This window comes from Hippocampus guttulatus, chromosome 8 (assembly GCF_054856545.1).
Source record: "Hippocampus guttulatus isolate MCC_2025c chromosome 8, RoL_Hgut_1.0, whole genome shotgun sequence".
Classification (NCBI taxonomy): domain Eukaryota; kingdom Metazoa; phylum Chordata; class Actinopteri; order Syngnathiformes; family Syngnathidae; genus Hippocampus; species Hippocampus guttulatus.
This window is the reverse complement of record NC_141268.1, coordinates 22123512-22187662: the sequence shown is the minus strand read 5'-3', so window position 1 is coordinate 22187662 and position 64151 is coordinate 22123512. Positions and strand designations below refer to the sequence as shown.

At 44.5% G+C, this 64151-nt stretch overlaps 1 protein-coding gene across 2 annotated transcripts; it reads right to left on the bottom strand.

Moving 5' to 3' along the window:
• Positions 1-24928: 24928 nt before the first annotated feature.
• On the bottom strand, positions 24929-61859 carry cntn3b (contactin 3b). 2 transcript variants are annotated; one of them, XM_086117753.1, is made up of 23 exons: positions 61358-61859; positions 56499-56635; positions 54227-54362; positions 49826-50001; positions 46982-47080; positions 44169-44372; positions 43449-43551; positions 43023-43207; positions 41990-42126; positions 40600-40729; positions 39923-40073; positions 38343-38470; positions 37745-37920; positions 35906-36023; positions 34980-35138; positions 34028-34177; positions 33177-33247; positions 32589-32823; positions 32088-32197; positions 31065-31251; positions 30426-30538; positions 30181-30346; positions 24929-28887 (listed from the first exon to the last, which is right to left on the bottom strand). In XM_086117753.1, exons 2-23 carry the CDS (start codon positions 56551-56553, stop codon positions 28796-28798), a joined length of 3081 nt encoding a protein of 1026 aa, XP_085973879.1. In that variant the 5' UTR covers positions 56554-56635; positions 61358-61859; the 3' UTR covers positions 24929-28795. The 2 variants fall into 2 exon arrangements, with proteins under 2 accessions (XP_085973879.1, XP_085973880.1); XM_086117754.1 differs by lacking the exon at positions 61358-61859 and having other exon boundaries at positions 56499-56675.
• Between the last annotated feature and the right edge of the window lie 2292 nt (positions 61860-64151).

Below are 64151 nucleotides of genomic sequence, written 5' to 3'. Positions count from 1 at the left end.
AGGTGCAGGAAATGTGAAAATGAAAGCATGCATCAGTTGAAGAAAACAGCAGAGCTGATTTTCTCGAAGGCTCCTCTCGCCGAGGGATGCTGAGCACGTTAAAAACATCGTGTTGGCCTTTTAAACACCATGAAACAAAAACAAGTGACGGCGCCTTTATCCGAAGACACCGTCCAATTTATTTTTGATCATCAAATTGTGTTGAGGGCCCATCAACATGTTCACACCGGCGCTGAGAAAGAAACCAAGAACGTTCTGCGTGTCGCTTGCGCTTTCACGCGCGCGTTAATTGAACTGGGATGCAGCTGGATGTCAACGGGAAGCTGTGACTTCACGACACGGAAACTCACCCTTGTGAGGGGAGATGATAGCCGTTTACCGATGCACTCGTTTTTGTTATCGCGCATCTGCCACATTACTGCTCTCAATTCGAAAAAAAAGAAGCGCCTGATGGAATAAAACGGGCTAAACGCTCTCTGTTTTGCTTAAGAGGTGCCTTGTCTTGACTCACTCACTGAGTTCCGAAGAGTCGCTAATCTCCATTTGAAGTTGCGACTGACACGCATACGAACTGACAGCAATGTAAAAAAAGAAAAGAAATTCCAAGTATGTCTCATGGAGCGTTTCTGTCTCCTGTCTCTTCTGAGAGATGCCTTCATCGCGTGAATTACTTTTTCGAAAACTCTCGATGGGGTTGTACGTTTTGGATCAAATGTTGAAATCGCCACCTTCCTGAGGAGTGTTTGCAGGTTTGCGGTCGCACGCATCCAGCAAAAGTAACCGTATCGGAGTCCAACGGCAGGGAAATTGAGGACCAAGTGCCCTTATTGACTTGCCAGCATGCGCACATAACGAGAGCAGGGCTTTTACGCTTGATAAGGCCCACGGCACAATGTAGGCCACGGCTTATAACCGTTAAACAAGCCAAGTTCATGCGCATCAAACAGAATCCACGGCTGGGGGGAAGAAAAAACAAAAACTAAGTACCCTTTCACATTTCTGGCCGAACGACCGAATTATGACAAGGTCAAAAAACAAAAACAAAACAAGCAAGCTTGAAACCTGATCGATTCGGACTTGTAATCGAGAAAGAGTCGGGGAATGCTGAGCTCGGGGACGGCGCTCTGCATCACCTCCTGCTGACAGCCTCTTCTGTGATTCTGTAAGGCCGAGCGCATGACAGCTGGGCTCCTTGCTCGCTTCCACCCTTCTTCCCACAACATTCTTCGGGTCTCTCCTCAGTTCCCGTGAGCCGCCGCACACTCTTATCTTTTGACGACCGACGGCCGTGATGCGCTTCCGCAGATTCTCTTTTGAATGCCTTCAAACTGCCTTCCGCCGCTGAAGACTCATCAAGCTTGTGGAAATCACCCCAATTTTTTTTTCTTCTTTTTTCTGTGAGCGCATCGGTGGAGTTTGAAGTTGTGGACAAGTTCATTAGTCAGACGGGGGTTCTACGACGCAGCGCTCATAAGCCCGTTGAAGCCTCGGCTCAAGGCAATAGGCCGAGAGGCTCGGGGAAATTGCCGACTGCAGAGTCACGGGGCTTTGCCCGTTTCCGCATGATTGCGGATCAGCTCGACACATTTGGCTTTTCCCCCGCAATTTGAAAACTGCAAAGTGAAAAGAAATGTAATGAGAAAATCAAATTCATATACTGGAGGATGTAATTGAGTCAGCGGAAACATCTTTATTATTGGAAGGCTTTTGAGATGTGAAACCTAATCACAGTTTAATGAGACGGGATCGTCCGTCCACTGAGGAATAGTCGGCAACGCTAAAAGCCACTGATGGAGATCTCATCTCATCTTTCTGCCGCGCTTCTATTTCAGACAAATCTCACCTGCTTTCACTCTGGCGGTGTGGAGTCCGTCCCGTGCAAGACATGATGTGATTACCCCCGTCTGTCTGTGGCAGCACATGCTTCCTCTTTCTTTCGGGGCTATTTAATAGACAGATTCAATCGTGAAATAAATGTGTTAGAAATGAATAGGATCTTGTAAGACCCAGACAGCTGCTCTATACATCCCGTTTGCGTCTTAAACTGGACAGCGATTTGAAATCGGACCGATAAATTGGTGCTTCTCTCATCTCTGGAGTTAGCCAATCCTCCACGAAGCATCTCCAGTTGATCCAGAATGCTGCTGCTCACCTCTTGACGGGTACTTGTAAGAGGGAGCGGATCACTCCTACTCTGACTTCACTGGCTTATTTTAGGGCTCGTTTTAAGAGGATTAAGATTTTAAGTGTACGACATGGCCAGGAAAGATATTTTCCCGACTCAAGTCGCTACATTTGATTGATAGCTAACACGTGATTGCATTTTACTGCACTGTCTGAAGGAAAAATAATTACCTTGTATTACCTATTTGATTGATACGCTAACTTTAATATAAGGAAAAAGTAAAAAAAAAAAAAAGAACAGACCCACAAAGAGAAACTGTTTTTTTCCCCTTTCTGTTTTAAAAGAGAGATGAGCTCAAAGGCTGAGATGCAATAACAGCCCTTGCCCCGAATTGAGCATTTCCATTGCTGTCAATTTTTTTGTCCACAGGGATTCGAACATGTTACTGCGGATAGTCAGCAAGCGCCTCCTCTGCTGCTTCGGATGGTTTTGTCAATTTGTTTCCTCACTCTTTGGAACTGGTACATTTATTTCATGTGTCAGCCTCTGCTCCAACCACAAGATGAGAATGCAAACCAGTGTCATCCATCCATCCATTTTCCGAACCGCTTGATCCTCACTAGGGTCGCGGGGGGTGCTGGAGCCTATCCCAGCTGTCTTCGGGCAGTAGGCAGGGGACACCCTGAATCGGTTGCCAGCCAATCGCAGGGCACACAGAGACGAACAACCATCCACACTCACATTCACACCTAGGGACAATTTAGAGCGTTCAATCAGCCTGCCATGCATGTTTTTGGAATGTGGGAGGAAACCGGAGTACCCGGAGAAAACCCACGCAGGCCCGGGGAGAACATGCAAACTCCACACAGGGAGGCCGGAGCTGGAATCGAACCCGGTAACCAGTGTCATGTTTCTTTGTATTTTGGTTTTTGGTTCGTACTGTGTGTACTCAAATAACAGTGTGCTGCTGCTGCTGCTGCTGCTACGCCGTTAACAAGTTTATTGATTTTGGAATTCAGCGTGTAAGCGCGGTCACCCCCCAGAAAGCAAACTAATTGTTATTTATTCCAAAGTTTCCATGTGGCGTACTGACAGCTTGCTCCCGGTAGATCCCGCAACGCTAATTTAAACATGAAACAATTCAAATATAAGAACTGAAAGCCGAGGATGATGCAGTTTGATTTAAAAAAAAAAAAAAAAAAAAAAAGCAAGCACACCTTTCTCTTATTTCCGACCTCACCCTCGGGGTCATCCATGTGTATGGAGGAAGAGCAATAACAACCACAGCTCATTGAGGAGCGGAGGCTCCCAGTGATGGGTAACCCCTGGGTTGCTGCGCCTCTAAATGTGATCAACTCATCACTTCCACTTGTAGCCTTAATTGTTGCTATCCTTTTATTGATGGAGAGTAAACACACAAAAGGTCCCTGAAATGGACAGTAAAAGAGTTCTTCTTCTGAGCTTCTTGCTGAGCCCTTAGACACTGTTACCCCTTTGTTACTAATTAATTATAATAATAATAATGCACTGTTAGCATCTGCTAGGCAAGGGGAAAATTATGCATTTGTTAAGACATTTTGTAAGACATGTCTTTTAAGGTCTGTCTCATGTAGAGTAAATCAATAAAGTCAATCACACATACCGACTGGTTGAGTTCGATGCTAACATTCAATGGAAAACTCCAGGGGCTTCCAATTAACATCTGTTCACTCGAGCTCACTCCAGTAGGATCTGGCAACATTGGCGGGAGTCCGCCATCTTCCTCACTGATTAAAGTTTGTGCAAAATGCAGTCACATCAAATAGTGCACATGAAAAAAATGCTATCAAGTTCGAAGAGAAGCATTGCCTCGGACTGGCAGCGCACATGTGACACCATTTAAAGGAGTGACACTTTCTTTCTGAGGAGGAAGCGTATTTCATCTCGCCGCCGTGAATTTACACGTCAAATTTTAAATCCCGGTCACACCACTGGGAACCTAGCAGTCTTGAGCGGTTTTCACGACGGCGAAAGAGTAGAAGCAGACTCTTATCCGTCATGCAACATTAGGGGGCAGGCTGATTGGTTTCAAACACACAGCCAAGTGTTATCATAGAAAAGTCGAGCAAGACGTTTCGCAGCAGATGTAATGAAACCCACAGAGAATGGAGCCCGCCCCCGCCACCGCCGCCACCACCGCCACCGCCATCATCATCATCATCATTCTGTCAGACTACTTGAAGAAACGCAAACAAATGCATGCCTGAATTCAAATCTCTGGCAAGCACTCAGATAGACTGTAGTTGGAGCTGTTTTAAAAGGCGGGGGCGGGGGGATTTTTCTTGCTTCATTAGAAAGCTTTTGGGGAAACATTTTCAGATAAAACGGTCCCCTTAAACCTTTGCACTTGAGCTGTGCGCACGCAATAAAATGACCGTGGGGTCTGTATGCCGCATGATCCGCCATGCCGCCTTTCTACGAAGTGAATCGCTCACTACGGACCTGGCATGCATGTTGCGGTGTTCGGTCGCTTCTGAAAATTGCGTTCACTTGCTGTCGAGAAATGCTGTCAAATGTACCAGCAATTTCTTGTGTGCAATTGTCAAGTATTGTCAAGAAACTTACCAATACTCAACTGCTGTTTATTAAAGACGGTAAAATGTAGAAATGTACTTTTTTTCCTCATTCAGGGAGAGGGTGAAAGCTTTCTTTTGGTAGGTTCCGGGCTTCTATAGCGAGAGAACTCCATTTTCTCCTGATTTGGAAAAAAAAAAAAAAATGCTGGAATTGAATGTGGTAAAAAAAATTGACTTTGACGTGGAAATCTGGTATTGAGATTGACGTACTGTATAAATAAACAAATTACCCAAAGGGTGTACTTTCACGGCAATACTGCACAATCATTAACTGTACCGAGAAGCCAAGATACCGCAAGTCATAACTTGCAATACTGCAACGCTAACACAACTCTGGAAAGACAAGTTCAGCGATTGCAACAATTGCTAGACACGGGAATTTTTCAGAAAGGAAAATGCATCGCTCGTCGCTGTTGTCGCTTATTTGCCATGACACGGCATTCAAATGTTTTGTTATTGCGCGACTAAGAAATCACAGGTGTGATAAAGGAACCGAATGTATCACCGGGGGGAGAGAAAAACAGCACATCTGTCGTGGGTTGCCGTGTTGTCAGGCAGACACAGCATATGGGCCGCGTCCTTTCGGCCCTGCCATATCTCAGCCCCACTTATCCGACAGCAATGACACCCTCCAGAGAGGCTGTAGGCGAGGTTCTAATGAACTCCGAACGTTATGAAGCTCATTATGTTGAGACTCTGCTTGCCACTCAGCCTGAGTCACCTGCATTGCAATGAATATCAGCACGCACGCATGCCGACATGCGTCATGCTCACTTGGCGTCACGACAGACACCACAAGTTTTGTTTTTTTTTTGTTTTTTTCCTGCACCATGCTTTTGTGACGGCGGCTGATTGTACATTGTGTGTGTGTGTGTGTGCGGGGGGGGGGGGGCGAATGGCATGCAAATGCATTTTTCATATCCTGTACGCATATCACGCCAACCATGGCTGCTTTACGATGGCATAAATAATGCTATCGGCGTCATTAGCCCTTTGAGATGCACGCGTATATGTGCATGACTCGAGACAAAAACAATCACTCCTGTGGACTGCTACCCCGGAGTGGCGCATTTTTTGTAATTGTAATGTTGTAATTATGTCATTGCAAAGGCAGTATCTTGTTGAGGTTTGCATGCTATAGTCCCTGGAATGACTGGCCAGAAGCTTGAGCTTAATACAATGCTGAAACAACCGCAGTGCAGTATGACCAGAGGAATTGGCCATAAAGATATTGATCTGCAGCCAAGGTGAAAATGCTAAAAATTGGACAGTCGTTATTGAAGCATGATTTTTGCAGAAGCTCCAAATGTGATTTATGGCTAAGCTACAGCAAGTAAAAAAATAAAATAAATAAATAAATAATGAAAAGGTCAATTCCCGAAAGGTCACAGCCTCTGCATTGCCTACGTGTATTCCCATGAGTTTAATTGGGATTTGGTTACGACAACACAAATTAGAATGCATTACACATGCCATTATTCACTAAAATGTAAATGTTTGTTAAAACTGCATGTGGATTCACTGTAACCCTTTTTGGGGGCAGCGGGGGGGGGGGGCTAAGAGATGTTTCACAATATTGTCATTTATACTGTAGAGGTGACTTTAAAACTGAACCTATGTAGGAGCGCAGTTACTTTTGGTTTTATTTGTGTGACTCAAGTAAAAAGTAAAAATTTTCTAATTACTTGAGGAAAAATACATAAGTACAGCGTGAAAAAAAACCCTACTCAGGTACTGAGTAACTGTATAAAGTAGCATAGTTTGACAAATGTATTCACAATTTTTATTCATAAGAAGTGGAAATAAATTCATGTGAGCACAGTGACGGTTAAACAATCCTCTGAATTGAGAAGGTATCAGTTGACCATAAGTAAAATGTTTGTTCGTGCAACACACGGGCAGTGTAGACATGGATTAGCCAGAAGCATTCTGTCCAACAGCTGTAAATATTTCCCATTTTTCTCCCCATTTTAACAACTCTCACTCAACCGTTGGGGGGGGGGGGGGTTATGTACTTTTCTACTCCCCACCCTCCTAAAAATTAGGGTGTGAGTGTTTATTGCGTGAGCAGGTTCGAGCTGGGTGAACGTTTCTCAACAGAAGCAGCCGTAGCAGTTGGTCGACTACACGGAAACGAGATTTGCATGAGCGCCAGACGGCGTAAACACCGCCAAATTATTTTGTTTCCTTTGGTAGACACGACGCAATTAGTAAAAAATCATAAAATTATTCCAATTAGGTCAGCAACACAAGGAAGAGGGAACTTGAGGCCGAGTGATAAAAATGAAATTTGATATTTAATTCATGGAGCCCAAATTTCAGCCGCCTGAGTGTTGCAGGAACACAAACAACATTCGGTTCCCAAGGAAAAAGAAAGATGCGATGAATGTCTACAGAGCCTCCACAATGCTTTGTTCAACGTGACAAGCGTATCGGCCAAAAGGAGCCCGACCCCTTTGAATTTCACAATATACCAGGAGAGAATTCGCTCCTTACGACAGCGTGCTAATCATATTTAGCTTGTATAATAAGGTAGGCTGAGTGTGTTGCGCCGGGATAATGTAAATGCTTGCTTAATGAAAGGCCAGTAAAGGGTGGGGTGTGCTCTTTTCTGCCTCCAACAAAGAACGGGAGCCATTGTGCGGCTGGAGGGAAAGCAAAAGGCTTCGTACCCCCAGCGGGGGCCAGGCAGTGAGGGGGTTGGGTTCAGCGAAAAGACGGCGCCTAATGAAGGCTGCCTGTGAGGGGTGCAGGCGGTCTATTCGTTTCCACCCGGGTCAGCGGCCATCCTTCCAAGCACCGAGTGTAGGTGTGCTGTAAACCCAACAACGGGTGTGGCGTCAACAAGCCAAAGCCCCCTCATGAAAGCTAAGCCCCTATTCTTTCAGCGGAGTGGACTCGGCATGCAAGCGTGTCTGCTTAATCTCGCGCCGTGCTAATTACCCGCGCTCGCGGCGGCACAGAACGTGACCGGCTACAGTAAATATGTCGTCGTGTCCAAAATACACGGTAGGATGTTCTCATTGCAAATGCGTCGGCTGGCGCGGGGAAAGTAGGAGGAGGACAATTTTGGGCATGAGCCATTCATGTCTTCTTCGGTGTTTAAAATGTGGGTCACATAGCAGAGCAGTCACCTTGGAATTTGGGGAGGCAAATAAAGGCGCCTTTGATGGCGCTTTCACAACCGAGTCGCTGACCAAACACAGGGTGGGTCTGTTCCTTCTGCTTCCGTAATACGTCCAAATAAGCACCATGCTTTTTTTTCAACAGAATATTTGCAGCCATTTCTATGAAAATGATTTTTGAAGGAGACTAAATGCACACTTTGTTTTATAGATCATCAGAGTTATGCTTAAGGCCTTTGAGGGGGGTGGGGGGGGGCATGAAAGATTACGAGCTACATGCTGCGTAGCGCTTTCACAGCCACGGCAAACTGGGGAGAAATAATTCAGCAATTTTGGCAGCTCCTTCCACGGAATCCAAAACCACATTTTTGCTCTCCCAAGGCTCAGCGGCCTCAAGACTTAAATGTGCACAACAAGATAGTCAATGCGCGTCCTTTCAGGCCCCTGCAGCAATATTTTAAGAAGACTTTCCATTGAAGAGAGCATCCGTCAAAACACCATGCAAACCGTCAATTTCACCACTTTCAATTTGGGATCGCAAGGGAAAAAAAAATCAAATCAAATGTATGCTGCTGAAAAAGAAAAAAAAAAGTCCAAGGTGGGAAGGGGAGTGTTGAAATTCTGTCGCTATTGCCTTTTGGATTCAACGGATGTCCTTAACTTTTTACACTTTTATTCTGCACCTCGGAACAAAAACAAGAAAAAAGTATTTGCATTGAAGAGCTTCAAACAGAACAACTTGTCCGCTGGCCGCCCACGGCGTCGCATTCTTGTCATCGCTCTGCGTTAGATTAGCCTAGCGACTGGAAGTTAGCACGCCGTCGTAACCTAAATGCGGAATTGGTGCGGGCTTCGAGTCCTTGTTCACTTTCACGTTACCGGTCGGTGGTTCGGATTTTTACTCGTAATTGTTTAACTTTCACGATTGTTTAACTTTCTGAGCCGATCGTCCACTCCTCCCGAAATCACTCTGAAGCGCACCTCACGCCACAAGAAAGTCTTAAGAGAGATTTGATCATTGGGTCTTTGCTGACCTGCATCGATGGGGAGAGCGATCGAGATTATCGATATGTGCGCACCCCGTTTAAGTAAAAGTGAATCCAGAGCATTTCAGATGTTCGAGGGTGCACCGGTGCGCATTGGGCACTGAGAATTTGAAAAGCACCTTACATTCTACGGTGTCACCGAGCATTTTGGAATTGATCAATGGATTTATTTTTAGGAGTGGAGCAGCAGCTGTCTGTTGCTCTTTGGGTTGCTTTCTCAGAAGTGCTTTTTGAAACTATTTGACGTGTTCAAAGATCAAGACAAGCGAAAATGCAATCACTGAGGAGATTGCTCATTATTTAACACGGGGAACGTTTGAGGTCTCTCCTTGCTTAATTGGCATTGATCGGTTATCAAATGAACACACAGCGTGAGTCGGGCGTCTCCTATACAACGAGACAACAGAAAAGCGCAGTGAGCTGCAGCCAGAGCCATTCTTCACAGCCAAACACTTTTCACTGCCAAGCCTTTTTTTTTTTGTTGTTGTTGTTGGTTTTGTTCGCCACATTACTATTGCAATTGGCAAGCCAACACTTGGCTCCCTGTAAAAAAAATTTCAGCTCAAGCATCTTTTCCAATTATTGATCTGTTGTTTTCAACTTGGAGGTTCAAGCATTTGGACAATTACACTGGCAATGCATTCTATTATTTGTCAAAAGGAGCTGCGGTCTCTGGTGCTTTTGGTGAGAGATTTGTACGACTGTGAAATAAGAATATGAGCGTTATTTATTTATTTATTTATTTATTTTTGAAGTCGCAACCATCTGGCGCATTGTTCATAAGTTTACCACCAACAAAATGCCTGAATGAAATGCAATTTTCCCAATTGACTCTGGTCAATAAATAGTTAAATCGATAAATAAATAGAGGCAAACATGAAATGCTTTCCGTGTAAGCATGATGTCTGACCGTTGCATTCTGTGTTTGACATTCCAGCGTGCAAGGTTCCTCAACAGGCCAGAGAGAGAGAGAGAGAGAGAGAGAGAGAAAGCAACGGCTTATTAAGAGCTCAGATATTCCGATTGCACCAGCGCTGCCAGTAATGAGATAGAATATCAGCAGCCCTCGGTGACTTTCATTCACATCAAGCCTAGGGAGAAAAAGAGCTGTGGTGACATTTGAAATCTCACCGGAGACACTTTGCCGGGGAACAAAGGAGATTTGCAGACAGACTTGCTACGTGCGACATATTTCAGCATCAAAAGATTTAAAAAAAAACATTCCGCTAGCCATATTGCAGATAGGAGTCATCAGTGAAGTAACAATGGCAACAAAAAATGTGTTAGAAGCTCTTACAAAAAGGTGTTAGTATCGCGGTGTTGCGCATCTCTGGTCCGAGATGTTGCTCGGTTTGAACAGACACACAATCCATAATTGATCTCTTGTCTTCTGTAGCAATTAATGTGTGTGTGTGTGTGTGTGTGTGTGTGTGTGTGTGTGTGTGTGTGTATCTCTCTCTCTCGAGAGAGAGAAAGATAGATATATATGTACATATGTCACTATGGATATTTTTATGACGTCTGTGCACCATTGGTGAAAAGGAGATTTTGATTCTCTCCTCTTTCATCTATAACCGCTTCCAACAACAAGGCATGTGCACTGTCGGAATGGTTGCTACGATTGTATTAATGTCCATTTTTTTTTTTATGTTGTGCCTTCTGCTCTATCGGTATTTTACGTTACATGTCCGGAAAGCTCTTTGTGACAGCTGTGGCTGTTGTGAAAGTGCCATAAAAATAATGATGTTGTTCTGAGCTGGATAGGAGTAGATCCCACAAACTGAGATAAAGGGTCTTTGACAAAAATGTTTTCCAAAAAAAGAAAAAAGAAAAAACCCAAACAAATAAGAACAAAACACAAACACGCAAGAGTAACAAAGCATAAATGAGATCGCTGGTACTCTGAGCCAGGAGAAGCGTGTATCACAAAAAGCACTTGCAAATGGCAAGGAATAAATAAACAACGTAAATCGCTTGTCAAAAAAGACAGGAAAATTCAAATGCCGAGAAAACACAAAAAAACCCCCAAGATCATAAGCGTCTCGAGAATTGCACTTGATACGAGTTGTAAGGAAGGCGACTAGTTCGAAAGTAAGTGGCAGCTCTTAAATAGTCCAGTGATTATGATTAGAATGCGTGACAGGTGCACCGCTGGAGGGAACGCCCTCCACTCCAGCTGGAACCGAAAACAAACAGAAACAGATCAAAACCAGGACAGACGTATTGTATTATATATACTTCGCCTTTTACGGATTATTGTCTGAATTGTGGTCTGAATAAAGGCACATGAGGCAACTCTGCTTTGGTTTAGTGTCATTACCTTCCATTGTGAACTGCTGTGTGAAATCACAAGCTGCGTGGCCATGTGTTTAGCATGTATGCCTCATAAAGTTTAGTGGTCCTATTTCGAAATCACAGATCCCACCTGTTTGATTTTTTTTTTTCTCATTGTTTTTTGTTTTATTCAGGAGTGCAGAGGAAACAGAAGGCAGTGGGGTAATTATTTGGCAAATTCATCACAGCAAAGAAAATTCACACAAAGCAGAGAAATCTTTTTTTTTTGTTTGTTTTTGACGGGCAAACCAGTTTGTTTTGCTCACAAATATGAGGTTCATTTATATTTCGCTGAAGAGCGGGCACAGTCTGGCCGCCCGTTACACTTGTGTCGCAAAGGCGTCCCGAAGGGAATGCGCCACTGGATTCTCCTCTCCCTCGCAACATTTGACATCTGTAAAATGGGATTCTCTATCAGAGTGCACGGTGAAGGCCATTATTCTTGGGGCGGAGCAACACTTTTTCACATTTTTCTTTGCTCGCAGCCACTGAAGAGATAACAGCATCCTTGGTTATCTGGCCATATATTTTCCACCATACATCAATGGCGACGGCGAGATCACATCAATTTGACATCCTGTTCAAGCATTTATAAAGCTTCTATATTGCACTGCTTCCCTCCATTATCACTTTCTTGCTCTTGCTCCCATTCGGCCATTGTTATTTCCAAAGCTTGCAGAAGATCTATTTGGACCGTCTCACCGCCGCAATAATGGCTGGAAATGACAATGAGGCCATTGTTGACTGGACAAAAAAGGAGCTACTTGCTCTGAAAACCAGTCTCTATTGGCTCATATGATTCCACACCTCTGGCCTGACACTGACAAAGACTAAAGTCTTTGAATCATTATATTTGCATTCAAAGAAAAAAAATGCAATATTCATGGGGGTCATACACAATTTGACAATGACAATCGTGCATTTTAAATGACAAAGAAAAACATGTAAAAACAACAATTTGTCCACAGGAGCGTTAAATGTCTGATTTCGGTATGTCGTTTTGCCGCCACCTGTTTTGCGGATATTTGCTCTCCAATGAGTGACTTGGACAACTCTGACTTGATGAACGTGCCCCATGGAAAAATATGAGATGCAGTTAGGACAGATCAGGCGCCGGGGAATCATTAACTTCTCCGCCAGAGTTTCCGGGCTGTTATTTCTAAACTCGGCTCCCCAGGTGTCAGCGCCAGAGGAAAAGTCACGGGATCAATGAAAGTCATCAAAATGTTTCACCAAGCGAATGCTGCCGATATTCATTGTAGGTGGCTCAAGAAGAAACGTCAGCAGGTTGCCGACACGTTAGGCCAAATTACGAATGGCAATCTGGCCAAAATACGCGGACCATACAAAGCGCTGAGGATACACAACAGAAGCCAGTCAACGGATAAATCGGGTGTGTTGTAGAGTAACAAATAACAAGGACGGTAAATGATATGATAAAATATGATGGTCTAACAGAGTTCCGTCTTGACGTGGAAATGTCAGCCAGTGTGTGCCTGAAGAATAGTAGCGGGCGTAGATGGAGAATATGTTGGACAGTTGGCGAAAGTCCAAGCAGCGTAAAAGGTCACTGCAGTAAGTCTGCGGGCCAACCGGATGACATCGGAGAGCATGCTCATTAAAGTGCGACCGGAGATGAGGCTTGAACACCCAGCGCATTTCACGGCTTCAACTTCTGTGAATTCACGTCACGTGACCGGTACAATTCTTTTTTTGTATCCCGCCTCAATCTGTTGCCATCGCAGCGGTGCCTGGGCCACGTTGAATCTGGAATCGTGTCGATGATTTTATGACTGTTTGTGTGAACCAGACCTGTCCCGCTTGAATGTAAATTTCCCGACCTCATTGAATATCCACATGTTGAGCGCGAATGGCCGTCTGTCTGTTTGTGCCCCGCAAATGGCTGGCGACTAGTCCCAAGTCCGCTGCGATGTCGTCGCCTACCCGCAACCCTGATGAGGAAAAGTGGTACACGCTGCGGAAGGCGGAAGGAGGGATGTTGGATTGAAAGCGTTGCAATTCCGCTCTTGACATCGGCGGAAACATAATCGGAGTCCTCGCTTTGATGGGCTGCGTGTAACTGCTCCGTGTCCCTAGCGTGCACATTAACGTGCCGTCCTGGGAGTGCTTTTGATATGCTCTGATTAACCAACATGAAGCTCTGTGTTTTTTCTTTGCTATTCCCTCCGAGCCTGTCCCAGCTGTGTGAAAGTGAAGTATGATTTTTTTATTTTTTTTATTTTTAATCGGTTTACTTGATAGGGACTGATACAAGAGCATAGACAAACTGCAAATAGCAGTCTGATGCATGCATCAATAGCAGGGTCCACCGGTCCACGGACTGGGCCTTGGCCCACGTTGATCCGGGCCGCACAGAGACAGCCCTGCGAGCTGTGAGCAAATTGACTCCATTCGCCGTGGAGGAAAGGCCAATCGGAGTCCCCCTTCTCACATTGCTTGGCGAGTTGAAATCAACAGAATCGGTCATTAAGCAGTAACCGGAACGTAATCGCAACCAATTGACCAAACGTACAGCTTTACGGGCGCAGCTGATGATCAGCCATGACTTCTGAAAATGAAGCTACTTTGACAAGAGAAGTTCATCTCCTCGCGGTGTAAACAGAGCGACGCGGAGGAGGAAGCTGTTGTGCCTCATACGTCGTCAAAAATAAGGCAAGACAAGAAACCTGTTGAATCATTTGCACAAGCGGCACCCAAGTGGAAAGCATGAAAAAAATACGGGCAGAGTTTGCACTGCCCGCCCGCATAAACATTAGCGGCTGAGTCGCTACTAACTAGCCGGCAGTCGCCGGATGAAAGCGGCAATCAGTCTTTTGATCAGTCGCGTTTGCAAGTAGCAATGATGCTAACGTTGCGTGTCGGCTCAAAACTGAAAATACGTTACGTTTACATTATAAGGCGGATTCATTATTCCTGATTGGTCCATTTTTTAATCGTTGACTATTTTCTTTTATTTTACTCTACATTTGTTGTACAGTAGAATAAGACTGTTTGAAATGAATGTAAAAAAATCGATCGGGGACCACTGCATCGTAGATTTCAGCGCCAGTGAATGTGATTTTTTGAAACGGTTCAAATCACGGTTGACACGCTGTCTTGTTTCGTCCTTGTCACTGATCAGACTTTGATCGTCTAGTTTTTCTCGTCCTTGCACATGGGCCGTCATTTAAATAACAGGGAAATATGCAATTGCAATGCAAGAAAAACCGAGAAGGAAATGCGCACACACACACACACAGGAAGAATTCCATTTAGTTTTACTGAGAATTTAAGAAATGTCTTCTTGTGGGAGACAATAGCAAACAGTTTTGGTCTTGATTAGCCACCAGGAGTGCACGTTTGTTTCTCAAAGGAAAATCCGCAAGGCCGTTTGGGCAGAACGTCAACACGTTGAACTGCCGACAGAAGCCGTGTGGCAGGCAGCTGTCTCGCCAACAACACACAGGGAACATAACGCACCTGTTAAAATTCTTGTTTCTCCCCGACGCCTCGGGGATCGAACAACATTTGCAAAGCCTACGCCGGTCGTCCGACCTTGGGCCTTGGCACAGAACTTAGACAGCAAAGGTTAAACAGGTTTTGCATACCAAGAGAGATGACCCTTTGTTTTCAGTCCTGTAGGCAAGCACGTCATCGTAAGCATGTGATGGTCACTCCATCTCTCTCTCTCTCAATTCGCCTCTGTTTACTTTGTCCGCAACACCTGCTGCCTCTGAGCCTGCAAATGAGAGGTTGCACACACAGGAGCAGCGCACTGGACGTGGGAGTGCTACACACATGAATTAACTGCCGGCACAGTGATAAGAACCCTCATCCCGTCTGTTTCCTCTCTCACCTGAGACTTCAGAGCATTTATCTCTGCCAAAAAAAACAGACACTTCGGTGTCAGGATCCGCGACATCTGGCACAACTGAAGCAAAATTTAACAACGCATTTCCCCAATATATCCCTCACTAGGCCTAGTGAATGTACCGTATCGAGGAAATAAGGTATCCAGGCAGAAATACAGCATTGTACCCTTGACACTTTATCTGCCGAGAACACTTTGGTCCCAATTTTGGGGGGTTCGCGCCTGCGCACACGGCGGCAAAATGGGCGTAACTTCAAGTCTAGTCTAGCGTGTTTGGGGCCGTGTTGCGCCTCACTGGGCGATCCCTCCCTCGGCGCACAGCAGATTTGGTTAAAGGAAGTAGACTCGATTTTAGACTCGCAAAAAGCAAGTCTTGTGATGTAATGGAGCCTATGCCCGCTTTCTTCGGGCAGTTTTCTCTTCACCCTCCTATGGACATATTCTGTTGTGAACGTGTTCTGGCGTTTGCACATGTCTTTGTGCCCCTCAAGAACAGAACTAAGTCACCCCTTGAGCAGCGAGAATAATGGTTCTCCAAATTTCCACCATCGTGCGTGCATTGGCGATTAATGCCAGAACCATTTGGATTACGCGGTCACTGCTACACATAATTGGGATCGTTGACCAAGTGGTACACGGGCCAAATGGAGATGAAGTGTGTGGGACGGTAATTATTTGAAGCGGCGATGATAATGGAATGATACGCGGAGCTGGTCAATTGCATCACCGTCATTAACTGCATGGTCACGGTCACCTAAGAGCTATTCTGATGGGCTCTTATCAATGATAGCCCCCCCCCCCCCCCCGTATCGTGTTTTATTTACCGTCGTCGTGTCAAATGCTGCCTGCTTATTCAAGAGAGCGAATTGAATTGTTTGAACTGAAAGCAGATGAATACAACTGCGATTTGTATAAGCAAGCTATTTCTATAATTAGATCAAGGACACGCCGGATTTGGGTCTGATTTCCGCCCCCAAAGAACAATGACATTTAATGTGCTCAGTCTACTGTCAGGTCTTTTTTTGTTGTTATTGCAAATGGCATGACTATGAATCTGCAGACGTTGCTTTGACAAGAGCCGCTGCCGCTTTTGCTCTCTGTGCAAATATTTTTCCAGCATTGTTTATCAGCTGGATGTTGTGCGTGGCTTTTCCCAAAGCGGACCGAGGACTCTGTTTCCTCTCGGGATTAACACACAGGCTCACGTAATGACATTTAACTGTGCGGACGTTGCCTTCACTAATATAATTCATTCCATGGTTCACAATATGAATCTGTTGTTCTCTTTTTCTGGAGGAGGCAAAATTACACCGATAGAAATGACATCAGGACTAGAGTTAATTTATACATACGGTATAAAAAAAATAGCCTACGCTGGGGGAAAAAAATGGTGTGTTGAATTCATTCAGTTGAAATTCATCACATCCTTTTTTTTTTTTTTTCAGAGGAGTTCACTTTTGATTCCACCCGTCAGAGGTCACCCGCGTGGTTTCTTATTCATCTGCTTTAGGAGATAGTAAAGCATTTTGAAATGATTTTGGAAATTATATTTGGAACGTCCTCTGATTTGAACAATACCAAAGGCAAGTCACTTTGATCAAAAGTCACGTTGTTCTGTCACAATTGTGATTTTAGAGTGAGCACAAGAATAAATGCAATTTCCATGTTAAAAGAGGCATGGAAAATCTCAATGAGCCATTCAGTGGCAGAATTCAGAAGAAGCGTAAGTGCTCAACGGCTCAAGGCGAAGCGCACAGCTCTCTCGACCGAGGTTTCCATCCGCCGCTTACTTCTTTCCTCAATCTGTGCCGGTAAAATCCAAGTTATTGAACTGAAATTTTCACCGTAAGTGAACGTTTTTTTTTCTCACGCGCACGTTTCATCAAATAGGCGCGTGCTGATTGTTCGCATGATTGTCAGTGCTCACAGATGACGGTCAAAGTTCACATGCAGCGGCAAAGGGAGAACCGAAGACTAAATCAAGTGAATGGTAGTCGTCCTTTTGCACATTTTTTTTTCTTTCAATGAAAGCGGCATGCTGATTTTTATCCATCTGAGAGACGGGCGTGCTCATTCATTGAACGGCGCTGCCTCTTTTATTTAAGCCCCGTAATTACAAGTGAATGAAACAATGGCAGATGTGAATAATGTCGCATCAGATGAATAGATTTCAACAATTATATTGCCCTGCGGTCTCTCGTGTGGTTCAGATTTGCGCATAAATCCAAGTATTGATCGGAACGCGAAGGTGGGCTGTTTCAATAAATAAAAGCCGGCTTGTTCCTCGGCAATGCACTATCCATCTGCAAACGCCCCGAGACCATGGTTTGCAACCATTTGGGGTGAGTGCTGAGAGCGTCAGAGCCTCTCTCCATCGTCTGCCGTCATCGAGACCAGTGCTATGTTGAAAAGCATCTTTGTGCAGTTATTGCATATGCGCTTGGCTTTTGTAGTTTTTTTTCTCACAGTGGGAGGCAATTTAGCTGACGGAGGATGATAACTAATGACTTGAAGATATCTCAGAATACATGAAAGTCACAAAAAAAAGGCTTGGCCTTTTTTAATTCAGTCTTTTATGAAGCCACGCCCCAAAATGCAAAACAAACAGGATCGTGACGGTGACACGTTGCAGTCCTCCTTGTGTTCCTTCAAGACCTGGGCTTTTTTTTTTTTTTCAAATCTCCCTCTTCATTTTTTGTGGCAGACTGGATTTTAATTTTCTCCTTGCACCGGCCGAGACATTAACCTAAACTTGGCTAACAGTCGCCACTAAAGGTGACATTCATCACAAATGTAATGAAATTGACCACTAACAGCCACTTTGTCTCCATGGCCTTTACGGTGTGGAGTGTTTTATCTGCAAAGACTGATTTAATGCTTTGCGGTCTACCTCGAGTCGTGCTTACTTCCCACACATGAAGTGGAGTGCTATGAGAGAAAAATGACGGGGGTGGGAGCAGGATCGGTGACTGCGGATGGAGCCTCCGCATGGCATGAATCGTGCTGACTGCGCAGGTTTGATGGACAGGCCACGTCTGTTTGTATTTGGGGTTCCTATATGACGGTGGCAGTGGTGTTTGGCAGAGAGTAAAGGCCACGGCAAAACAAATGGGGTCACTTGGACAGATCTGAGAGGTGGTCTTGTTTGTTTACTGCAGTCCTCAGCACAATCATGAAAGACGAGAAGTGAACTGCTCATCAAAAACCTACATTGGTTGAGAATGTATGTGAGAGCTTTACTTTTTCATTCATTGTATAGCAATAGCTTCGTCTCTGGATTGGAGAGCAAACCTACCCACCAAATAAGAAATGACAGAACCATGCATTCCCCCCACGGCTCCGTATCTTTTTTTAAATGCCTTTTTCCTTTTCTCCAGTTGCAACAATGGTTCAAATGAATTGTCCATAAATGCCACCCAACATGTTTGTCTAGAATGCGAACATCTTTGGTCCGGAATCTTAAACCTGCTGTGATTGCCCAACTTCAGTAATGGTCTCTTATGCACACACATATTACATCATCAAGCAAGATCAGAAAAGAAACCATCATCTTCCATATCACAACGATCAATTGACCTGTAATTTCAAATACTTTCCTGTATCTACTTAAAAAAAACAAATAAAAGAATGGATGGGCCAATTAAAGCTAATATAGTCATGCACCGCTAATCAATGTTTCCAGTGGATTCAAATCAAACGATTAGCAAAACTGTTTCTCTTCACAATTCTGCATATGCAGGAGATTGTGAGTGGGCTCGAAGCTGAATCCTCGTCCCCGATGCCCATTAAAGACAGCACCTTCTTGTGGCTTCAGCAACAGATAATAGCCAGCAGACAGCAATCAGGAGCGAGTGTAGCGTTAAAAAAATAAAAATAAAAATAAAAATAAAAGAGTCCATGCACCACGGAAATTGCAGAAATGTAATCACAAGCAGTACAGTGCGGGCACAGACGCAGGAGCATAAGCACACGTCAATGGTTGTTCCATCAAGTAAATAAATGGAAATTCAAACCAATAGCATGCTAACATTCCAAATGCTAATGTGCTAATCGCACGAAGAACGGTTTTCCAGTCTTTATCTATAAAAGGTATAAACACTGGATTGAAACACACACGCAGAGAAAGTATTTCTTCTCTCGTCAAACAACAGTCAAGAATTCCACATCTTGTACATTGTGTCTGCCATTCGACATGTTTGCCTACTGGGGCTTTTGGTCTCTGACCACCGCGGAGATCCATTGCAGCCTGAGGCGTACTCACGTCGGCTGCGCGCCCTTTTCTTCTTCTCGGTGAGCCAAATGTTCTCTCTGGTGGACTTGTGAAGTCGTCGTAAAGAAAGATAATGCTGCTGTGTGTGTCACGTGGTGGTGCTGAGAAAATCGTAAAAAGAGAGCACGGGGCCAGATGAATGACCCAAGGCAGCAGGTGAAAAATGACATGAAAGAAAACTGACAACAATCATCACAAAAACAAAAACAAAAAAAGAAAAAAGTGCACAAAAAAAGGGACCTGATGACATCCAGAAAAAACAACAAGGCACACCAGGACAAGACAGGGGCCGGTAGAGAGAACTGATTGGCTCACAGGAGGATCAGGGTTGACAGACCCTAGTACATGAGACATTGAAAAAAAAAATACTTCAGCAAACATGAAACAAAAGGAAATCAGATCCATACGCAAATCCTGCAGTCAAGTTCGTCACTGCCTGAAACGCAGAGCAACCCACGTGCCGCTGATCCAACGAATAGAATTAGTCATAATTTAACAGTAAGTTTGAAGGACTTGAGACTGGCTCCACCAGGAAATCACAATCAATTTAGTAATATGTTCTTACCGGAGCAGCGAGCATGATATTCGATTTAGCATTGAAAACCGAGGGATGCACACAGACCATCCGGCCCACAAATCACATTATCTTTCTGTGATAGGATACACTTAATACAAATTCCAGTCAGCCATTAATGCATTTAATTTGTGCAACACTTGGAACATGTTGCTCCTTGTGACTGGAAAACAAAGCGTGCCTGTAAAATGATAATCCAATCATAACTTTCATTCGAGTCGAGCAAAGATGAATATCGACACGTTTAAAAGTACACCGGCCAAATTGAGACGTTCGGCGACAAGAACGCACGCACGCGCACGTGTGTGTGAGTTCTTGTTACGATAACATGAGCAGAGGCGACGGATGTTTGGAAGTCTCATTTGATGAGCTGAGAGCTTCTGTGCAAGAGCATCGTCTCGGGTGCACACCTTCTGCCTACTGGTCAGATTGTCTTTCAGGTGTGGTGCGTCTTTGAAATTCTTCCTCATTTAATCCTCTTTTAATGAGACACTTTTTTTTTCTTTTTGTTTCAACACGGTGACCACTATTCAATAATGTTTGAGTGTGTGATGTTTCAAATAAGAATGATTTTGTTCCATAGTTTTTGGCAAGCAGTTGTTCAAAGGGTGGCCTGTGGTGGGGTGATTTCTTGCGGGGGAGTGCGGGGGGGGGGGGGGGGGCGCAACGCTGTTGGCACTGCAGTGCTTCTGTGTAGGCATGTGAACTTGGCAAAGACATGATATGAGCACAATTCAATTCTTTTGTTTTCAGGAGTTTCGACATCACTTTTCAGCCGCTGCGGTGTATCCAAGAGAAGGATTAGTGAGGAACGTGTGATAGGGTTTATCTTTTTTTCTGGAATGGCTCAATTTTCACATTTCCTCCAGGAGGGACTGCCACTATGATTCAGTGACATTGAACTAATGACGTTTCAAAATATTACTGAAGATGTCTGCAAAAAAAAAAAAATATATATATATATATATATATATATATCTAAATCAATTCAGATGATATATCCTCAAAAGAAAAGGTGCCCAAGATCGGTCCTAGGGAGCCCCTATCCAGCCTGTTTTCGATGTATCCCTCTTCCAACATATACCATACCCCCTGTGCTGAAGTAAAATAAATGTAGAGAAAAGATCACAATCTGTGAGTTCATGGTTTCAGATTTTGGTTCCTTTTCTTAATGATTAAGTTTGAATTATAACTGATGAATTCATCGCAAGATATTTTGGGGCGGGGTGGGTTAAACAGCTATTAACTGTTGTTGCTAACGTGTTGATATGCTGCAGAGGCAGCGTTAACATGAATCTTGGCTGGATAACTGTAATGCACTTTACTTTGGAGTCAACCAATCCTCCATTAAGTGTCTCCAGTTGGTCCAGAATGCTCCTGCTCGCCTCTTGACTGGTACTCGTATGAGGGGAGCACATAGCTCCTCCACCCCTACGCACCTGCTCGGTGCCTCAGGTCTGTGGACCAGAACCTATTAGAGGTACCGAGAAGTAAGCAGAGGATTTCTGTTGCTGGTCCTTCTCTTTTGGAAAGACCTCCCGCTGAATGTGTGGCAGCTCCCTCGCTGTCTATCTTTAAAACTCGTCTTCAAACTCATTTTTATTCTTTGGCTTTGGACTCAGCCTGTGACTTGAGTTTTAGTTTGACTGTTTTTCTAATTCCTACTGTCTTCGATATGTTGGATGAATGTTGCTCCATGTACAGCACTATGTATACAGCGGTGGTTGTTTTCAAATGCTCTCGAAATACACTTGAATTGAGTTGAGTTGAGTGGCCAGACAGAAGGGGAAAAGATCACATCTGTCATTCGGACAGCGAATTGTGTTGAGCGCCAGCCTGCGTGCTGTCTCTGACCTGCTCCACAAACGGACTCAAGAACTCTTATGACATGATGAGAATGGATTCATCAGGTGGAGTCCCAGACCCTCTGGGTTTGTGTTTTGACCTTCAACGAAACAACAAAATGACCTTCTTCTGGAGAGCATATTCATGTAAAAGCAATTCTGGAGCAGCTCACTGGTGCACTCATGTCCTTTCCTTCCATGATTTTGTCAATCAATGAAATTGAATGGAGGCACAGCTGGGTCGGTGGAACCTTTGAGAGAGGGATTAATAGGAGTTTGCGATTTGCTGATGCGTGCTCATGCTTCTTCGGGCCTCCATAATTCACATTGTCAGCTGAGGAGTCGTAGCCCAGCGCCAACCCGGACTTGTCTCTCATCATAACACGCAGTCAAGAGGCTGTCAGAACAGATGAAGCCACCGGCTCAGCACTGTCTAGGAACATCGAGCTGTAATTCACATTCCTGTGCTCGGACAGGCCGCACTAAATCCAGGTCTCGCCACGATACGCTGGCGTCTGATCAGGAAAGCTCAGAGAACTGGAGAGCCATTGCGTCAAGAACCAAATTCATAACGAAGGACTCAGCAAGACGAGCTAGAAGGTTTCCTTTCACCGGGACGTACCACCGCATAAATTAACGCGAAAAATTTAAGACACCTTTTGAAGACCGGACAGAAATTCCATTCCATTTGTTGAACTGTATTACATCAGCTCGCCACTGGTCAAATAATTTCACACGGTACTTGCGTTTTTGTTAACAGGTGACGTTAGCGGATTGGATAAGTGACGATTCCTGATTTCCCCCGATTAATGTGAGCGTGAAAGTTTTTTTTTGGGCTCCAGCTCATTCGCAACACTAATGAGGAAAATGGATGGATTTAATAGGAGAGTGTTGTTCATCATTAACACCCAGATGACAGTGACTCAAATTTTCGATACACCGACAGCTGTTGATTGTTCAACTGAGATTTGTTTTTACAGTTTGAGTGAAAAAATCATTTGCATATCGTCTTTTCTTCTCTTCCGGTTAATAACGTATTTGTTTAGCTGCAGGCAACTTCATTTCGGACTTAAGTGAGTGAGTGTCATGTATTTGATATCAACTATTTGACACAAACTGTGAAATGAAGCAACATTTTCATTGCATCAAATAGGGTTAGTATCCGACAAACCTTAATATGATTTTTTTTTACGAGGTGCACACTGAAGATGTATCAGGTTATCTACATGTGTTTGTGAAAATGTGCATCACTGTGTTTTTCTCTCTAAAATGTCCTTTTAATCAAGTGATACAGTCAAAATAATCAGAGATGACGAAGAAGATGACTAATCTTTTCTCTGACTCAATCGTGGAGGTGTTTTCAGATGTGATGAATGGCGATGGGATGCTTTCTTCCTGATCTTCAAGGCACTCAAAGCGCTTTTGCAATTTCACCTCATTTACTTATATACAGTTATGATGGAGAACGTTGCCGCGAAAGAAAAATGACTGGCTCAGTGACACAGATTGATTGACGCGTCGCGACAAACCGGGTGTACGGCATTTTGCATAAGCAAACTTCCACAAGGCTGACCGGGATATTTTCCTGCCGTCCTCCCTCCGAAACACTCCCGAGGCATGAATGAGTGTCCGTCAATGCACATCTACGTCGAGTGAATTAATTTTTTGCCAAATATGAAACTGCAGATTTTCCAACCTTGAAAATGATTCAACATTTGTGTCGTATTAATTAGCAACAACCATCTCACAATCATGAAGAGGATACCAAGTATGGACCATTAAAAAGTGTATCAATCACCGCACGCTCCCAGGCAAGCGCTGATAAAATTGACCCTGAAATTAGCAATAGAAATTTTCCTCAAAAAACAACTTGAGAGAGGCGAAAATGCATCTTATGTATTGGATGCTTGCTTGCGCATGTCTTTGTTTGGCACATTTCTATATTAGATATCCATCTGTCCATTTTCCAATCCACTTCATCCTCACAAAGGTCGCGGGAGCCTTTCCCAGCTGTCTTCGGGCAGTAGGCAGTGGACACCCAGAACCGGTTGCCAGCCAACCATGCGAACACCAAACACCAAATCAAAATCAATGATGACAGTGGCTCACTCCCGTTAATGTACCTCGTACGATTAACATGCGATTGTAGTGCAAAATTGAAAATCCTCCCGTTGGCAGAATGTGGATAAATGGCACACAAAGACATTTATGGTTTGATATTTAATCCGGAGAGCACTCAAGCCTGCTTGAGCTTTACAATAGCTTTGTACACTCACGTCAAGCGTTAGCATTGACGTGGGTGTGATATCTTCGATACGAGCTTCTTTTGGTGCTTTGGCTTACCTTGAAACGCTTTCCTTCACTGTTGTCCGCGGTTCACAAGGTGATGGATGGCGCCTGCCGCCGATCGCTCTCTCACATTGTTCCCGGGGCCTCAAAGGGCACAAACGAGCTCATTAATAAAGCCCTGTGATTAATTTCCATCCCTCCCTTCTGTGTGCCTTCCCTGGCTGTCTTGAAAAAGAGGCACCCTTCTCATTAGTGAACCACACTTCCGTGCTAAGGGAAAAGGTGAAGCACTGCTGTTGACGTCGAAAAGAAAGGAATGTTACGATGGTGGAATTCCTCATCTGTTGATGGCTACTGACTTCAACCTCTGGGGATCATTTTATTTTCTTGGGTCAAATGACATTTTTACAGCTGTTGACTGTATTTATTTATTCATTGTACCTTCCATGATTAAAAAAATATGATTTCTCTGTGCCGCATTTAAGGGAATCAAAGGCGCTGCTCTGATTGGCCATGATTGAAGTCAGTTGTGATCACTCCCACAGCGGTGCGGCCCTCCCTCTTGCAGATCCTCCAGATCACAATGTAAGTTGCTTTCTGTACAGTCATAGCGATCAACACGGTTTCCGTATTTTAACAAGCTACGGGCTTCACTTTGATATCAGGCTCGGCTATCATATATGCTCTGTTCATACAGCTATTTTCTTGACCAAATTCCCTTTCATTGTTCATACCTTATGTGCTGTGTGTGTACAATTCAGGTGAGGCAACTTCTACTACATTGTAAGCGTGGTATAGATGAAAGGTTTGTCATAAGAAGGCAAAGACAACACTAGCCGGAATAAACAATTTAATTAAGTTACGATTTAAAAAATTCCAACACAAATTCACAAACAAATATCACCATGCACAAGTTTAGTATACAAGACAAAACAGTTACTTTTCAATATGAAAATACAAATCCCCATGTCAGTATCTCACAGAGATCATTGATTAATACAGCAGTATTAGGCTGGAGAACACACTATATAAGAGTAATAAGGTTGTCTTGGGTGGCCGTACTTGAAAAATAGATGCAAATATATACAGTTGTAGGAAATACACTTTCGAGCCACAAGCACTTCAACAATGTCATCCCTTTGAAGACGAGTGCACTTGCTGCTTTTTGAAATCAGGACACTTTCCGTTGACGTTTGAAAATCACCTTCTGATTTAAGGCCGACTACAGACATTTTGTACTACAAACTAACAACACACCAAAAAAAACACCCCAAAACAAAACAACAAATCATGTCTTTTCCAGCAGAACGAGTCCCAAAATAAACAGACAGAAAAACACGATTGCCCCACAGTCTCATCCTGGGAAACTACATGGTGGCTTTTCGTGCCCCAGACTTTAACGTTATACTTCGGAACTGACAGACAGTTGCACGTGATGCTCATCGGCTCTCTCATCCTGTTGACACATTCATCCAAAGTCAAACCCAGAAACAGTAACCTGTGAGTTCGAACAACGCTAAGAATTTACAATCACTCAATGCTATACACAAAGCTCTGATGTACGATAATACATGGGTGCTTACGACATGGACTATGTAAAATCAATTTCTGCTTTCCCTACCTTCAAGGACCGTCACCCTCTTCTGCGCCAATTTTAAAGCTAATGAGAGGAGCCGCTCCGATTGGCTATGAAGTTAGTCGCCTGTTTATGCCCACCGCGCCGCTCACCGCCCATTTTTAACTGCGCCAAGCTACGAGCTACGAGTCAGACTTGCTAAAAAAATGACGGTTAAGTGGTTTCATATATTGTCTCAATAAGATACGTTTTGGGGATGTTTTGATGCCTGATATCATGAAATCTGAAGACGACCAAAGAATTATGAGGCACGACGTAGGGGCTGGCGTCACAAAGCTGGGTCTCCCTCACGGGTTGTTATCTCACAACGGTACAATGACCCAAAACATGCTTCAAAGGGTGCCCAAAAGGGCGAAAGACAAAGCTCTGGAAAGTTCTGAAGTGGCCAGCAATGAGACCAGACCTAAATCCCATAGAACACCTGTGGAGAGATCTCAAATCGGGCAGTTGTGAGGAGGCACTCTTCAAATCTGAGAGACCTGGAGCAGCTGGCAAAATAAGAGGGGGCCAAAATTCCAGCAGATATGTGGAAGAAACTTGTTGATAGTGGTAACTTTTTTCGTTCGTCGATTTTACAAGGGAAGGGTTCTTTTCAAAGCAAGACAGTGAAGAACAGTTTTCAGGAATTTCACCATAGAATTTCGATTTTGGAGGATACTGGCGTGTCCAAGTAGGAGGGGTTTTAAAAATAACGTCACCGCGATGGTGATGTAGCGCAGTAAGCTAATAGCAATCTTTTTTTTTGAGGATATACTTGCAACAATCGATGACCCAAAAATGTAAATCACTGCACTAAAACTCCTTCAATAAAAGTTTTAAGGAAACATTGATTGTATAACACACACGTTAAATGAGCCAGATAGTGCACTCGTGAATGGACATCATCGACGGCAACAGAACAAAATGAGAACGTCAAGGAGGCTATCAATCACCTAAGTAACTCCAAAAACGACAGCCATAATAATAGAACAGAAAAATCTATATTCCATTGACCAACACGCGCAGAGCCTTATGAAACCAGTCAGGTAGCCGACAGGTCAGGCCTGATTATGCCAGCCTTTTTGGACTTTTGCGGCGGGCCCGCACCTGTTCAGATGGCTAAGAGGGGACGTGCAGTCACCTTGCATCAGCTGCGTGTGCTTTTCGTGTGACTTTGGGAGTGGCGGGAGCGAGCAAAACGACAGATGATGATGATAACCTCAAAGCTGATGACTGCGCACAGTCCCATGCTCAGCAAAGGCACTCGGTTGCATTGTTCCACATCCATCTGGGCACCATGAAGACTCCAGTGATCACATTGCAGCCCTGTAGTGCCTTTTGAAATGAAGGGGAGAAAACTCCTTCTTTGTCGGTTCTCGCCATTTATTCTGGTAAGAGCTTCGTAGTAAAACGGCAGCCGTGCTTTGTGCTGCACTTGCAGTCAGGGCAATGCCAGGTCTCTTGCCATAATGGCCCGATATATTTTGGACCCTAAGCCCTACACTGGAAAAAAAGGTGGGAAAAAAAAAGGTATCTGGATGTAGCCGATTTTATTTCGTGCAACCACTTAACAAAATAAAATGGAGTAAACTCAACAAACACTTGTCTCACTGTGTAGATTGTCAGCAAACTGTCATCTGCTTCACTCGCTGCCCACAGCTTTCAGAAAGGAACCACCTTGGGCGTACCGATGTCAGTAGATTTGCTCAATATACGTCATACAATTTCCTTTCTCCTCATTTTTCCAACCCAGTGTTGTGTTTGTGATGCAAAACGTGTAAGCAAAGGTGGGCAATGACTTGCCTGCGATGTCAATGTCGAGTCTGAGCAACTGAAAGAAGTGTGGGGTCAGGTGAAGGCACTGTCATTCATGCATTGGGCCAGGCAACCATCGATGATGGTACTTGCACTGTAGGTCAGTGGTCCCCAACCAGTGGTCTGCGGACCAATTACACGGCCTCGGTCCATTTGGGAGCGGGCCGCACTGAGACAGCACTGCGAGGCTGTGGCGGGAATGTGCGCGACTCGAGTCAATCAGAGTCTCTAACATTGGTTTGCGAGTCCTAATTGGTCCATTTCTTCGTCGTTCACTGTGTTATTTTATTTTACTCTACATTTGTTGTGCGGTAGAATAACACTGTCTTAAATGAATGAACGTTGTTTGTTTTCAGTAGCATTGCAATTTAAAAGGGATGAAAAAAAAAAGAAGCTGCTGGTCCGCAAACAGCATGTGGTTGTCTCAACCGGTCCGTGACACAAAAAAGGTTGGGGGGCCCTACTGTGGGTATCTGAAAATAAAAAGCAGAATAGACATGGGATTTGTCTGACATGGTAGCACATCCCTTCTGTGAAAAGCAAGCTTTTCGCTAGCTGAGCGTGATGGACATTTATTATTTAAGGGTATGAGATGGAGAGAATGTATCAACATTTTTCACGGTATTGTGGAGAGGGCCTGGGGCGCATAAGTCTGGAGCCGGACAACAGATTGGAGCGAAGAATGCAGAAACAAATTTTGCTGTGGGGCAGAGCTGGTCAATTAGCAATACAATTGCTACGTTTCAGTCAAACGGTGATCCTCAATCTAGTGAATCGTTTTCTTTCTGTGTCGCTGCACCAACTAAGTGCTGTCGATTTATTTGATCGCGCGACATTGAATTTGGTGAAAGCGCTGGCTCATAAAATTGCATTTTGAGAGAAGCAAACAATGGCAACGGACTAATCTTCCATTTTCTTGATGAACATTTCACCATGAAAGCGGCCTCTTGCCCAACTCGGTATGGAGTGCATGTGTCAAATGGATTTTAAGGCAGTCATATACTTTACAGACACGTCGGATCAGTCATGTCCATGTGATAACCTGGAAAAGGAAACGGCGCGGTGGCACTTGCAAGTCCAAATGAAACACTGGCAGGTATCATGCACCCAAATTCTTACACCTTTGTTACATCGTCTCTACCGATACGCGCTCTTGAGCAGTTGTGCCTTCTGAAGGAATCCCAAGTGCTCTCTCTGAACCCCCCGGGCCCGCCAGTGGAGGGATAAAATTCGGACAGGCAGACTGAAGGGACTGGAGGTTGTGAGTAGACATCACCAGACAAAGTAGAGCAGCGCGCTGATGAGCGTTGCAGAGAAGTCGGATGGCTTCGGACGGCACGCCCCTGAGCCTCGCGCTCCCATGCCTGGAACCAAAACCATCAGCTTGTTAGCCCGTGGAAAAGCAAGCACGCGCGCCAGCGGAAGTTATTCCGCCGACATTGCTAACAAGGCATTGTAGAACCGGAGACAAAAGAGTTTTTAGTTTCTGGATTAGTTCACCTGGAAAATCTGAAACCTGTCTTGGGTGTTGTGTGAATGTTTCTAAGTTCAGGTTAAAAACTATTTGGGTGCGGGGGGGATCCCACTCATGCTTCTATGTCAGCTCTTTTGGAGCCTTTTTTAAAACGTTTCTTTCATCTTGTGCTTGCACTGTACAGTACATTCTTTCATTGGTGTATTTTGTTTTTAAATGTTCAATGTCGAACGTTTTTTAATGATGTAAAGCACATTCAGTTACCTTGCGGATGAAATGCACTGTATCAATTAAGTTTCTTTGCCTTGACTTGCGTATAAGTCCAGAAAGCAATCAATTAAATTCGCTTTCAGCATTTCTTTTTACTGGGCGACCCCCATTTTAACATTGAAATCTTTGAGCTCTTTATTTAGAATTCGAAATTCATCGACTGGCAAACCAACTTGCCAAGGTTGGGAGCATACATCCCGTATATTATGGTTGACATTGACATTTTTCAACTACACGGCACAAGAAAACCAGCTTTGTGGCCAATTATTCACTGTCTCAAGACACACCCACAGAGGGCACAACCGTTTATCTGCACACGAGACTTTCACTCATTAATAATTAACTTGGAAGGGAACGTCTAAATATCCAGGACTGTATTCCAACTTTACGGTGAAGAAAATGCTCCCCTTTCTGCCTGTCAGAGCATTTTAGCAAACCACCAATGCAGCACCATGCACAAGTAATTATTTATCTTTCAATTCTTCTTATTATTGGTATTTTGTCGGCCGGCTTCAGTAGTTAGTGTGTCCCTGTCGGCCCAAGCATTGTTGTGTGACATCGGATTACTCTGCGAACACTATGGAACATTGATTTGCCCTTTAGGCTGGCGTACGGTTTGCAGCTCCGCTTTTTCTTCCTTGCATGTTTGGTGGATTGCAGCAAAAGCTTTCAAGGCAAACCTTGAACCGTGACAGCACATACGGTAAGATGGTGCCAACAAAGCGTGAGAGTCTATTTAATTCCGAATGAACTTTTTCAGTTCTTGGTTCAAGTGTGTGGAAACGAAAGCCATACACGGAAACAGCGGAAGAAGAGAAGCGCCATGTACTCGATGCTGGAGGGCTGCTTCGCGACTTTTGTTTCTCACTCGCCTTGATCGCAAAGCGCAAGCAAGACGCAAGGGCCAACTCACTTAATTTGTGGATGTGGACGGGCTCGCTGCCGGCACCTTCACCTCCCTCACTCGTGGCCTTGATCTGAATGAGATAGTTGTCATTGCCGGGCAGGCTGAGCTCCACGGAGGTTTTATTGGTGACAAAATAGTTGAGATCGTTGTGACGGTGTCTTTTCAGCAGCACCTGCACCGGAAGACAAAGGCAAAGATCGTCATCCTTTCATGTTGAAGCGCGATGAACTTTACGGGGAACCGAAGCCCACCATATAGCCGGTGACGTGTGCCTCTTTTTCCGTGGCTAAAACAGGATCCCAATGCAGTGAGAGCGTGGAGCCAATCATGGACCACTGGACGTTGAGAGGTGCCCGGTCAGGTGCTGGATAAAGATGGATATCGTTCTTTATATATTCGGCATTTCTCAACTTCAAAAAAGCATACGTAATATATTTTTTAGTGCTCAATTGATGATGATACAACCTCATGAAGATTGATCGAAGAGATCAATACTGCTACCGACACTTGAAACTTGCATTGGCTTCCGGGCCATTTGAGATGCAATTTCAAAAGGTTTTGCTATTTACTTCTAAAATATTACACGGCTTCACACGCCCACAGGTGACAAACACTGTTTGTGATTAAGAGCTGTAGAGATAAATGTGACTTGCCTTGAATTGATTCACAAGTCAAAAGAGAGACCCTTCTTTCCAGAAACCTGATGATATTTCAGGACGTTTCCTTTAAGGTCACCCGTCCTCATCCAGCATCATTCAATAAAGCGTAATACAATTTGGTGTCGATTCATAATTTTAAAGGCGTAACGACATCAATTGGGCCGGGAGAGCCCGTCGCAAATGAGAACGATTAAGGAATTAATCCAGCTCCCCCCCTCGGGCTTTACTTACGTGGTTTCTTTGTGGTGATGTTGATCGGCACCGACTGCGGCCCGGGGCCGGCCGTATTGCAAGCGGACACTGCAAGGTAGTACGCTGTATTCGCATTCAGCCCCGTGATGTTCACGACGGTGTCGTTTCCCGAGATGCGTACTTTGCCTACAGTGTCAGGCTTGGTGTCGTCCTCCCAGTAAACAACCTGTTAAAGGCAGACAGATTTTGATGAATTGCTGAAATCAATATTCCGCTTTGACATCTCCACGTGTGCAGACAAACGGGGAGGAAGCCTTGATGAACACAATAAGAGAGGGCTCGGTGCCAATGCACTGGCACAATGCCAGTGACATATGATTATGTCACCGAAGGAAATGAAATTCCTACCTAAATGAAATTGTAAAAAGGAATATTGTTCGCTCACGTTGCAGTTCACTTTTTGTCAGTTGTAAATTACATTGATTGATGAATGAGTGCAGGCTTGTGAAAGCGAGAAAGACAAAAATGTGCTTGATTTTCAGACAAAATCAAGAGTCACATATTTGTATGAAGTCGTAATCATCGCAGCCATTGAATAGTAACATTGAGACGTGAAGTCCTCCTTTTATTTAATCTATTAAAGCTGTGTGATCATTGCTGGGATGCAATTTATAGTAACTGTGTGGGTGGCACGCTAATAAGTAATTAAACTACATTGCAATTCTAAGGCCGTGCTAATTAAACGATGAATATCACACACGTGTGCTTCAAATCTTTGGATCCCTGCTGTTGGTGCCACATGAAGATTCGGGAAAATGTTTTCGGAGCTATAAAAGAGCTCAGTTCTGCCAAGACGGTGTACCCAGTGCCATGGCAACTGGAGATCCTTGTGACCAGGCCAAGAGGTGACAAATATTGAAAGAAGACCAGACAAAATAACAAAAAAAAAAAAAGCACTATTTTCATTCTTGAAAGGTTGAGGGATTTTATTTGTGGTTATCGGTTTTTGAAATAACGTTATGAAAGTGTTAAAAAAAAAAAAAAGGTGGAGCGCATGCATACCTCATATCCAAGCACTCTTTCAGCGATGTCTGGAACAGCTTCCCAGATCACTTCAATTTGTGTTGCGGACACAATCCTGGGTACCACCCTCTTCGGAGCTACACTGGGGACTAGAGAAAGTGAGCGCAAAGTGAGAACCTGTGAGGCTCAGCACCTCACGGTCGAACAGCAATAAGTCGTGAACGCAGGAAGGACCTGTAGTTTCACAGAAAAGCTATTTCCCCTGCTCTTTTCATGGGATCTGTAACCGACGTCAGGGAATTCTGCTACCCTGCAAATTCAATTAACACTGTAGCTCCCTGAAAGCGCACCGTGCTAAGTGTCTGCTAGGATTTCCACGAATCTACCGGCATGATAAACCGCCGCGATATAAGGTTGACATACACAGTTTAAAAGGGAAAAAAAAATCAACCGCGGTGTAAACATCATCCGAACATTAGGATTCAACGTCAAGTTCTTCAGCATCGCTCTTTTGTGTTTGGATGTTGGTGGATACCGTACCATCCTCCGCCGAATACACTGTGGCGATAGAGCTGAAAGGCCCCTCCCCTCGGTCGTTGAAAGCTCCCACTTTCACATCAAAGGGAGAGAAGGGCGGGATGGTGTCATTACGGAAGACATAGCGTGCAACGCCGGGCGTGGAGATGATGGCTCGCGTCCAGGTCACCGTGCCTGCGGGCCTGAGGGCGATGATATAGCCGAACCCCTCGCCGTTCTGCAATTCCTCGGACACAGGCTGGGAGCAAAACACAAAACTGCAGTGATATTAAAATGCATACAGACAGACAAGCACACAGACCCCGTCTCTGCGCAACAAAGGCACAAATCGGTCCTTTGGACACACTGCTGAGAGCACTTCGCAACCCCCCCCCCCCCCCTGTGTTTGCCTCTCTAGCTATCCCCTCAAAAAGCAAATGCTCTCCGTCGCTGCATTTGCAAGGAGAGATGGCACTCAGAGGCTATGTGGGAAGGAAGGCTGTACGGTGTCTCACACGGCTGGGTCATAAAACCGGACAGCTCAATCTGCACAATTAAGCAAAGCTATTATTCAGCAATGGCGAGAACGGTAAAATTTGACGGATGACTTACCTCCCATGTTATCACTAATTCCGACTTGGTGCCGCCTCCACCTCCGATATCAGTGGGAGCCGTATCAGGAACTGAAAGCCAGAGAGGCCAGACGGGAGCGATTACAACACAGCTCACAAAACACAACAAACTACTCAACTGTACACAGAAGCTCATGACAGGCGCCCTGCAGACCTCTCACTTCCCTCGCACCATCTGATCATTTAAGAGACGACACCCGTACTCAACGCAGCGTTGACGTAAAAACAAAAACAAAAGAAAACATTCAAAAAAATCAATTAGACTGAATTTCCACGATATAAAAGTGTTACTTTCTCAAGAGCACTTTGAAACAGTCATTGGTGCCTTCGTCACAGCCCGGCTGGATGACTGTAATGCACTTTACTTTGGAGGCAGCCAATCCTCCATGAAGTGTCTCCAGTTGGTCCAGAATGCTGCTGCTCACCTCTTGACTGGTACTCGTAAGAGGGAGCACACCACTCCTACATCGACATCCCTTCACTGGCACATTTTAGAGTTCTTTTGAAGATTCTATTATTTGTTTTCAAATCTTGAAATGGCCTCTCCCCACTTTACCTCTCTGAGCTCCTCCGGTACGTACCTCAGGTCTGCGGAACAAACGCTATTAGAGGTACCGAGACCTAAGCGGAGGCTCAGAGGAGCTTGAGCCTTTCCCGTGCCCTCACTTTGGAATGACCTCTGAACGTTATTCAAGCCACCTCGCTGCCCATCTTTCAAACGTATTTTTATAGTTATTCAAACAATACTTTTTGGAACAATAATACGCAAATTAGTGATAACTTTGCCCCAGCAAAGGAGGGCAGCGTTCAAACGGTTGTGTTTTGACTTACTCGTGTCCTCTGTCCGGGTTTTGGCTGAGGCTGGACTGGGCTCTCCAAGGCCCACATTATTGCGTGCCACAACTCGGAACTCATACTCCACCCAAGCGTTTAGCCCCACCACTGTCGCAGTCAGTGTGTTACCATTCACCATTTCAGGCACTGCAATTCACAAATTACACAGAGGAATTAAAAGTTGAAGACCATGGAAAGTCAATTCAGGGATTTCGTTTCTAAATACATCATACATGTTTTCTGGGCAATTGCTGAAAACGTGCAGAGATCGAGAGCTATGCAGGACTCGCTAAGGGAGAAATAGCGTCAAACTTTTTTTTTTTTCCGCAAAGGGGGCCACGGCATGAATCGCCCTTCGCACACCAAATAAGAATTTCTTTGAGCACAAAGAGATTTATCCACAATTATATTTACTTGGTGATTATTTTTTTTCAACCATTCCAATTTTGTAAAGGCTGCTAACAGTTTTGTCCATGATGTGATTTGACAGAAAACATTTAATTTCACTTGACATGGCCCACATGGCCCATTTCCACCGCATTTGTGCTAGTGCTAGTTCAGAGCCGGTGTCCAGGTGAGCACCAGTTCTTTCTTTTTCCACCACTGAAAACTGTCTATAGCTGGAGCTCTGGTGATTGAAACCGGTGCTTAAGATGGCCCCAATGATTTGTTGGGCCAGCCTCTGGCACCAACTACGTTAAGGGTGGGGTTATTATGACGATCGCAGCTGTAGAGGAATGACTCCCTGGGCACACGGAGGTTTTGCACAAACTGTTGAGCGGTGAACTCCGGCACAATTGTTGTTTTCAAAAGAACTAACTAACTATGCACAGCTGTGGCCCTGGCTCCGAATGAGCGCCACGTTTTCTTGGGGTGGAAAAAGGGGTATCAATGAGTCAAAAAGCTTCTTCATCAGTACAGCCTGTGAGTAGGTGATGTTTGATGATACCTGTCTCCACCGCCTGCCAGCCCACAGTGAAAGGCGTGCGACCCTGGATGACATAACCGGTGATGGGGCTTCCATTGTCCGTTCCAGGAGTCCAGGAAAGCTGCGCCGTGCTGTCTGTGATTTCCTCCACCGTCACTTTGTCCGGAGGGCCCGGTGGACCTAAATCAAGCAGACAAGGAGCAGGGTGAGTTCCCCTCTCATTCCGAGAAGCCTTGCCATCAAACTCATCAAGGCCACCATGCTATATTTAATTAAGAGCTCTGTGCTTGATGTGCGCATGAAGGGACTTGTTATGTATGATGTGCGGGCACTAAAAGGAGTCACCGGGAACCGAAAGAGAGATTGATTTGGGATCATTTCTTCAAAAGCGGATGAGCTAAGAGGAAATAGGTGAAGACCAAAATAAGGAGCAGAGTGAGAGAGTGCTCGTCATGTTCTGTGGAGTCACAGTGCTCTTGTTTGATGTGCCGCTCCATTATTCAAATGTTTTCCGTCATACCGCGCGGATGTGTAAATGAACCAATTAGGCTCATTTTTTTATGATAAACATTACCTCCTGAAAGCACCTGGGACCGCTATTAAGGTTTGTTAGGGGCATGAATATCAATGTAAATCATGAGAGATTACCCTGCACACAGAGCACATACCAATGAGGCAATCTGAGCTGGGCCTCCAATCACACATGCCGGCGTGCACATATATATATATATATATATATATATACACAGTATGTATATATATACCGTATATATATATATATTTCTATTTCAGCAGCACATACAGTAGGTAAAAAGACACAAGCATACTTGTGAACTAGGAAGCATGCGTTCTTCAGATTTCTTCACTGCATACAATTTCCCACTAAACATCCGGATATCCAATGAAATCAAACAAAGAAAAAAAAACAGTCACTGGTGGCTGGCTACCTTTCACAACCAGAATGGCAGAGGTGGACAGATTCTCAACCTCCGTGTCAATAACGCAGACGTACTTCCCACCATGGTTCAGTTGAATGTTTCGAATCATCAGATCCCCTGACACGCTCTAGAAAGGAGGATGAATATCAAACAAGTGTTCAGAAAGAGATTAGGGTTTATTTCATCATTCAGTTTGGGGAGAGGGAATGCTTCAACATTTATGACACTTTGCACAGTCGGAGTCTCTGGAGACCATCAATGGTTTCATCTTTTCAAACAACAACAGCAGACACGGCAGATGTAGCCAGCACACATAAAGCTATTGGCCAGCCTTCAGGCTTCATCCCACCACGCAGCTTCTCATCTCCACAAACGGCGACAAGCTTCTCATAGGAAGCACAAAACAAACACAGTCTAGTTAATTGCTAAGCTAGCCCTAATTAGCTTGTAATTGCATAAGCAGAAGCAAGATAAGAGTACAGTGCAAGACGCAAGCATAATTCCACATTAGCCGCATGCTTTTTATGGCGACAAAGAAAAGAGTCTGAAACCTTGATTGCGTAAATATACAAGCAAGCGTGTTTATTTAATCAATGGAAATATTTGTACTCAGCACGTACTGGAGCGCATTTGTCCTGCAATATTTTATCTATCTATCTATCTATCTATCTATCTATCTATCTACATTAAACATGTAACTGAGTTATTATTTTGTGCAACCACAAAATTAAATTGAGTAAATGGAATGTTTTTTTTCAGTGAAATGTTTTCCTATCGGATGCATCCTACGGTGAGAGAACAGTCAGATAAAATCATACCATTCCAAAAGTATCTTGTGGCAATGATTTTGACAATACTTCCCAAAATTCATGTTATGGCGACTGTCAGCCATGCGTTTGATGACTTCATTGGATTGCTTTCTAAGTGTTTACACATATCCTGTCCTCATTTTAATGCACCATCTTTCAGAAGCATTATCAGTCTGGAAAAAAAGGAGTCACCTGGGGCTGAACCCGGTATGGGAACGTGTCAGCTGTCATCACCCTAAATAGGGATCTATCTGCGATACAGTAAATTCACTTTTGAAGAACTGGCAAAATAAGCCATCGATCGCCACCTCATTTCGGCGAGGAGAACAGCGATGGGCTGAATCTACTCGTCTATTTGCTCCTTCTTTTTCATCCCATCTTTTCAAGCTGATCCCATCTCTGATGTCAGTTGCCACCTGGCCCACCTAAAGGCCTGTGGGTGCAAGCAAGGCATCTCAGCCTTGGCAGGAAGCAAGTGAGACAGATTTGCTTTAATGATGTAAATGAATTCACCAGAAGCTGTCGAGCAACGGCCTGGCAATTGCGCTGGACTGGAGCAACGTGAAACTATGACATATAGCTCATTACAGCACCATGCCAAACTCCATGTCAATAACTTTGATTGGAATTCACAAGGAAATCATCTTGACAATTCTACAAAACTGTGTTGTGTAACATTGTAATGTTGATTGAATGTGAACCCAACACGTTGTACGTGTGCGTGCCAGAGCAGTATACGTAAGTACGAACACTGGAAGATGAAAACAAGGTGTGAAAAGTATTTTGGCTATTCCCTGCCTCAAATGGAACAAACACGTAACGATGAATTCTTAGACACCTTATTGTTCTATTTCTATCAATGGAGGCTTTTACAGAAGATGGAAACTTATTTCGACAAGTGTTGCAGCTTGGGTATTATTCACTTTTTAGTAGGCCTCGACGGGGCTGCTCAGCATACCCCTTGCACACGCCGCTCAATGCCCCAATTAACCCCGCAGTAGCCTGACAGTATCTGAGTTTAATGCTTGGGCTGACTCACCCCGCCCACTCTCTCAAAATGATCGCTGTCTTGCTGGAAGTCGATGAGCTGGCCATTAAATGCCCATGAGAAAGAGACATCCAGAGCTGGATCGCTGGCAATCTGGCATGGCAGCACGATGCTCTCGCCAACAATAATCTCAAGGTTCGTGGGCCTCATAGTGATTCTGGTTGGCTCTGAGCATGGGGAAACAGATGACGATGAAAATGTGTTATCCGTGCCATGGGCACCCCTGTAAGACTACCGTGAGGCCTTCAAACAGGAATCTCACTTTGTAGTTCGGAAGAAGTCATGCCAATTGTTGGGTACATAGACAAACAATAAGCGTCTGTGGGACAGTTTCACAATATCTTTGCAATGCAATTACATTTTATGACATTGAATAGCTCTGTCAATCAGGAGCAAAAACAGTCTCAAAAGATTCTATGCCAAATTTAGATGAGGAATGGGACTCAGAGGCCGGTTGTCAAATGCTAAATAGGCATGGGATGAATCATCCAGCGCCACCATCATACATGCAGTCTCGAAAGTGCAAAGATGTGAGGGAGGAATAGCCACGGGTCAGTGTGGGGCGATGCGTTCTTTCAAGAAGACTCACCGGTAACAAGCAGCCTTCCAGTGGTGCTTGCTGACCCAAACTGGTTCTTAGCAATGCACGTATAGCTGGCTGCATCACTTCTGCTTACGTTGGTAATCTTTAATGTTCCGCTGGAAAAGAGTGTCATTCTACGGAACAAAGAACAGTCGGACGGTAAACTGCCACACTAAGAACTAAATGCAGGTGATTCCACTTTGGTTGTTCTGCTTTGAAATAAATCACCATTCGTGAGCTTCATCTATATTTCATTTGTATTAAGAATTAAGATCAATTCAAACAATTGTCGGCAGATGCAGCTCTTTATTATATGATACTGTCGGAGCTCCATCCAGTACTGATGGGAAAATGAAGCTTCAAATTTGCTTCATGGACCAGTTAATGTCTTTTATTTTTTTTAAATGTGTTGGATTACTTTGTGTCATTTTTTTAACACTGTTTTGGTGTTTGGTTGTTTCAGACAGATGTCTTAAAAGGCACTCCTGAAGCATTTCGTGAGTCAACATTGTTGTTTATCTTATCCAGACGCGCTGCTTGTGGTCCAAATACTATTTTTGCCCATGCAGTGCAAGGACCTTTCCTTTCGGAAAATGTTTCCCATCCTGTGCCTGCACGTGTTCCTTGAAAGACTGCATAGAGTGTACTAAATGTCAGTCATGCTGAGGATTGTACCGATTTTCAACAGTGACGTCCAACGGAACCTACAAAAGAGCATCCGTGCTGTCTTACAAAATGATTTTTTTAACGTTTCAAGTCTCGCATGTGAATAAGATGCGTGAGAGGAATTCAAACAGCACCAATTTAGTAGGACAGTATATTTGAGTATTTCAAAATCGGTCCTTTCCCTTGTGTGTGTTTGAATTCTCTATCTCCGAGTATTTCCCTTCAAATCGAAATACAAATTTGCGTATTCAATTTTTTCAAAAGTATTTTCATGTCCCGGCGTACTTGTATTTCTTGTCTGCTCGGAGTGACTCTTCACGCCCGTGTAACTGTCTTTTATTTGATCAATTTACGCTCATTCTGTTTTCGATAAACACTCAGACAGACAAACAACAAAACAAATCAGGCCCCAATTTAATAGTGTTGCGTTTCTGCATGGAATTTAGAGTCTGTCAAGGTGCTGTTATTATGATCTACAAGGCGGCCTGAGATGATTTACCTCAAACTCTATTTACATGTCACAATAAAGCAGAGCACATTTGCACGTCTAATTACAGGCGCGGTAGCTTCAGTCTCACTTTTTTAATACTCTAATCTACAAGCGGACGGCATGTATCTTGAGCACCAATTCAATTAGCTTATCTTGTTGACTATTTCAGTAGATGTGACTGGCTGCCCATCCTCATCACACATACCAAGCACTTTTCACATGGGTGTCACATGCTGTCGTAAAGTATTAGCGATGAGCAATTTTCCCATAGTGATGGACCGCTCTCTATCTCGGTCCTCATTAACTTTCCATTCTTCCTCATTAGCACCTTCCTTATGCCGCCACACAAATGCCCAATATATACGATTCAAACACAATGATTGTGAATGAAATGCGTAAAAAAAAAAAAACGGGCAGTCCGAGACCCTACCTTTCATTTCTCTGCAGCATCTCGTTGTCCTTTTTCCACAGGCTAATCGCTGCGGGCGAGGCTTGGGGCTTGCATTCAAGAATGACTTCGCTACCTAGGCGAGCTTTTACCAGGGCCTTTAATGGACTTTTCGAGAAACTGGGAGGTGATGCTGTGTGGGAGGGAAGAAAAAGGAAAAGTGAGGGTGCTATCAACAAAAGAACAACAAAAAGAATCACTGAGCCATGATTGTGGGCTTTGTATTGAGTCAAAACATAACAAAGATCCTGGGCACATAAACACATACGTACATACGTACATACGTACATACGTACATACATACATACGTACATACACACACACACACACACACACATACACACATACATACATACATACATACATACATACATACAGAGAATATAAATCATGTTCAGTCTGACGAAAGTCATCCAAGCTTGTAGATAAATCATTATTATAAATCATCGATGTACATGTGTTTCTTGTAGTCTCCAAATCAATATGATGAAAATGAGACACTCTTATGGATTCCTGCTTAGCTGGCACTGTCCATAAAATGAGTCGGCAAACTAATTGCAGGGGAGAGATGCGGCTTCCTGCTGGTTTTTATCTGAGACGATGATCAAACGCACAGACAGATAAGCAGCATAAAAGCACACGGAAGGAGCCAAGCTTACCTAACACCATTAGCTGGGCAGAGGAATAAATAACGCCATGTTTGTTTTCAGCGACACACTGATACATTCCAGAATCCGACAAGTTTAAAGTAGGTATGGACAGAGCCCCATTTTCGATTTGTATCCGGCCCTGCGGAGGAAAAACAATGAGTTGAGCATATCCGTTGCAATGCCAGTCTTTGATGTCCGAAGGCACAAAAGCAATTACTTGTGCACCATAAGGGGAGGGAGTCAGTGGGAAAGGAGGAAAAAAAGGCCTAAGGAACCCTCTGGCATTCCACATATGTTCATATTGGAAAGCATGAGGACAAAAATTGCTCCCCTGCGTTCTCATCATAGATTAAGTCAGCTGCATTTTGCAAGTCATTTGCGGTTGGCGTAGGTTGACCTAAAAGTGCTTGATGCCACAGACTAATTGTGACACGTTTAGCCTTCACTCAGCAGCGACATGTGACATCTTTCGCGGTACAATCGAAGAAGGATGGCCATTCCTTGGCCCTGTATGGCCACATCACGTTTGCTACTTCATTGTGTTGTACAAAATGATTTCTCTGCCCGTCGCTGCAACAAAAAAAAAAAAGGACTTTTCAGGATATCAAAGAAAGGCACGTTTGTTCAGCCGTGAATGTTGCATCAGCAAAGACTGCGAGCCTCTTTCGACACTTGGCATTGGTCAGTAATTTGTAAATTCATCCATCCATCCATTTTCAAATCCGTTTCTCCTCATGAGGGTGGAGCCTATTGCAGCGGTCTTCGGGCAGTAGGCAGGGCACACCCTCAACCAATTGCCAGCCAATTGCATGGCACACATAGACGAACGACTATTCGCGCTCACACTTACACGCAGGGACAATAGAGTGTTCCAATAACCTGCAAAGCATGTTTTTGGAATGTGGGGGGGGGGGGGGACCGCAGTACCCGGAAAAAGCCACGCAGGCACGGGGAGAACATTCAAACTCCACACAGGAAGACCGGAGCCGGGATCGAACCCCCGACCTCTACACTGTGAGGCGGAGTGCTAACCAGTCAACACTGTGCCACCTCCAATAGAACCCATTTGGCCCAAAAAAAAAAAAAAAAAGTAAACTGCAGTACATGTTTACTACAATACAAATATGGACATTGGGAAGGAGGTTATAGCAACCTCATAAAAACATTGGTGTGTCCATTCAGAAAAACACCAAAAAATGATAATGTGTGTGTGTATTTGTGCGGCCATGCGTGTCCAGTACACTGATGCAGAAGAATGACACTCTGAGTTGGCACTTCAACTACAAAGTTGAAGTAAAGTGAGGTACTGTGTGATCCACGTACTTAAAGTATAACCACCTTTTTGCTTCATTGACTGAATCATTCCCCTAATTTTGAGAATCCCGATCAGTTGCATTACCTCTGTGATCACGTGCTCGCCATTCTTCAGCCAGCTGTACGATGGTTTAGGCTTTCCAGTAGCCTTGCACTCCCAGAACAGCTTTTGGTGGATGGACAGAACTGTGTCTGCCATTGTCTGGAACCAGTGAGGTTTAGCTTGGAATAAATGAGAGGATTACCTTTTCAAACATGTGTTTACAGTATCAAGGATTAGTGTGACAACAAAAAACAACAAGCTGTAAAAGCATTGTAAGCTGTTGCTGTTTTGCCGACGGCGGAAAAGTCTGTACACAAAATTGAAAGTTCCATTTTAACATTTTTTTTTCACCGATAATGGTATTTTCAATGGGGAACATTGTAATTTTGCTGAGGCAAAATGCAGCTCCAAAACTAGGTAAACGTGTAAAGTACTGTGTCCCAACAGAGTATTGATTTTTATTGGGCTTCCAGTCAGCCGAGTAAAATGCTCTCAATTGCTGTGTCAATTTTACACACACACACACACACACACACACACACACACACACACACACACACACACACACACACACACACACACAATACTTTTACTGCAAAAGTGTAACTTCAGGATGTTATGCTCAGCAGCCCTTCTCACTTTACGTTTGCCCTCAGCACACCCGATTGACTGCGCGACACACCGTCACGAATGAGCCGACTCTTTGAAGGGAACAATGGGACTGATCTGATCCTTGAGGCTCTTTGTTTAACAGAAACTTAGCTCAACTATTTCTCGAACACTTGAAAACAACCACCGCTGTATACAAAGTGCTGTACATGGAGCAAAAATCATTCATCCGGCAACAAACAATAAATTAATGACAAAGACAGCGGAAAGCGCACAACTAAAAATCAAGACCCATGCTGAGTCAAAAGCCAAAGAATGAAAATGTATTTCACTGAAGGACCTACTTAAATGTTTGTGAGCAAACACGGGTGACTTTGCAAATCCTTCTCGAGAACTGTAGAACTGTGCAGCATTCAGTATGATCTGTTGGCGAATTAAGTGTCGAAGGAGCAGCGTGTTTACTGACCATGGAATGAGATACGACCCCGTGCTGCATTTTTGCCCCGTCGATTTTCCGCAATACACTCGTAGTTTCCCGCATCTTCCTGCTGAAAATTTGGTATTTCCAGAACGGCGTTTGAGTTTTTCATTTTGACTTTACTTGGGAAAGGGACTCCACTTGTTCTTCTCCAGCTGATTTCTGGCACAGGACTGCAGAAAATAAAAACAGCTGTACAGTATATCTCCTCAAACCAATGTGTGCTTTATTTTTTTTTTTTTTAGCTTACTTGTTCATGATTAAAGCAACTTTCAAAAGCTCCAAAATGAAGATAAATGGAATGATAAATATGAAGATGAATAACGCGACGCTGAGGCAAACTTAAATCATCCTGAGTCGTGCTAATCCGTGCGTTGATGAGTTGATGTCAGAGCCACAATGATGCTGACTTACTTTCCCAGTGCAAAACATTCCAGTTTCACAAGTGATTCCTTTGCGGCTGGAATCGAGTCAGGGAAATGAACCTCTATTTTGGGTTCATATTCTCCCATTACTCCTACAAAAGGGAGAACATTTGGACATCAGTAATGAACTGCAGCTATGGAATACACACAGGATCCAAGAGACAGCAGTGATACCGCGGGGCAGCAAATAATATCACCAAGCGTGCAGAGTAGAAGTGACCAATGCAGGGTTGGTAAAGAAAAAGGCAACCAACGAAAAACTTCAGAAACGACCTGCTTAGTAAAGATTGAACCCCTGTGATGACATGATTTATGACTGTTTATCCATCCATCCATTCATCCATCCGCTTTATCCTCACGAGGGTCGCAAGTGTGCTGGACCGTCTTCGGGCAGAAGCCGGGGTACAGTTGACCACTGTGCATGACTTTGTTTAGATTCTATGTCAAGGGTAGGGAAATACAGTTCCTCGTGAGAGAAAGAGAGATCTAAAAGAGACAGGATACTGGAGTTCCCTACCCCTGTTCTATGTAGTTTTTATAATCTTTATTGTCGTGAGAATATTGGAAACAACTCATTTCAAATGTGATTGTGGTGTACGTAATCAGCTAGCTAAAGAGATAGATAGATAGATAGATTTCTGTTTATCATTGACTGATGAACGGTAGACCTGATCAACTGGCGGACGTGAAAAGGAATTATTATATTTACCATCACTTCTTAGGACCAGTGGTGTCGGGGAGCTGAACACCTTCTCCTCTGTGATAGTGTTGTTAACCACACAAGTGTAGTTGCCCACATCCGAGGGTTCTACTTTGGCTATGTACAGACTGCCAGTCTCCTGTGAGATGAAGCGACGACTGTCTTGTTGAACGAAGTGAGGATATTGATTGAAGATCCATGCAAAGGTCAGCTCTGCAATACAAATTCATTTAAACGCTTAAAATACCTCCTCAATTCAAGGTATGGGGCGGGGGGGGGGGGGGTTAACCTGGATTTAAAAGCAGTCATACTTGTGGCTAAAATCACTTCTTGCATCTTGTTCAGTGAAATACAGCTTCATCAGTGCGCTTTGGAAAACCGGACTCCTCTAATTTGACATGAGTCCACTCACCTCAGAGCCCGACTGGGTCTATGTTCAATTAGCATTTCTTTAATGTATTCAAAAGGACTCACGCTAGAGATCCAAAGACGAGCAGCAGAATTTTAAAATCGATTCTACAGCTGACTGAGAGTAAGTGTAAAGTCTTTCGGACTAGATTAATTCATTCTGATCTCTGTCTTGTGATCAGTATCCGAGCTGCAGCATTTTGAATGAGCTGCAGATGTTTGATGCTCCTTTGAGTGGAATCCAATCAGAAGACCATCACAGTAATCCCGTCTACTGAGGAAAAAAAAGCACGGATAAGCTTCTCCCGGTCTGCTTTTGGAGCATGCACCCCTTTCAGTCTGGACATGGTTTTCAACTGGTGAAAGGGTGTTTTCCTGATAGATTCAATAACACTGAGTCTATCAACAGCTAAGATAAAACAAGAGCAGGAGTAGCGGGGCCGACGTCCCTCGGACGAGCATCAGTGGGATCTCGGAAATGCCAGGGTACAACAAAGTGAGGGCATGTGGTTCCATGTTTGAAGCTGAATAGCCCCTCATAGTTGAAAATGAGTATCGTAAACCAACAGCGAAAGAAAAGTCTTCGTGCGCCACCGTTCACGGCTAATACGCTGCAGTGCAACCATCTTAGCACTACACAATAAAAATAGCAAATGGGGGGAGGGGGGAAGCACATATGAATGAGATCCATAACAGAGCTGCTGTAGCAGGCTCCTGACAAACAGTGTCTCTGTGGTCAACTCAAAAAAAATCTACTTTGACTTGATGAGGCGCAAGACAATCGAACATTAATGAATGACAGAAAATTAATCTGGCGCGATCTATCCATCCCTAATTTTGGGGAAGCCGGCAACAAAGCTATGTTTTATTAGATTTAACTCGTCTCGAGTGTGTGGCACTTCCATGTACTGTATGTGCCAATCCTGCATAACGTTGGCTTTAAAAGTTGGGACAGCACGCCCGGGGATCTGCAATGGGAGATGCCATGCGCCAGATACTTGGAACAGTGCGCTGAACTGATCCCAGATGCCAAGAAAGCGAAGAGTTTTGCCATCGATATTTGGAAGATCAAAAACTGCAGTGCTGAACAGACAATATGTCACGCACTAATTTACGCTGCCATTTTAAATGTGTTTCAAGTCTCATTTTGCTTATGCCACGCTGGGTACCGCTTTGCGCGCTACTTTGTGGTTTGCACCTGCCTTCCAGAAGCGTGGCATTATAAAATGCCACTTCAACAAGCAGACAATAAGCAGATCTGATAAATCATCTCTTTGCATGTACTTGTCCCACAACTGGCAAAATGAAGTGAGCCGCAATTTGGTAGTCAGGCGCAATCTTGGTTATCCGAGATCGGCTTTCACATCTGCTTGGATGCGCATTAGAGTTTGCTCCCATTGTTGCATGTGTCGCAAACCTTTCGTAAATCAAGCGTCAGATGATTCATTTGTGATGGTCATTCACTTTGAGCTGCAAATCCATTTGCAACTCGCTTCGATTGTGCTGCTTTAACGTGATCGCTGTATGGCCATATGGGCCGGTTGTCGTTACTCCACTTCATACTCCCAACTGGGACTTGAACAGCGCACTTGAAATGACAGAGTTTCCAGTACACCGAGCTTTGCAAGTGTCGAATGAAGTTTACAGCCATGTCACGTCTTTCAAAATGCAAACGAAAAAGAGCGAGTCGCGGACAACAAAAGAAAGCAAGAGCAAGCTCCCACAGCTTGTCTTTCAGTCATTTCTAAAAATGTGAGAGCGCAGAATAGCGCTTTGGTTACAGCAGGCAAACTGCGCATAAGCCCGTGTCAGAGAAGAAAGCTGTCAAACTGTATTTCACACAGGCGACTCTGGCCCATTATCCCATAGACCAGCTGTACAATGCACCGTTCTACAAACGCTTCTCTTGTGTGGGAAATTGCTGTTCCAATGTGCAAGCCCCTGTTTGATTAGAGAGACAATTTCAGCAGCAGCCATTGTTCATCCCGCTCAGATGCCCAGAGAGAGAGAGAGAGAGGGGGGGGGGGGGGGGAGGGAAAAAACAGCATTATCTTTATTTGGCATGTCATTTAAAAAAATATTTGTTGGCTTTTTCTTCCAGAAACAACATGTTTTTTTTTCCGTGAAGTCTCCGAGTTGACTTATTCAAGAACACTACTGGCAGCAGCCAAAGAGCATGGCGTGACAAATCCAGGCCAAGAAAATCTGCTCTGGAATTGCTTTGTCAGTAAATTTGTGACTACGGGTGTATGACTTTTGAGAACACGTGGGGGTGTGGGTGGTGGTGGTGGTGTCACTCAGCCCATGCAAATAAATCTTTGCAAGACATTTCACATCGCACAGTCGGAGGAAAAGAAGATATGTGGATTTAGGCTAAAGTAAAAAGGCTAAAATAATACGGAAAAGCAAATTACCTCCAGAATGTGCTGGCGGGCCACATAAGAGAACCACTCCTTGACCTTCTCGGACATTGACTGTACTTCTCACCGTTTGCGTTTTGAAGTTATCTAGATCTGAGGAAATGAGATTTAAAAAAAAAAAAAGAGAGAGAGAGAGATCTTGAGATTGCAGCTCTAAAAATATGAAATCACAAACAGCATTGGACTATCTGTTCAGTATCATGTGCTTTCCCTCCCCAGCTTTCGCTTATTCACCGAGGCGCGTATTTAATGTTACACTTTGAGCCGCGGGACTTTAATAGGACATCATTGGTTGCTTTGGGACATTCTCCTGACAGCCCGTAATGCTTCGAAAGCATCTGGAGTGCTGATGAAAGAGAGAGATATCGCTGTATGACGTTGACTGTTTCGCGCAAGGAAAAGATTAGGCGGCGCGCGGACTGAACAAACAACCGGGGAGCATGCATGACAAATGAGTTTGCGCTGCCAGCAGCCATAAGAAGCATCATTATTAAATGTGGTGTAATCTCGCACTTAAAAGCGTTAGCTTCCCCCCGTCCGTACTGGCGGCGCGACTTATCCCTTTCAAATTAATGAGCAGTTTCGGGCAGACAAAACCTACACCTGGGATGATAAAGCACCTCTGACTTGACTCCATGAGCGACGGAGGTAAATCTGCTGCCGTCCATTCTCTAATCTGCCTGCACCCTCTGGCGAACGGACTGCCGTAAGCCTTCCAAACGTAAACAAAAATAAAGTCAGCGTGACCGATAACGGAAATTAGGAGGGAGAAGATTATGGCGAGAAGTGGGACGGAGCGCTGGTGAGATTAATGAGCAGCCCTCTGATGACCGCAACGGAATCAACCGGCGCCAAGTCCCGGCAGGACGCCGGGGGTCACAGGATGAGGTGGCTGACTCCAAACCGAGACAAAGGTGACTTCCTTGTGCACTCGGCGAGCCGCTTCGATGACAGTGTCTTCACTTACGATGCCGACCAATGGCGGGATTCACACGCCTGGTTGGCGGCAATTGAGCATCGCCCGAATCGAAAGGATTGGGGTCAAATGGCCCCAATCCGCACTCGGGTGCGGCTCGGCTCACCGTCTTGCTTTTAGAGTCGACGTGTTTTCGATGCCACATTGCCTTTGCGACATTTATGACCCATTGTTGTTATTGTCAGAGAGTTTGTAATATTGGACCACAATGCTTTCGTGTTTATTTTAATTTTTTTTTGTCCATATACGCATTTGCACCTTGCCACAAACGTTTACAGATGTCTTTGGGCAATTCTTTTGACGTCACGGCGAGGTTGATGCTTTGAGATGATTTTGTGGCCTGAGACTTACGCTTGGATACCTTCATGAAGCGTGTCGGGAAATTATGGACGCAACAAAGGGGATCAAGTGTAGTTAGTGCATGAAATTTTAAGGGGCATTTTAAAATTAAGGGGCAGAGCAAAGGATGAGAGCTACTTTGCCCTAAAGTCTTTTCTTTTTTATTTTATACATACAAGAATTCTAATAACGGGCTCCAACATAACCAGAGTATAATTAAATCAATGGAAATTAATGAAGGCCTCTCTGCTTTGCGAATTCATCGAATCCTGTAAAAATCTTTTTTGTTGTTGTTGTTGTTTTTCCTGGGTAGCGATTACGGACAAAACTTTGTCCGGTTCTTTGGAGCAAGAAAAAAAAAATAGGTCTTCACTATAAGTGGACGGATCAAACACTGCATTTGCTTGAGGCTATAGCCCACTGTAATTGCAGCCATTCCTGGAAGATTCCCGGAATTGTACATGCAAACAAGCCGGTGCCTTGACTCTGCAGTTAAATTGAGCACAAACAAAGTAGAACATTGGATGACAGACTCATAAAGGACACAATCCTCTTTGTGTCGACTTATTTCCAACTGCAGATTGGAATATTTTGTCACATTTGATGTCATACTTTTTTCAAACTCGAGACGAGCTTAAGACAAACTGGGCATCCACAGAACGATTTCAACCAAGACTGAATTTGATATCAAAGGAGGTGGGAAGTGCTTGGAAGGGAAAAGTTCATCATCATTTATCATCGACATCCAAACGACGCTGATATTCAAATTCCCTACTTGGAAAGGAACCGGCTTGAAAGGAGGCTCAGCATTTCTCCTTCGGAGCATTGTCCTCATTACACAGAGAAAGTGCATCAGCCATGCTGATCTCTGAGACCTCCCTCCCTGTACATTTGGCAGACGATAAATGTCAAGCGGCATTGCTCTTCATCCAGCCCCCGCGTCTAAGATTCATTACAGGACTGTATGGATAAGGGCGGGCCAGCTTGTGAGACGAAGTGAAAGCGTCCTTGGATCCTTGGGACATAATCGATAGTCCGAGATCTTGAGCAAGAGCAGAGCGGTTCCTTTGCGGCGCCTTACTTTCTGACCGCCTTGAATGGGTGGCAATGTCACAAAAATAAATCAACAAACAAAACAAAACAAAAAACCCCTCATCTAATCTTTAAGATGTGACTGCTATTCACATAGTCAACAACTTACTACTCAACTTCGACATGACTCGGTCTGCTCTCCTTTAACGTTTGGATCACAGAGCCTCCCTGATCACTTGGCAAACTACGTGTCCGTTTAGATTGAGCCTTGATGCTGTCGGAGCTGGTAGCGCTAATACAAATCAATGAAGTTCAGAGGCTGTTTTTCCCACAGTGCTCGCTGCATCTGGCGTTTCATTGCAGGGGCATCAGGCCCGCTCGAATCTCTTCGGAGGTAATCTGAATGATACATTCGAGAAGACCTCAACCGCACGCCTATGACATCCGGATAAAGTGTGTCAAGAGTCTTGCAGGAGATTTTGAATACTCACAAGCAAATTGGACGCTCGCCTTGCGGCTCAGGATGGCCCCCCTGGCGTTGAAGGCTTTGCACTGGTAAATGCCGCAGTCTCGGTCCTTGTCCAGGTTGCTAATGATCAGGCTGCCTCCAGACATGCGACGCCGGTAGTCATTCTCAAGATCAATGAGTGTTCCGTTGAGTGACCAGCTTGGAAAAAAAACCCCCGCAAACACAATCATGCTCAGCTCCCTGGAGATGCACCCTCAGTATTTATCACAAGGATCAATTTCTTACTCTGCCAACGTGTACAGTCACAGACACATTGCGGTAAAATGTAATTTAGTGTTCGGAATACTTACAGTTCTAATCACATCGGTATTAGTCTGGTTAGCTAGTTTAAAATAGATTTTTTAACCCTATTTATAATTATATTTGATCGGAAAACTGTCAGTCTGGAATGAAAAGAAAATTCTGGTCCAGGCCAAGGTTGAGCATAGCTGGCTTTATAGAAATGCCAGCCCACAGTCCGTCTTCAACATTTCTTTGAGTTGAATTGCCGTGGGTGGTCCAAAGTCAAAACCTTTGGAATGGACTTTTTTCAAGAAATTTGTATCGCCTGTTTTGATTCCATCTCTGAAAACAAACTTTCTATTGTGCATCGCGTTCCCTCAACTGTGTGGTCTGTACTGTCAACATTTTGCACACTGATCACACGTTGCACCTTATTCAAGACCTTCAGACTGCACTGGAATTAACGATTCCTTTCTCTGTCTTAAAAAAAAGAAAATCTTTCCTTCATAAACAGACAACTGCACTTGTTGAGGATGGTCTTCAAAATATTTGCTTCTTAGTTTTAGGTCGACAAAGAGGAAAATACTCTTGCTGTTAAAATGTGACGACAGTTTGTTATGTGCAAATGCTGAGGCATCACCTTGCAGTTGTTCAAATGCCATTGAGGGGGGAAAAAAAAACATCCATCTTATTTTAGTCTTCTGGGCAAAAGTGCAGGCAGAGATTACGATGCTTGCCTTAAAATCAGTTAATGCTTGCCGAATTTCCTGCCTGACTGATGACAAAACAAACATCGGACTGCACGATGCATCTGTGGCAGTCACTTAATTGGACCAATTTTGTATATTCTAGAAACAATATGAATTTTTTTTTAAAGCCTTCTTGTCAAAGCAGAGTTACAGCCCTAAAAATATCTCTCTGTAACGATGACATGAAAATGAAACACGCTTTGACATTGACATTGATGGACATTTAACCTGGCGCCCTATGTTCTACATTGTTTGTACCGTAGTACAGTCGAACCTCATTTCAAGGTACCCCGTTTACGTTTCCACCGCTATATTATTCACAAGTCCCGATTTCACGCCATCCAATTTCCATTTGCCCGTTTCGCTTGCAACGAAGACCTTTTTAACGTAAACTTCATTATAAAATGCCTTCGTTACGACGAACCATTGGCGGCCATTTTATCGGAAATGGTTACAACGAACGACCGTTATAATGTACCGATTCGTTCTGACCCTCGAGGTACGTTGTAACGAGGTTGGACTGTCGTTTTGTCGGTGTGCTAAACAAGGGTGGCGACAGTTAAAGCTGCAGCCACTCGGTATGAGTGATTTTCAAGACAGAGGTGGGCAGGCAAGCGAAGAGAGTTTTGGAAAAATCTTCCATGGGTTTGTTTTCATTCGTGTCTAATGCATTCATAAAACAGCAGGTAAGGCCTTTAAAGTACGTGAAAGCCGAGCTCAGACACTTTGTATTGTATCTGGCGCCATACGGCTTCAGTCCGAGGGGAATTTACCGTAAGTCCAACACTCCTCTTTTCATTGAGTTCTGCTGTAGGCGCAGCCACATCTGAGCCTCCGAAGTGACCTCAGCGTAACCTTGGCTTTCACATACATTTTTCATGAAGTCTCATCAAACAGACCGGGGACTGTACGGTAGCCGACTGTACCGTCTCATCTGGCTTTCCTTCAGGCCACACATCCGCGGAGACCGCGCGAGCCATTGACTTTTTGCATACACGCACGCGCACAGCGCCAGATTGCTCTTCGAGTTTTCAACTATACTTAAGACGTTATCTTTGTTGTTCTATGAAAAACAGGTGACAGATTTGAGGCCAAATCTGTCGCGATATTTGTTCCTGAAAAGGAACGCGGTGGGCAATGTATCCTCGCAAGACTCAAAATAAAAGGTTTCGCATCGCAGTTTGCGAGGCAAAATTTGCGGTTTACGTCTCATTAAAAGACACAGAGTCGCAAAACCAAACGACAATACGTCCCAAGTGGCTTCGTCACAGGTCGTGCCCGTACGGCCGTTAGTCGGAGGTTGAGGCGGTCATGTCAACACGCAGACCTCAAACCACGTCTTGCGTTACATCGCTGAACTGGTTGCAAATATCCGCAGGCCGAATGATGTGACCGTGATTTGATAACAACAAATGCTTGAGCGAGTCGGAAAGCTTTTATGAGCGCGCGTGTCTGCAAAAGAGCATCAAGCGTCTACGGAGCATGCACGGACGGAGGCAAAGAGTCCTACCGCCGAACGTAAGATCATTTGGCGCAGATAAATGCAGGCCCTCGTCTCAAGGGATCGCGGCTTAGATCATTCTGGCGCCTGTCTTTTCTGCCCGAGTGCTGTGAGTGAATTCCGAACGAACATCTTCATCTTTACACACCCTCACTTGTAATTACGCCTGGTGCAGGGCCATAAACACATCCAAAGCCATAAATCTGCTTGAAGTCACATTCCATGATAGGAGACCATCCAGTTTTTTTTCCACCCTCCGTTTTTTTTTTTTTTTTTCCTTTTCCAATCACTGCTGTGTCCTTGATCTCGTGTTCCAGCCGATTCATGGTAAACACAGTGACAGGTGTATTCATAACGCCCAGCTCGCAGCTCTGGAATACGCCGCGTGGCTCCACTGGACTATTTATCAAAAGAGACTCTGTAGGGGCTCCTCACCAGACACTCGCGGTATCGACAATGGCTGAGGAAGGAGCTTAGATCGCGAGTGCTAATACTTGTAAACCACAACGCGATATCTTTCGACTCAATACGGCGTCCAAATACTGCATCCCCCCCCCCCCCCACATGCAATCAAACAGTAATTGTACAGTCGAACACTCGTTACAACGAATCTGAACATTACGACGGTAGTTCGTTGTAAACCTTTTCAATAAAATGGCCGCCAAGTACGGTGTATGACACAGTATGAACATTTAAGGATGTAAAAACATGACATGTAAAACAGTAGAAGCATGTCAATTAGCAGTGACCAATCGGTTCAAGGCTGCAAATAAAATCAAGTGTGACATTTAGCATTCCACTGAAAGCTTTTTTTCATTGTCTCGATCTGAAAATGTGTCTGTGAGTGAGCTATTCTGCACTTCCGCCACCCCGTTGGAAAACAGCCTATTGAAAAAATAACCCCCCCCCCACGTGCTTAAAGTTGGTATGCTGAAAAACAATTCAGGATTTCATAGTTCTCAGTCTTACACGTTTTCCGCAAAGATCCTTAAACACGCATCATGTATTTCGAAAAACATCTAGGATTTCATTTTCCATGAACTAGAAGCAAGTCAAAATGTTCATGCGGTATGAAACCTCGAAGGATGTCTGCTGATGACAAGCACAACATTGTCAAATCGAACCAAACGACATTATTGGGCATTCAAAAATAAATGCTGTTAAATTGTGCACGACAAAGTGCAAACAGATTTGATCGGATAAAGGTAACAAAAAAAAGTTTCTCCCGTGCAAATGCATTCTATTAACGGAGCATCTTTTCAAACGATATTGACGAGCAGGAAACAAGACACTGTTGATATTTCTTGATCAACAAACCTTGCCGAATGCTAGCGGCCTTGCATTAGGCTGGAGAGCGCACACGAGCCACTCAAGCCGAGAGGCTCACAAACCACGTCTGTGAAATGCATCTGAAAAGTGGTAAAAGTGATCCGGTCTAGGTACTCCCCCCGTTTTTGTTTTTGGCACAACATTCCTTTGTTTGTCTTGAAAGCAATGTCACTCACAAGGTGAGCGCAACCGCTCTCCAGCTCGCTGGGGTGCTGACCAAGCAGCGAAACACAATCGCCCACACCACCACCACCATCTTTTTAGGCTGAATCCCGTTAGGAGCTTGCTGATCATTTGAATCAGGTGAAATTTCGAGAACAAGCAGGGACTGCGCGGTTTTGTAGCATTGCAGTTTTCCCGCACGCGTCCTAAACATATATGAGACGTGGTTCACATTGACTGTCCAAATCATTTGGGAAAGGCTCATTTTGCGTGCATCTGGCGCCTCGTCGGAACTGTCATGACATCGCAAAAGCGCTAAAGAGGAATCGGATGCGTGCAATTGTGCGGCACGGAGCAGATTGGGTTTAGCGGGCGCCGTCGATTTGATGAGGTAATTTACCTGTACTGCGGAGTCGGGCTCCCTTCCGCATCACAAATAATGGCGGCCTGCTGGTTGGGCGTGTTGATCGGCAAAACGAGGTCAACTGGCTCCGTCCTCAATCTTGGCCCTTGAAATTTGACATCGTCTGGAAAGGCTGCCGACAAAGCCAAACGTTGTGACACTCACAAAGACTGAGAGGACCATTACGACATGATAGCAATGACTGACACGCCGTCTACTTTTCATGTTTGCTTTTTGTTTTTTTTCTTCCCCCCTATCGCTTCTTTGAACCTGGTTGGTATTTCTAAGGAAAAATGCACTTGGACTATTCCCATAATGCGGCCTGTCTACTATTTGCTTATCTTGCAGCGAGGAAAATGCATCCCGCTTATCTTGGGCTTTAACTGCATATGCAACATATTTGGCTCTGCAGTATCACCCGCGCGCTTCAAAATGCAAATGATTACAAATGTTGGCAATAAGTCATATACTGCTTACATAAATGGGAAAACACGACACTCGGTAGAATTTAACTGGTGTTGTATACATGAGAGTAGCATTCAGGCACCCCGTGAATCATCGCAATAATACAAAAGCAAAGACGAAGGGGTGAGGACGACTGAAAGGGGAGGTCTCCAGAATAAATTCCTCGGAAGCAAAGCCGAGTCGGATCATGTGTGTCCGACTCGGCGAGCGCATAACGAAGGGCCGAATGGGTTAGCGCATCTTTTCAGAGCTTGAAAGGTAGGCGAGGGGGCCAATATCTGCTATCACATGAAGGAACGGCCAACAAGGCGGCCAGAGGAGCACTAATTGCTGCTCACGCACTGCAGCATGTGGCTTGTCGTCACGCGCGTGGTTCTGTCAGGTACATTTGATCGAAAACCAAATAGTCCCTTCCTTTCCGTTGCATTCCAAGTGAAGGATTGATCGATGTTCAAGAGGTGCCCCTCTGAGAGGCGCATCATTCGTGAACAAAGAGCGTTGATGCACAACATCGCAAACCGAGTGATATTTTAAGCATCACTGCCGTGATTTTCAAGGCGAGTGACTGAAGAACCCAGTCACATGAACTCACATGAGCATGTAAATCGGGTGCCTCCAAAATTGCGGGTCGGGGGCCATTTCCGGGCCGCCGTCCGTTTTTCAGCGGCCCGTGTCATGATAAATAAAAAAAAGTTATACTGGAAATGACATTTGGGAATGGGGCTGCAAGGTTTGTTAAAAAAGTAGAAGGTGAGCAGAGTGAGAAAGGAGGGCGCGCCATAGAACTTTTCTTTTACTGAAGAGACAAATAAAACATTCATGATTAAAAGAACAACACAATTTATACTTCAAAACACTGTAGTGAAGCAAGATAAGTCAATTTTAGGGGCGCTTTGTGCTCTATGGCTGATTTATGAAGACATCAAAGTCATGATCTTCAAGTAACAGTTTGAAAAACGGTCACCTGACTTCAGTTTGATCTTTTTTGGGGGCTCTGAATGTGGAGATGCGATTCGGCTGCTGTTAAGTGCAAAGCCGGAGCTACTCGGTGAGATCGAGGGCTGTTGCACACCTCCAAAACCAATTTTTCTTTCAACGCCTTTAACAGAAAGCTGATGAAATGAATGAAACACTACAAACATGTTGGAGTTGCTTTCGGGACTGACTTTTGTGTGTTTCATAAAGTGGACGGATTTTTCAAAAAGGGGCCCTTTCATCCTTCCATTTGTCTGTGCGCGGCCCTCAAACGAAAATGTTTGGACACCCCTGATGTAAACGAAATGGATTTTGCAAGTCGAGAGCTCGTTATTTTTGTGCTGGTCTCTCAAGTCCCACGTGGCCACAAGGGCAGATAGAGAACCCGTGTTGAATCGAGCTGAAATGACTGGCGAGATTCATCGCGTGGCTCCTGTTAATGATCGCGACAGTCCATGAACAGCAACGGCGATTGGACTCCTGGTCGGCCCTGACTGTTTGCTGCTTATGCGTGCTCGGACGGTCCTCTAGGGACCGCGAAGGACAGCAGACCGCATTTCATTCAGTCTTGTCTCATCGGAGACGTCTCTGGGTTGTTTACGGCGCCGCTAATTAGCTTTCTAACTTATTAACAACTTTATATTGCTGGTCGACATTTGAAAGTAAGACTTTTAATTGGAAAATCCACTTTGGAGGTGCACGCTACATAAAAGGATGAAGCAAAAAAAAAAAAAAAGCATCGGAAAAATCATCACTTTTGTTTTGAAGTGTGGAAAACTATGGCAACGAGTGCAATGTCTCTTAGCACTAATGTGTTCAAATCTCTTACCTGCAAGGCATCCCGTGATTGATAGAAGTACAATTTGTTTCCATGGTAACACCATCTTTAGTTGCGCAGGGCTAATGGGACTCTCATCCAAGTACTTGTTAATGGCGTTCTCTCCTTGAGAGAAAAAGAGTTTCAATCTGAAGGGAAGCAATTAGAGAGGTGATTAAAAGATGACATTTTGTTTAGAAATACAGCAAGCACCCCCCCCCCCCCCCGCCCCCCGACTGCCAATAAGTAAAATAAATAAATAAATTAAAATGGTACTGCAAAACGGGTTGTTGTTATGTTGGAGTCCAAATATGGGAAGTGAGTCTAAAGCAAGCCCTAAGCAACATTTGGAGCAAATATCTGGGATGCAACCCGTCATTGCAATTTGCAGGTGGCGCTGAAGAAGAAACGGCTGCTTAATGGTTGTGTTTGATTCGACTCTGCATGTTTCTCATCCCGCCTAACAAGCTCATATCTCCGGCTTAAAAGAGAAGTGGGGAAGGGAATGAATGACCTCAAAAGATACTTACTCTCTCCCTATTTGACTATTAATAGGAGCTGGCAGACTGTGTATGGCGGCGCTCTGCAAAACGCCACTTCACACTTGAACAAAGAGTTTGGCGTTCGCATCAGTGCCAGAAAACTCCATTGATGTCCGCAAAAGTCCGCAACTGAAGCTCCTCAACTCACACCAAGATTCCACCGAATGTCGCCAAAGCAACGCCGGTCTTGCTTCGGCACAGTCACATTTGGACTTTTTCTTTTCGACTGGCCGTCCATCGCAGAGACCAGATCAACCGCATCCCAGCCAGCAATCAATGACCTAAATAGTCGTTCACTGTTTTCTGCTGTGTGCGCGCATGAGGCCTTGCCGGCCGCAACTGCAACCGGCCGCGATCTGCGTAGCACAGACGGGGCTTTGCTCAAGCTTTGACCTACATCGCAGTAAGTGGGAACTGATATGCCTCTCAGGATTAAGAAAGCGACCCGACCCCTCATCCTTACAACGTAACCCGGTGGTGGTGGTGGTGATTAACCCGCAGCTATTTTGGGAATTCCTCAAATAGACACCAAACACTACCGCTCACATTTTTCAACAAAATCGTCGACTGTCAAATGATCATTTGCCGTTGTAACGCAACAACTGGAGACCGTTTCCATAGTGCAACGGGAATGCAGTCACAGCAAGAGTGGATTCGCCGCATTTGGACATTTTCGCTACTCTGAAAACCCATCGCATTGAATTACACGGTTTCTGGATTCGACCGGACAAAAAAAAAAAAAAAAATGCTGAATTCCTCAGCGGCTCAATATTAAGTACAGCCCGCCGTCCGCTCTCTATGGGATCCAACGTGCCGACTGCGAACCCATCAGTTCACACAGCCTCAGGTTGCTCTCAGGAAAATCTCCCAGAATAACTTTGGCTGCAAGTTTCTTATTTTGTTGTTTTCAGTGGCACGCCGTCTCGGCCAATGCGACAACATATGCGAGGCGCTGAAAGCCTGGCGAGCTTGCAAAATGCAGCGCTGAGAAAGGGCTCTTCGATCGCTTGTTTTTATGAAACAGACTCTTTGGATTTCAATCTCAACATTTTACCATTCAGGAATGAAGAATGCCAAACTGAAAAGTTTTTTTTTTTTTTTTGTCCCTGGCATATTCTAAGAAGTCTGAAAACGATCAAACATCGTATTCAATCTGTACGTTTTATTTTAAGAAAATGAATATAATTTGAAATGTGAAAAAAGAAATGCAAACATGCTTGATGAACTTTACTGTATATCTTTTTTATTTTCTGTAAAACAATGCATTTTGAAATTCAAGGATAACTATAGTAGTTACAGTTTAGCATTAAAAAAGATAACATTATTCAACAGTTCCCGTTTGGAGCCATTAGATTTTGGGGAGTCTGCATTTCTTTTCAATGTTGCTATATTTGTCCAACAAGACAAATAAATATAGAGTTCCTTCCCAAATTGTACGCTCATGAAGAACTACCTTCGAGCACGTTTGAATAAACAGTCCAACTTGTGTTTTCTCTAAGTCAATTTGGGTTTTGACACATGAATCAATTGGTGGTTTTAGAATTTATTCTTATTTTTTGGGGGCTTTCCAATATATTGACAAGCACAAAATAACAGTGCAGAATGCAGCGACACGTTACACATTCGCCTTTGCGCCCTTTATTGGAGTCATTGGCGGAAATGCGTCTGGCGGTAAATGAGATGAAAGTTGATTAGTCTGGCTTGTTGTTTATTGGTCGCCGACATCTTCCGGACCCTTGAGGGCAGCTTTGTTGCAAAGGAATCGAATCTTGGTGTTGGAAAAGGATGGTGTTTCTGTTTTATGGTCGGGCCGAACTGCATTACGACCGCATGCAAGTTAATACAAATGTCGAGATTTTGTATCCGGCCTCTGTGCAAATCGCAAGTGGTTCCAAGCATTATTGAATGAGTCCTTCTTGTCTTTTCAAAGGACGCAGCCATCTCGATTCAATCCTTCCGTAAAAAAGGGTGGAAGGCAGGCCTCCAACACCGAGGGATGCAGCGCACAGCTGCTTTGCCTCGGCATGAGGATTCACACTCAGTCGTGCGCCGATGCCTCTTAATTTACTCCGACTGAAGACCTGCGCAGCGGCCCACTTCACATAATCCAGGGAGTGACAGAAAAATAACTCGAGTCATTCACAAATAAAGGCATGCTTGAATGTCGGTGTTTCACACCTTCGGCTTCAACAGAAAGCTTGATGAAAAGAAAAAAAAGCCAGGAACTAATTGTTTGACACTCATTGTGCCGTACGCGTCATCATTGGCCCAGCGAGTTCTGATTCCAACGGCCGTGATGCATCTCAAGTTGAATTTTTTTAAAAACGAATTCTTCCCCTGCTCCCAAGAAGAAGCTCAAATATTAACAACCTGGGAAAACTCACCAAAGGCACATGGTTAGCGTCGCTTTTCACGACTTCATTTCCGGCTTTGGCTTTACGCGTTACTGAGTACATCCTAAGCACGAATGCTGTGCCATGATGCAATCCTAGAAAGATCTGGTGTGAAAATGAAATGAGCTATATTTACTGGAATAAAAGGACACCCGCGCGCATGCACACACACACACACACATACATTTTTACGGGTCTTAAAAAAAAAAAATCAATCAGGCAGCTTCAGCTGATCCAAAATGTTGCCGCCAGAGTCCTGACAAACACCAGGAAACTGGGCCACATCACACCTGTCCTCAAATCCCTGTGGTGCAAGAAAAAAATGGTGCATTGAATTGACTCCATTTTATTTCATCAAGTGGCTGCTCACAAGAGAATCATCTGAATTTGGATAGATTTTAAAGTGGATGTCGGGTCGACTTAAATGTATCTGGATCCAGTTGGTTTTCTATCCTGCAACCACTTGACAAAATCAAATGGAGTCAATTGAATGCACCCTATTTCATTCATTTTTTTGTTGTTGTTTTCAGCGTAGCTAGCTAGACGGCTGAGTGTGCATCTCCACATGCAGTGTACTGATTTTCTCAAAGACAGCCGCATGACCTAAGCGGCTCCCTCCTGTGTTCAGCGTGGCCGCAACGCTCAGTTGCTGCTTGACACCCAGAATGGGAGTGAGCGCACCTAAAAGACAGAGAAGCAGTGAACCGTTTCTCACCCCCCATCATCAGCCAAGCACATCCCCCCGGACTTTGATGCAGCCACAAACTGGCGCTCAAGGAAGGCCAGCAAGAAACACACCTTTCCTCCCACTCTCTTGGTGTAGTTTTCCAAATCATTTTTCAGTTTCCAACAAACTCAGAGACGGAATGGCGGCAGGAGTGCTGTCAGGGATATCCAGCCGTGTGTGATCACTTGCGGTAAATTCTGCAAATTGAAAATACTCTTTTTCTGGAGCCACTGCCACACATGGAATCGCCCTCACTTTTCTCCCCCTGGCAGCATCTCCGACTGGCCGCAACGTTTGTCGGCCTTTCACCTGCTGCCGAACACTTTGCAAAGCGTATTGTGCTATAAAAAGGCATGCCTGCAGTGCCATGCAGGATTTTTGCCGGGCTATGGAATAATTCGCTGCATGGCTTCAAAGACATGTTTCACCTCCCATTTATCTGCTGCTTGATATCGTCAAATGATGTGCAAAGAAACTATAAATAAACACGAATGTCAAGGGGAAGCGTTATAATCCCATCTGGGTAATGAGGTGCTTTGAAGATGCTGGTCTTCCTGTCGGGTCCGTGTCTGGGTTAATGCCAAAGTCTACAGACCAGCTTGGGTAAATATAGAGATTTCTCGAGGAAAGAATCCTTTGCAGAAGAGCGGGCTTGTAAATGCTCAGAAGCAACTCAACTGAGTGGTTAATAAGAAAGGAAGATGTCGTGCAACGCTCAGCTGAAAGAATGAGGCGTGTGAAAAGTAGGCAGCAAGACTGGAATACAATTTGCGACTACAGGCTATACAGTACCTCAAGTCGGGCAAAACACTATTTCTAAAAATAAAGAAAGTTGTCGGCTTTCCTTCGGCCCCGCTGCTCTCTGCTTGTCTGCGCGACCGAGCAGCCATCTGGAATGGGCGCTGGACGAAGCAAATGAGCCCCATCCATTTCAATCCCAGTAGGACCATCCAAAGCATTCGAGACTCGTCCAGAAACGCAGTCATCAGCATCCCGCATGAGTGGCCGCTCATGGCATGTGCACCCTTGCCCCGATGGAGCAACGTTTCGCAGGAGTCATTTAGTTTCCCAGCGTTGAGATTACATCAGGTGAAATGACTTGCCATTTCATCGCATTACGGATCGCATGCCAACTTGGCATATTGTTGTTGCTGTTGCTTTTTTTTCTTCTCCAAACGTGTCAATAGATCAAATTAAATCGATACTTACTTCTCATCGGTTCCGCTTGATGAAACTGCTTTGACGGTAATTCCAATATCCGCTCGTGTGCCGCAAACCGTTTGTGCGCCTGGAAGCCCGCAGCTGTTATTTCCGTGCTCTTGACTCGATCCTGCTCCGTCCAGGTGCGCGTCCACCTCCACAAATCCACCCACCCCCCTTCCCGCACGCCGTGATTTCACAGCCGCTGGGTAACGGCCGCCCTTCCTCGATCCTCTCCCCCAATCGCCACTCCACCAGGTGCGGCCAACAGACAGGGAGAACAGCGGTGCCAGTGAGCGGCGGTTCTCGATGCGCGCATCCCACGGCGGGATCTGCCTCTCCCCTCCTCTCCTCTTTGTGCGCGGCGCAGAAACTTGCGCCCACTGGTGACGCGTGGAAACGCTCTGCGTGCGTGCGTGCTGCGGCACCGGAATGCGCCACCAGCACCCGCCTCGCCTCGCGCTCCCTCACTCGATTGGGCGCGAGCCACATGAGTGGAAATTTGAGGACTTTGCTCATACAAAAAAATTAAATAAAGTGCCACATCATGCATTGGTTGAATTCTAGTTCTTACATTGTGGACAATCTCTGCAAAGATTCTCAGACGGCTTGATGTCCATTTATGCCAACAAGCAGTGACTTATGGATTCTTGCTCAAGTTGTAAGCAAAAGGGTTTTTTTTTTTTATAGCAGGCACACTCCCCTCATTGTCACTGCTGAGGGGCTCTAGGCTACTGAGCACAATTTAAATACAAAGGTCCAATACAATGAAAGACACATTCAAGTGCGTTGATGACAGTAAAAGGGTCTTAAATCAAGTGACGATATCTATTCTCTATTTTTTTTCTTTTTAGAGAAGGTGAAAAGGAATTGCTCTCAAGTGAGAATGGGGGAACATAGGAGCTTAATTCACTCCCATCGTGGCAACTAATTCCAGTTAAATTATTTTCATGATGCAAGTAAGTGAAATCTCCCTTTGAAAGCTTTGTTGATTGTACTGCTCCTCTCTGGGTTTCAAAAGCCAAGTTCTTCAAGTGCACACCCCTCGACACATGAAGTACCGAGCGTGAGTTAAGTCTGCGCATGAACATGCAATGTCGACCACGTGCACACATACCAAGAAAATCGAATTCATGACACTGCAATGGTCACCTTCAAATTTGAGTGGATTTCAAAGCAATTGTCCAAGGGTTTGAACTGAATGTTTTCATTTTGGCGGTGCAGCGAGTCAGAAATCGCAAGAATTGTCGCATTGTGTGTGCTTTTTTTTCATGGGGAGGGGGGGGGGCTACTTGAGGTGATGGAAAGAATGCTGAATACAGAGACAAAGTGGCTACAAGTTGGCACCACTGCTGCCACCCACGGTGGCATTGGCGACTGCTTTATCCTGAGCTCAAAGTGACGTGTGTTCAAGTCTTGCGTAATATGCTAACATTGAGAGGCTTACGGGTTGGATGACTTCCGCGAGGCACAATTTTCCCAAAACTGTTGGCCAAATTGTGGCCGACTGGCTAGCACATCCAAAATGCCTCCAGATACAATTGTGGGTGTGAATGATCATTTGCCGACGTATGCCCTGCAATCGGCTGACAGCCAGTTCAAGATTTACCCCGCCTGCTGCCCAACGACAGCTCATGTCGGATCCAGCACACACATGAACCTCGTGGGGACCAGTGCTACATGAGAATGGATGGAATGTGAACAACTGGACCGTTTTTTTGAGTTTGCCTTTGTTCAACCCCTTTACGTTTTTGTCCCGTAACGTCCTTTCATGCACATCCACTTTGAAGAAGTGGTCTCAACTTGTGTTCCTTTTCCACTGTACCGGTTGTACCCGAAACGTCTTGCTTTCCACCCTGTGTGGTTGCTTTCTCATGACGGAGACTCAATTGGCTGTCACATGGGATGACTTAACCCGCATCTCGTTCGTCAGTACCGCAAAGCCAGTAATGATGTGCCGCTTAAAATAGAAGCGCCCCGTGTGTCTCGAATCATAGCCTTTTCTTCTTTGGAGGGGGCTATAGATGTGGGTCCAAATATAAAACTTGGAGTGATGGAGTTACCCTGCCAACGATTCAATTCACCCGCCACCGGCAGGCTGGCGAGTGTTTGCGTTAATCCCTGGTTGGCAATACCCCTCCCCCCCTCCAATTTGTTACGCCCCTGCCGCTCACCTCCCTCCAATCCTGCAATTCCACCACAAACCTCCGAATCCGAAACCTAAGTGCGCTTGCCAACATTATGCCGTGCTCTCTATTTTTTATGTCACATAGATGTGATGAAATTGCTCATTTGTCATGATTGTATTATTGTTAACGTTTTGGAAAGCGCTTTGTTCCAGCTGCGGATGTTGTGAAAGCGCATTTCAAGAAGTTGAGCTGAGTTATTGTAAGCGCAATTAAATCAATATGCATTGAAAAAATAATAAATTGAGCAAAACAGGAATATATTAATTGGAAAAAAAAGTGTCGTCGTTTGGCAAAAAAAAAAAAAAAAAAAATTGAAGATCATGCCAAACAAAAAGTTGAGCAGAGAATGAGAACAGATTGAAAATTGAGGCGTCAAATGTGCTCAAGCTTTGCCTCCCCTCCTCTGCAAGGCACAGCGGCTGGTGCACACGCCCGTGCAGGTCGAGATACAAAATTTGCATCAGATCGCTCGTATTCAAGATTGACATGGTGAACCTGGAACAATTAGAATGCTGCAAATGTAAGGAGTGAATGCATTTGTCAATGAAGAAAAGCATTTAGCTTCCGGGCTTTTGCTCGATATTTGGGAGGAATTTGAATAAATGCCACTTGAC

Excerpts from the sequence above, each read along its gene's own strand:
- cntn3b (XM_086117753.1), bottom strand. The coding sequence starts at position 56,553 with ATGGTGTTACCATGGAAACAAATTGTACTTCTATCAATCACGGGATGC. Across the intron at positions 37,921-38,342 it reads TGGAAGGCTGCTTGTTACCG|AGCCAACCAGAATCACTATG; the intron begins GTGAGTCTTCTT and ends CCCCATGCTCAG. Across the intron at positions 35,139-35,905 it reads TGCCATTCTGGTTGTGAAAG|GTCCACCGGGCCCTCCGGAC; the intron begins GTAGCCAGCCAC and ends TGCTTGATTTAG.